This window comes from Vicia villosa, linkage group LG1 (genome assembly GCF_029867415.1).
Source record: "Vicia villosa cultivar HV-30 ecotype Madison, WI linkage group LG1, Vvil1.0, whole genome shotgun sequence".
Taxonomy (NCBI): Eukaryota; Viridiplantae; Streptophyta; class Magnoliopsida; order Fabales; family Fabaceae; genus Vicia; species Vicia villosa.
In genome coordinates this window covers 31,608,526-31,680,288 of record NC_081180.1, presented here as the reverse complement: position 1 = coordinate 31,680,288, position 71,763 = coordinate 31,608,526, and the positions used below count along the sequence as shown (strand labels likewise).

The window sequence follows — 71,763 nt, the reverse complement described above, 5'->3', positions numbered from 1 at the left end:
AATATTGCTCTTTGACATCTTCAATATCTCCAGCATCTCCTTGACTTCCATTCTGGGAACGGGCAACTTGATATTCAAACAGAGGATTCACATAAGTAGGCTTAGCAACAGCGTGCACAATAGGCTGAGATTCAGTGAAGACAGGAGCATGAAGAACTGGATTTGAAGCTTAACCAATCACAAGTTGTGAAGACTGACCAATACCAGGAGTCTTCTCAAAGGGAGGAGTGTAACCAGGTGGCAAACCAAACTCAGGCCATGTAGAAGGTGGTTGTTGAGTAGGTTGAGGGTCAACATCAGCACTTGAGACTTCAACAATGACAGTCTTCTAAGGCGGTTCTCCTCTAGCAATCAAAACTTGCAGCATCTCAGTGAGCTTGGTCATGCCTGACTTTAACTCATCAATTTCCATTCTGACCTCTGCATTGTGTTGCTCTTGGCATTCCATTCTCAATCTGACGTTGGCTCTAGTTCCGTACTTGTGTGGAGGAATCAGCTTGACGGTAGACAAACAAACTCTGAAGATGGAGACAGACAAGGATAAGTTTTCTGGACAACCTGGATGTATGTATGCAAATGATGCAATTGTTGTTTTTTGTTTTTTTTTTTAATTTGATTTTCAAGGAATTCAAGTTATTAATTTGTAAACATCAAAACATGAAGGAGGTAAATCCTATATCGGATCAAAGCTTTGATCAAGTTATCATCAAGATCAATCATCCATTTTGGTGGATTAGAGTTTTCACCCCATCAACACCCAAGATCCATTGAGTTTGATGAAACTTATGATGTTTACAAAGAAAGACCTATGAGTTCCTTGGAAATCAAATAAATGCATGGATGTATGGTTTATGCATCAATCACAATCAAGATCACACATGGTCGCACAAACAGGTTTCAAAGGTTCGACGTCACGAGCATGGAGTCAAAGTTAAGAACCACCCACAAAGGTATGTACTAGGGAATTTTGTACCTGCCGAACGGGTTCTACAAAGGTTCCCAGAGTTTTCAATCTTCTAACGGATACTATTGGCACGCACAATTGCTCATGGGCGCCAATAATATGCCTAAAAAGACCTCGTCTGAGCGTAGTATCGCATGACAACAAGCTCAAATTGGCACTTGATCTTGTTTCTGCACTACATCCATAAAAGGCTTAGATGGGTTTAAAGGGTTCTAGGTCATTCAGCTTCTACGGACACTCACTATTGAAAGTAATAGCGTTCTTACGATAGTTCGTAACAACATCTACTACCTTCCATGAGGCCTCCACTGATTGGGGTTCCACCATATGATGCTCATGTTAAGGATTGCTCCTGACATGCAATTATTGGTCTTACCACCTCCTATCTCAAGTTACTCACCAAAGTCCGGGTTAGGACTTTATCTCATCACAGAGGAACCATCGAGCACCAAAAAGAAAAAAAGGAAAAAAACAAACAAAGCATACAATAATATATACAGATAGAAACACACAGATAAACAAAAATAGGCTTAACACACTTAAAACTGGATCCCCAGTGAAGTCGCCATTTTTTCTGTAGCGGGGAAAATCTGAGATCGAAGCCATATGATTGACTCGACTCAATATTTCAGTGAAAGTCGCCACCGCGCTTTATTGTTTCCAAAGGAAAAGGGAAAAGAACGAAAAAACCCAAAGTTTGTTTTTAAAAACAAAAAGAAGAGATCTTAGGTACGGGTGTTGTTTATACAAGGGGAAGGTTTTAAGCACCCCTCATATCTGTGGTACTCCACAGGAACCTTTTTGAAAATCTGTGTCGTGTGTGCTAAAAAACAGTTTGTTTTATTTTTAAAATAAGCTCAGAAAAGCGTTAAGCTTTGTGCCTACATACCTCCTCGGTGCAATGGAGAATTCAGGGCTAATGTAGTTCCGCTTAAAGGGAAAGACGTTTTTGAAAAAAACGAATAAACACTTTATTGTCGTCGGAGAGAAATACTCAGCCATTGATCTTGAGCATGAGAACAAACGAGTTCTTTGCTTCGCAAATGAAAGAAGGGCTCCAACTCGGATAAAATCGACGAGTATGCCACTAGCTCTCTCACGCGAAAAAGATCTCATTATATCAATCAATTTCAAAATCGTGGGGTATAACCACTCGTTCCGACAATTAACAGTGTCTAAGCTTTTGAAGAAAAAGCCACTAAGGGCAAAAGATACTTTTTAAAGAAAAGTTTTTGAAAAGGTTTGCAAACATAAGAAGGTTTTTGAAAAAGGGAGAAGATTTGAAAATTAAAGAAGGGGAGGAGATGAAGAGGCTATCTTATTGCATAAAATAAAAGCTAAGGAAAGAAACGGTCTAACCGAAGAAGAAGCCAACACTTGACATTATGAGTCAAGGTAGATTTCCCATCCTTTGGAATATCAATACTAAACCAACATTATCACTTGGAGATCCAGATGAATTTATTATCTTAGCACCACTTTGCATTAAGCACATTAAAATTCTGACAAAAATCGGGCAGAGTAACGGCTGTTTTCGGGTAAAATCCTTATCTCAATGCCTTGGAATTAACCATCAAGGACTTTCAAGGAAATACCTGCATACACAAACAGACAACAATCCAATGCCAGACAGACAGAATAACAACAGAGTAATAATAGAACAAGGGTCCAGAGGTACTAAGTCCATAAGTCCAAATCTCCAAAATGCTAGGGATAGTAACCAATAGTCCGAAAGAGAGCCTTAAACGTTTTTTAGATTTTTGTTGTTTATTAGTGTTTTAGCATAAAAGTAAAGTATGGTCCAAGTGGACAAAAGAAAAATAGCGGAAGCATAAACATATGTCCAAATGGACAAAGAGAAAATAGCGGAATATAAACGTCCAAATGGACAAAGAGAAAATAGCGGAATGTAAATATGATGAAATGATAAAATAAAGCGATAAAGCGATAAAGCGAGAAATATAAAGAGCAATATAATAAAATGCGGAAATTAAAGTCAATTGTTAGATGTTAAAGATAACCATCTTGAAACTTGTCAAGTATGTTATCAAAGTTAGTAAGAAAGATCGATGGTGAGTGAAGGATGTTCTCGGATTTAAATTCAACGGACATTTATCAGAAGCTTGATAAAATCATAGCGACTACACGATAAACCTCCATAAGTCTTAAATCAACCGCATACAATTCTCTTCCATATTTGATCTTTTTTTTATTCGGGACACGAAATATTGCGCTATGTTAAGCAGATCGCCAAGTGATTTATGTAGAAATCACCCTACAACGAGGCCGGTCAAAACTTTATGTGCTAATGCATGCGAGAGAAGTGATATGTAGATCACTCTCCGAAAGCAATACCGCACGAAAAGAAAACAAGGAGCGATCTAGTCTTTACCAATAATCCATAAGAATTCTCAAGGTGTTAAGACTTTCATCGATCAAAAGAAAAAAAGGAGAAGAAGAAGATAAAATGCATAAAGTAAAATCAACTCACACTATCATTAATATCATTCATCTAATATTATGGATTTGGTCCTTTCAAACCTATCAACATCCTAGATCCAATGATATTAATGAAGTGGAGGAAGTAGGAAGCCAAAACAAGCATAAAAAAGGCAAAAAAACCACATTCTGCCAGCAGGAAATCGATTTACCTCTGTAGGAAATCGATTTCCTGAGTGCAGAGTTCAAATTTTGAAAAAAAATAAGGTGGAAATCGATTTCCTACAGAGGGAAATCGATTTCCTGCACGCAGCATTCAAAAAATCAGCATTAGGAGGCATAAAACTTGACTTAAGCAAACATACAAACACCTTATGATCACACATCAAATGGAGCATGAATTTTCCATCAATTCACCATCAAATAGGACCAATATAGCATCAAAGATGCATCACACACAAGCACAAAAGAATCACATTATGATGGATGAATAAAGATGAAGAAAATTACCAAATCTTGAACAAAACTTAGATCTACTTCAAGAATCACCAACACAAATCTTGATCTCTCAACAATTGAAGAAAAAAGAGTGAAATGGATGGTGGCTTAGCTCAAAGTTTGTGAGGTTCAAGGTGTGACTCACAAACTTTATGAAAGAAAAAGAGCTTTGGTGAATTTGGTAGGGATGAGGAGAGAAATTGCAAGGGGTTTGTTGGCTCTCAAAGCTTGAGAAATGAGGGAGTAGAGACCTCTATTTATAGGATGGGAGCAAGAGTAGTGGCAATTTGGTCTTTTTGCATTTTGTAATTAGCTTGTGTTTAATTGGTGTTTAAATGGTATTTAAATGGTAAAAATGGTAAAATGGGGTTAAAAAAGGTTTAATGAAGGGAATTAATTTTGGTGAGGTGGAAAATTGGTAAAATGACAAAAATGATCAAAGAAAATTGGTGCCAAATGATGTCATGCTTCCCTCCTTATATTTTTTGAATTTCGCCCCAGGGAAATCGATTTCCCTCATGGGTAAATCGATTTCCATAGTGAAATCTTCAAAAATCTGTTTTCTTGCGCTGTTTTGATTTCTGCCCGATCTTTTACCTGTAAAATATAAACAAAAGAGACAAAATACATATTTTTGGATTTTGGTTAGTATAAAACAAATTAAAGGCTATAGATGCTCGATAATTCCCCTCAGAGATAATCACAGTATCAAAGATAAAACTCCATAACGGTGCTCTTGATTGATGATTGAATGCAATCGATGTATGATCTTAGGGTCAAAAATTGGGGTATGACAGATGCCCCTATTTAAGTTTCTTCTATCCGCAAATGTGAGGGTTAAAATCCTCAGCTCGACGTAATTGAAGAGACTTAAATTTAAAACACACAATTTTTGAACCTAAGGTATAATGCGATGCTAATGGATGCATCAAGTATGATTATGGAATTGAGAGAAGTATAACACCACTGGGGAGATAAGAAAGGATTCCACTGGGGAAAAGGGATTTGTTATCCAGGAATAAAATCGGACTTCACAAAAGAAAGAAACAGTCGACAGAAGCTTTCAAGATAAAACATGATTGAACTTCGAGAAGAGAATATCTGAGGCCTACATGAATGTGGCTACATCAAATGAACATGATTGGACAACATCAAATGACAACCAAGGTAAAATGTGATTGGGCAACATCGAATGACAATCAAGGTAAAACATGATTGGATATCGTCAAAGGATAATCAAGGTAAAACATGATTGGATAATCATCAACGGACAATCAAGGTAAAACATGATTAGATAATCATCACAGGTTCATCAAGGTAAAACATGATTGGATGTCATTAAGGGATAATCAAGGTAAAACATGATTGGATAACATCAAATGACAATCAAGGTAAAACATGATTGAATATCGTCAAAGGATAATCAAGGTAAAACATGATTAGATAATCAAGATAAAACATGGTCGAAAGCGATCAGGATAAAGCATGATTAGAGACAATCAAGATAAAACATGATTGAAGGGAGCCAAGATAAAACATGGTCGAAAGCGATCAGGATAAAGCATGATCAGAGGCAATCAAGATAAAACATGATTGAAGGGAACCAAGATAAAACATGATTGAAAGCGATCAGGATAAAGCATGATCAGAGACAATCAAGATAAAACATGATTGAAGGGAACCAAGATAAAACATGATTGAAAGCGATCAGGATAAATCATGATCAGAGACAATCAAGATAAAACATGATTGAAGGGAACCAAGATAAAACATGATTGAAAGCGATCAGGATAAAGCATGATCAGAGACAATCAAGATAAAACATGATTGAAGGGAACCAAGATAAAACATGGTGTAAGCGATCAGGATAAAGCATGATCAGAGACAATCAAGATAAAACATGATTGAAGGGAACCAAGATAAAACATGGTGTAAATCTTTCAGGAATGACACTGAAAGAAGAGAGAGAAATCATAACATCCAGGAATGGCCCTAAATGAAGAAAGGATACATCAAGGAACAACAATAGACGGACAAGACAAACAAGTATCTGTTTTGGATAGGTGCCAAGTAAGTTGGACTTTGATCTCAAGGTGAAGATGTTGATAGCAACAGGACCTCGGAAAATGCAAATGAGTATGAAATTTGTTTCAATGCATGATGTTGAATTTTTCTATGCATGATATATGATCAATGCAATACAATTGTTTGTGACAAATGAGGGAGACTCTTTTGTGAGGCAAGATTAAAACCCTGATTCCTCAACACGAGAACTCTGCCAACTTTGCTTGGGAAGAAGATGCTTAAACACACTTCTATTACACCGGTAACTGTATCAAAACGATGATCCTTTGAGAAGGGCTGATAAAACTGCTTGGGGATTGCTGAAGAATATTGCCCCTGAATCATTAATTGTTGCAAGTTAACTGATCATGGCTTCAGCTGAACTGTACTCGGGATGAACTGATCATGGCTTCAGTTCTTTGAAATGCATGTTGGGATGGCTTGCCCCAGTATAAGTCTTGAAAGGATATTCTGATCAACAAATCTTGACTGAACATTTGAACAACAAGATCTTGAAGTAACCTGCCCCTGATTGGATCACTGATCAAGTTTCTCGACTGTTTGAACTTCCTGAAAGATGAGTGCTTACTTACAAATAAAATGTTCATTCAAGAATGGTAATTTTAATGCAATGCTCAAAGAATATTTTTGAAATCAAAATCATTATTGGAATGATGTTATTGATGTAAAGCAAATGGAATCACTGGTCAAAACATAAAGGTTGAGACGTTCAAAGTGAAAGATAAAGCAAAGACATGATATCAAAACAAATGATTGGAAAATCTCATGGGAGTCAGCTTACGCAACCTTGTTGTAGTATGCTTTCAAACAAACCTTGCTTCAATTAGTTCTTTCATAGGTTGTAACGTGGCCTGGTTCACGGTTTAAGAAACAAAGGATATAAGACTCAAAATTTGATTGTACCCACCCCATCTTCGTGATGATCTCCAGTCCTAAACTCAATTAGTTCAACTTATGCATTCAGGTTCCAAGAGGCTTCTGGAATCGCACCTTTGTAATGATGATAGCTCACAAGCAAAGAGAATTTTTGAGATGGCAGTCACTTCTTCCTTTTTGTAGTCACAACATTTTGTTGTTTGAGGAATTTATTGACTTCTCTTTTTTTCATCTTTTTCTTTTGATATCCCTAACTTTTGCCTGAACTGTTTATTTTTGTACTTACAGTCAGCGGGATGCCTTTATTTTTGCCCAAGTCATTTTTGGTTTTGACTTAGCAGGCTTTTCTTTGTATATATTTTTTTTGATACATTTTTTTTTGAAAGATAGTGACTGCCTTGCTTAATGATTGATGAACCATCATTGGCTTTGATTGACATCTCCAACATTTCTTTGATGTATGCGGAGGAACGCTTGTGATTGAAACCTTTGTTGAAAGGTGTACTGAATGATTCTCTTGCAATAGAATGCACAGCCAAATTAACTGAGAACTACCCTGCCCCAGGTTAAATGCGGGTTTTTTCGTACAGAAAGAAACTCCTACTTCGAAGGCTCAAAGGGGTTGACAAGGGATTAACTTCCTTATTTCTCCAGTGTTTAGGAATTGAAACAATGCCTGTACATCATCAACAGAGTTTTTATTTGAAAGCATACAGTTCAACAACTTGGGTATTTCGTTGTCATCATCCTCCCTCCAATCTTTGCATAAAACACAAATTTGATAGAGAAAGCAAAAGGAAGAAAATTTTTTGTAAAAGAAGGTATAAACATAAACGCGGTGGATGTTAATGAATTCAAAATATGCAATACTCATTTCATTAAAATCACCATTCAGAAACAAACAAAGTCTAAAAGTAAACATCACATTAAAGGAAATACGAACAGTACAGAAACAAGGCCTAGTGATTAATCAGCAACAAAGATGAGCTATCTCGTCTGAAACACTTGGCTTTAGGAAAATCGGGCTTTGACTTGTCATCAGCCACTCTGATCTGGCAAAGCATTAGTGACAACATTAGGACCCATATCCTTGAAAGAGAGCATCTTTGATCTCACCAACTCTTGAACTCTTTCCTTCAGAGGGAAACATCTTTCTAAATCATGGCCTGCTGCACCTTGATGGAAAGGACAATGAAGATCAGATCTGAAACCATCAGGGAGAGGATTTCGAGGAGGCGGTATAGCTCTTGTTGTAATCAACCCTTTTTGGACCAAAGCAGGATACAATTCTGTATAAGTCATGGGGATAGGATCAAAGTTGATCCTCTTACGAATTTGATTTTGTTTAGCAACTTGAGGTTGAGGAGCTTGAACTTGCACAGGAGCGACAGCGGCTACATAAGGTTGATCACCATTTTGAGGTCTACGACGAGATCCCCTTCTATCATCTGACACAACATTAGTCTCATTCTCTTTCTTCTTGTGAAAGTTTCCATAAGGTTTCTTCGATCCACCAGAAGATTCAGCAACATGAGTAACTTTCCCATTCTTGATTCCTTCTTCAAGTCTCTGGCCAATGGTAACCAAGTCTATGAAGTTGGAAGATACACTACCAATCATCTTCTCCCAGAAGAAAGGTGAGAGAGTGTCCATAAACATGCCAATCAATTCCTTTTCAGCTAAAGGTGGCTCCACTTGAGAAGCTAGCTCTCTCCAGCGTTGAGCGTACTCCTTGAAAGATTCTTTCTCTTTTTGAGACATGCTTTGCAGTTGTCGGCGATCAGGTGCCATGTCCAGATTATACTTATACTGCTTCATGAAAGCATCAGTCAAATCTTGGAAGCAATGAATGTGATTACTCTCAAGTCCCATATACCATTTCAACGAAGCTCCACTCAAACTATCCTGAAAGCAATGGATAAGCAATTTATCATTCTGGGTATAAGCAGCCATTTTGTGATAGTACATGGTCAAATGGCTTCTTGGGCAAGTGTTCCCTTTATATTTCTCAAACTCAGGAGTCTTGAATTTTGCAGGCATGACAAAGTCGGAAACCAAACACATATTCTCAGCAGCAACCCCAAAGTAATCATTTCCTTCCATGGCTCTTAGGCGCTTTTCTAAAATCTGATATTGCTCTTTGACATCTTCAATATCTCCAGCATCTCCTTGACTTCCATTCTGGGAACGGGCAACTTGATATTCAAACAGAGGATTCACATAAGTAGGCTTAGCAACAGCGTGCACAATAGGCTGAGATTCAGTGAAGACAGGAGCATGAAGAACTGGATTTGAAGCTTGGCCAATCACAAGTTGTGAAGAATGACCAATACCAGGAGTCTTCTCAAAGGGAGGAGTGTAACCAGGTGGCAAACCAAACTCAGGCCATGTAGAAGGTGGTTGTTGAGTAGGTTGAGGGTCAACATCAGCACTTGAGACTTCAACAATGACAGTCTTCTAAGGCGGTTCTCCTCTAGCAATCAAAACTTGCAGCATCTCAGTGAGCTTGGTCATGCCTGACTTTAACTCATCAATTTCCATTCTGACCTCTGCATTTTGTTGCTCTTGGTATTCCATTCTCAATCTGACGTTGGCTCTAGTTCCGTACTTGTGTGGAGGAATCAGCTTGACGGTAGACAGACAAACTCTGAAGATGGAGACAAACAAGGATAAGTTTTCTGGACAACCTGGATGTATGTATGCAAATGATGCAATTGTTGTTTTTTGTTTTTTTTTTTAATTTGATTTTTAAGGAATTCAAGTTATTAATTTGTAAACATCAAAACATGAAGGAGGTAAATCCTATATCGGATCAAAGCTTTGATCAAGTTATCATCAAGATCAATCATCCATTTTGGTGGATTAGAGTTTTCACCCCATCAACACCCAAGATCCATTGAGTTTGATGAAACTTATGATGTTTACAAAGAAAGACCTATGAGTTCCTTGGAAATCAAATGAATGCATGGATGTATGGTTTATGCATCAATCACAATCAAGATCACACATGTTCGCACAAACAGGTTTCAAAGGTTCGACGTCACGAGCATGGAGTCAAAGTTAAGAACCACCCACAAAGGTATGTACTAGGGAATTTTGTACCTGCCGAACGGGTTCTACAAAGGTTCCCAGAGTTTTCAATCTTCTAACGGATACTATTGGCACGCACAATTGCTCATGGGCGCCAATAATATGCCTAAAAAGACCTCGTCTGAGCGTAGTATCGCATGACAACAAGCTCAAATTGGTACTTGATCTTGTTTTTGCACTACATCCTAAAAAGGCTTAGATGGGTTAAAAGGGTTCTAGGTCATTCAGCTTCTAAGGACACTCACTATTGAAAGTAATAGCGTTCTTACGATAGTTCGTAACAACATCTACTACCTTCCATGAGGCCTCCACTGATTGGGGTTCCACCATATGATGCTCATGTTAAGGATTGCTCCTGACATGCAACTATTGGTCTTACCACCTCCTATCTCAAGTTACTCACCAAAGTCCGGGTTAGGACTTTATCTCATCACAGAGGAACCATCGAGCACCAAAAAGAAAAAAAGGAAAAAAACAAACAAAGCACACAATAATATATACAGATAGAAACACACAGATAAGCAAAAATAGGCTTAACACACTTAAAACTGGATCCCCAGTGAAGTCGCCATTTTTTCTGTAGCGGGGAAAATCTGAGATCGAAGCCATAGGATTGACTCGACTCAATATTTCAGTGAAAATCGCCACCGCGCTTTATTGTTTCCAAAGGAAAAGGGAAAAGAACAAAAAAACCCAAAGTTTGTTTTTAAAAACAAAAAGAAGAGATCTTAGGTACGGGTGTTGTTTATACAAGGGGAAGGTTTTAAGCACCCCTCATATATGTGGTACTCCACAGGAACCTTTTTGAAAATCTGTGTAGTGTGTGCTAAAAAACGGTTTGTTTTATTTTTAAAATAAGCTCGGCAAAGCGTTAAGCTTTGTGCCTACATACCTCCTCGGTGCAATGGAGAAGTCAGAGCTAATGTAGTTCCGCTTAAAGGGAAAGACGTTTTTGAAAAAAACGAATAAACACTTTATTGTCGTCGGAGAGAAATACTCAGCCATTGATCTTGAGCATGAGAACAAACGAGTTCTTTGCTTCGCAAATGAAAGAAGGGCTCCAACTCGGATAAAATCGACGAGTATGCCACTAGCTCTCTCACGCGGAAAAGATCTCATTATATCAATCAATTTCAAAATCGTGGGGTATAACCACTCGTTCCGACAATTAACAGTGTCTAAGCTTTTGAAGAAAAAGCCACTAAGGGCAAAAGATATTTTTTAAAGAAAAGGTTTTGAAAAGGTTTGCAAAGATAAAAAGGTTTTTGAAAAAGGGAGAAGATTTGAAAATTAAAGAAGGGGAGGAGATGAAGAGGCTATCCTATTGCATAAAATAAAAGCTAAGGAAAGAAACGGTCTAACCGAAGAAGAAGCCAACACTTGACATTATGAGTCAAGGTAGATTTCCCATCCTTTGGAATATCAATACTAAACCAACATTATCACTTGGAGATCCAGATGAATTTATTATCTTACCACCACTTTGCATTAAGCACATTAAAATTCTGACAAAAATCGGGCAGAGTAACGGCTGTTTTCGGGTAAAATCCTTATCTCAATGCCTTGGAATTAACAATCAAGGACTTTCAAGGAAATACCTGCATACACAAACAGACAACAATCCAATGCCAGACAGACAGAATAACAACAGAGTAATAATAGAACAAGGGTCCAGAGGTACTAAGTCCATAAGTCCAAATCTCCAAAATGCTAGGGATAGTAACCAATAGTCCGAAAGAGAGCCTTAAACGTTTTTTAGATTTTTGTTGTTTATTAGTGTTTTAGCATAAAAGTAAAGTATGGTCCAAGTGGACAAAAGAAAAATAGCGGAAGCATAAACATATGTCCAAATGGACAAAGAGAAAATAGCGGAATATAAACGTCCAAATGGACAAAGAGAAAATAGCGGAATGTAAATATGATGAAATAATAAAATAAAGCGATAAAGCGAGAAATATAAAGAGCAATATAATAAAATGCGGAAATTAAAGTCAATTGTTAGATGTTAAAGATAACCATCTTGAAACTTGTCAAGTATGTTATCAAAGTTAGTAAGAAAGATCGATGGTGAGTGAAGGATGTTCTCGGATTTAAATTCAATGGACATTTATCAGAAGCTTGATAAAATCATAGCGACTACACGATAAACCTCCATAAGTCTTAAATCAACCGCATACAATTCTCTTCCATATTTGATCATTTTTTATTCGGGACACGAAATATTGCGCTATGTTAAGCAGATCGCCAAGTGATTTATGTAGAAATCACCCTACAACGAGGTCGGTCAAAACTTTATGTGATAATGCATGCGAGAGAAGTGATATGTAGATCACTCTCCGAAAGCAATACCGCACGAAAAGAAAATAAGGAGCGATCTAGTCTTTACCAAGAATCCATAAGAATTCTCAAGGTGTTAAGACTTTCATCGATCAAAAGAAAAAAAGGAGAAGAAGAAGATAAAATGCATAAAGTAAAATCAACTCACACTATCATTAATATCATTCATCTAATATTATGGATTTGGTCCTTTCAAACCTATCAACATCCTAGATCCAATGATATTAATGAAGTGGAGGAAGTAGGAAGCCAAAACAAGCATAAAAAAGGCAAAAAATCACATTCTGCCAGCAGGAAATCGATTTACCTCTGTAGGAAATCGATTTCCTGAGTGCAGAGTTCAAATTTTGAAAAAAAATAAGGTGAAAATCGATTTCCTACAGAGGGAAATCGATTTCCTGCACGCAGCATTCAAAAAATCAGCATTTGGAGGCATAAAACTTGACTTAAGCAAACATACAAACACCTTATGATCACACATCAAATGGAGCACGAATTTTCCATCAATTCACCATCAAATAGGACCAATATAGCATCAAAGATGCATCACACACAAGCACAAAAGAATCACATTATGATGGATGAATAAAGATGAAGAAAATTACCAAATCTTGAACAAAACTTAGATCTACTTCAAGAATCACCAACACAAATCTTGATCTCTCAACAATTGAAGAAAAAAGAGTGAAATGGATGGTGGCTTAGCTCAAAGTTTGTGAGGTTCAAGGTGTGACTCACAAACTTTATGAAAGAAAAAGAGCTTTGGTGAATTTGGTAGGGATGAGAAGAGAAATTGCAAGGGGTTTGTTGGCTCTCAAAGCTTGAGAAATGAGGGAGTAGAGACCTCTATTTATAGGATGGGAGCAAGAGTAGTGGCAATTTGGTCTTTTTGCATTTTGTAATTAGCTTGTGTTTAATTGGTGTTTAAATGGTATTTAAATGGTAAAAATGGTAAAATGGGGTTAAAAAAGGTTTAATGAAGGGAATTAATTTTGGTGAGGTGGAAAATTGGTAAAATGACAAAAATGATCAAAGAAAATTGGTGCCAAATGATTTCATGCTTCCCTCCTTATATTTTTTGAATTTCGCCCCAGGGAAATCGATTTCCCTCATGGGTAAATCGATTTCCATAGTGAAATCTTCAAAAATCTGTTTTCTTGCGCTGTTTTGATTTCTGCCCGATCTTTTACCTGTAAAATATAAACAAAAGAGACAAAATACATATTTTTGGATTTTGGTTAGTATAAAACAAATTAAAGGCTATAGATGCTCGATAATTCCCCTCAGAGATAATCACAGTATCAAAGATAAAACTCCACAACGGTGCTCTTGATTGATGATTGAATGCAATCGATGTATGATCTTAGGGTCAAAAATTGGGGTATGACACATATTACACTTAAATGATTTGAAATATAAAGCTCTGGGTGTTTCTTTATTTGTTGTTTTTCTTGAAATATTTTTCAAACTTTGCTCTTTTCTTCTTGTTGTGATATTCTTTTTGCTATCTATTTACAAAGTGTCAACTTGATTTTTCAACCACTTTTGATATCTTATTATTCACTTTTTAATTCTTCCAAGTCATCTTTAAATAGGCAATGAAATAGACCCGTTGGAGGGTGAAGTTGGAATATCCACACAAAATAGAGTCGTTGATAGTACTGATCTTTTCCATCTTTTATCAGAGTAGTGGAAGGAACATATGATCTTGTATTGGTTGTAAACTTGCCACATATTATTATTTTTGTCATTATCTTCTAGTCAGAGCTTTTGAGACAAGTTACTGAAGCTTGAGTAGAGTTCAGAGCTTGTCTTCAGGACTTGGTGAAAAATAGACTTTAGAGTCTATAAGTTAAGAGTTCTAAGACTTCAGATCCTATCTTGGGCATACCTCATAATCTTAAAATATTATAGTCTTGAAGTAATAGAATCGTTTTGGATAAGATTATTCCATAAGAGTTTACTTGATAATTAAGATGTAGATTTTCATTGTAAACACATCTTTGTATTTTTTTTAAAGGTTCATAGTGTGTTTGATGTCTGGAGATCAGAGTTTCTTATTCAAAGTTAAGAAATTTACTGGTCCAGAGTGTGCTTATCAAAATTTGCGCACTTAATAAACTATTATAGTATAAAAAAAATTCTCTATAATCGTATACTTTGTTATCATCAAAACCCAAGGATTAGTTGTAGAACTAAACTTGTTCCAACAATCTCGCCCTTTTTTATTATGACAAATCCATGTATTTTGATGAACAAATTTTACTTTGATACACAAAAAATAGTTTAAAACATCAAAGTTAGGTTTGTAAGATTCCCTTGAGTTTTAAACATAATGAAATTTCCAGCTTCATTAGAGTGAGGTTTGTAAGCTCCCCCTAAGAATAAGATTGTCCAATTTTCCATGACTTCTTTAGAGTGAAGTTTGCAAGTCCCCCTGAGAGTAAGACTTAGAAGATTTTGACATTCAAAAAATTTTTAATCAGAGTAAAAGAACCTGGTTAATGAAGATCCATAATATCTAAGATATTATCAAAGATAACACAAGTATCTCTCAGCGCAAAGATATTACAGTCAGATTGCCTGAAGATAAAGTTTTCCTACAAGAAATATCACATGTTTAGGTTTTATTTAGGGAAACAGATATATCAAAATCATTACTTTTTCTCCTCATTTGTTATCAATAAAAAAGAATAATATAGAAGAGTTAAATAGCATTTGGTTGATAAAAGATAGATACATAACATGTAAACATCATTTTGTCAAAAGCAATACAACATGATAAATGCCTTAAGTTAGAAACAAAAGAAACTAAGGGTTTTGAGCTAGGGGTGATAAACTGTCAAGGATGGTTATAAACATGTTTTGAATTTTAGAGATAATTTAATTCTAACATGCCAACTGAGTCTTTATTTCTTCATTCTCTTTTTTCAGTTCAGCCAAAGTCTTCAAAATGACAGCATTTTTAGAAGGAGTTGTACTAGAAGAATTTTCTATTCATTTTGAGATTCCTTGAATTATGGTGTAGGAAGAAGCAGGATTAGATCTGGTACATGGAGTGCCAGAATCTTGCATTTTCCTTCAGCTTCATCTTTAGAAAGGCTCTTTGAAGTTATGGGAGAGAGGTCATTGTTTGCAAAACCATTATGAGAATTTCCACATAACCACTTGCTAAGAGAATTCCTTATAGAATTTTATGTAGTAAGTTGACAATTTCCTATAACGATCCCATAGTGCATTGCTCTAAGTAGGATCAATGTACCTAGCAATTTCTTGCCTCATAAAGCATAGACTCTTAATAAATTTAGACTCTATATCAGATAAAACATCATCAAGGGATAGTCCAGGAGGAGCATTCTCATAGATTTTAGTCATGAGAAAATATTGGTCATTTAAGGGCTTTGGAGGTTTAGTGAGAGGGACCAAATTTTCAGAGTCAAAATCTGGTTCAGAATCAGATAAGATGACATACACTTTAGAGGTGTTTTGATGAGAGTCAGCAAAATTTGCCTTGTTATTACCTAACATATATCTGAAAAAGGTATCAGTGGCAGCACTCTCATTATGTGGAGGGGAAGGATCAGAAAGAGGTGACGTTTCAAGAATAGGGATAAGGGTTGAGACAGAGGTTATGGTTGTGGTTGAGTTTCAGTTTGTAATTGTGTTTGTTGTTGTGGAAGTGTTTCAGGTTATGTTTCAGATTGTTGTGTTGGTTGAGGTGTTAATTTTAGTTGAGGTTGTGGTTGTGGTGGTGATTGAATTTGTAGATTAGTTTGAGTTTGTGATGGTGATTGTGTTTGATGAGTATGTCGAAGAATTGTTTCTGTTTGTTGATTATATTGAGGCATTATTTATGTTTGTTTGTTAGATTGAGAGGGTTCAGATGGACGAGATGAGTTGGAAGGTTTGGATATAGATCCAAAGGTTTGTGTAGGAAGAGGGACAAATGGATTAAGAGTTGATGATGTAGTATTTGATACAAAATCTAAATTCACAGGAGTTTAAGCACCAGTAGACTTACTAGAGTTATGTGGAGGAGGATCTTGTGCAGATTCTTCAACAACTTACTTATTCTGATGTTCAGATTCTTTAGCATTCTTATTTAACTCTACCGAGCCTTCGTAACCTTTTTCATTCTCTCCAGATTCATTACCTTTAAACTTCAAAAATATTTCAGGTGCTTTTGATAGCTTGACTTTCTATGTTGTCACAGAAGTTCCTTCTTCAAAAAGATTCTTCTTTTACTTTATTTTCCTTTTCTTCGGACTTAGAACATCGTGAGCACTGGAAGGATTTGGAATATTTGAAATAATTGTTTTAGGAGGGTCAACATTAGTTTCCATACAAGTTTTGAGATATGAATGAAATAGGTAACTTTTGGTAGAAATAGAATCTCTATTCATATCTTCTACTCCCACTAATCTAGACACTAGGTGCATATGCTTCGGAGTTTTCCTATTGATGAGCTTCCCAACTTCAGTATGTAACTTAGCAGACATATTCAGATTTATAAGTTCATTTACCAGTTGACTTTCCACCAAAATATCTGAAATGAGTCTACCAAGAGGATTCCATTTTATTTGTTTGGGACCTCCATGTTTAGTCTCTTTTATCATATCCCTCAAGTATCTGAATAGAATAACAAAGAGATCCATCTTTATTCCTTTTTCCATATAGTACAACATGAACTTTTGATCCCAGTTGATGTAGTCTAGAGAGTTTCCAGCTTTCATGTGATGAATGCCGAGATCTTTTGCTTAAAATTCATATGCTTTATAGTGGATGCACTAGTGACATTTTCCTTGAAGATTGTTTTGGCCACTTCCTTGCAATTTTGATTCTTGATAGTCCTACCAAAACATCTTTTTCCATTTCCATCATAACCAAGAAGTTTTGCAATAGATTTTCCGGAGATTTGAATATTCGTATTCATAACTTGAGAGATGATCTGATAGTTTGAAGCCTTTGCATGTATCCAGAATTGCTTCATAAGAGTAGGATATAGTGGCCCTTTTAAACGGTTGAAGAAAGCTTCCCATTTTTGAGCCTCAACATCACAGAGAGAGATCAAACCCATTTGCTTTTAAGTTGTCAAAATCCACAATAGATTCACAAAGAACTTTTAATTCATCCATCGAAGTAAATAAGGAAATCTCACGAAGAATTTTATCATCCATGGTTAGGGTTTTGGTTACAAAAAGGGGTTTTGGAGGATACAAGATTTAAAGTGTAGGTTGTGAGGATAATAGCGTTGTGTGTGAGAAGTGAGTGGAAGTGCGTTTAAATAGTTTTTCAAAGAAAAGGAATAATGAAAAAAAAGAACACGCAATCTGACAAGGACGAAATGATTTCATATGTTCCCAAAAAATCATGCTTTCAAATGGGTCATTTTAAACATCAAGATGGCTAAATTTAGTGTCGGTATTGCGAATAGATTCATGGAGAGACCAAACGTGTCTCATATGGCAGCTGTCCAGAGGATCCTTAGATATGTTAAAGGAACTCTTGGTTGTGGAATTCTCTTTTCGACATCGGATACAGGCCAAAGGTGTGATTTACTTGGTTTCACCGATTCTAATTGGTGTGGTGATAAAGATGATAGAAATTCAACAGCTGGATACATCTTTATGTTTGGTAGGACACCAATCTCTTGGTGTTCGAAAAAGGAACCAGTGGTAGCACTCTCATCTTGTGAGGTCGAGCATATTGCGGCGTCGTTGTGTGCTTACCAAGTTATGTGGCTTATGAATCTATTGAAGGAGCTTAGTAGCAAGGAGGGTGAGGCTATTACACTCCTTGTTGATAATGTTTCTGCGATTAAACTTGCAAAGAATTCGATTGCACACGGAAGGAGCAAGCATATAGAGATGCAGTTTCATTATTTGAGGGAGTTAGTGAGCGATGGAAAATTATGATAGGGATATTGTCGAAGCAAAGACCAAGTGGCTGATTTGTTGACCAAGGGGTGACAAATGAAGTGTTTAAGAGGTTGAAGATGAGCTTGAGCATGCATGACTTGGACCAACTGAAGTGAGGTGGTGTGTTGAAACTGCTGTTTTTTTACTCTTCAGTTGGCGTAATCAGTTACGCTGTTTGCCGTAATCGGTTACGAACCCATGAAACAGAGTTACTGGTGCTGTTGTAGTAGCGTAACCGGTTACGCTGTTTGCCGTAACCGGTTACACTGAAGCTTAGTTGTTTTTCTGTTTTGGCTGTTTTATTAGTTCCAATCATTTTGTAACTTGTACTATAAAGGGGGCTCACTACTCCTATTGTTGTTAATGCCAATTTATCCACTCACCCTCAATTACTCTCTCTCTCTCTCTCTCTCTCTCTCTCTCTCTCTCTCTCTCTCTCTCTCTCTCTCTCTCTCTCTCTCTCTCTCTCTCTCTCTCTCTCTCTCTCTCTCTTATTTCTTTCTCAATTTCTTTAATCTTCATCTTCTTCAATTGTTCATTTTCTCCATTGATAAACCTTAATTTGATTTGTATGTTCCAACAAACAAGATATACAAGGCCATCGAATTTTTGAGGAAGAAGGACAAAAATACGGTACACTAAATTTTTCAAAATATCCAATATGGACAAAAATCGGATTTTTCATTATATTCAATTTTTATAAGGACAAAACTTAGGTATAATTCTTTAGGTGTGGTTCTTACTATTTTCCAATGAAAATATGACAAATATACGTAAATATGATTTAGTGAGTGAAAATAGGAGAAATTTGCTTACGTGTAAGAGAAAATTATACATTTGTCATATTTTCATTGAAAAATAGTAAGAACCGCACATAAAGAATTCTATATAAGTTTTGTCGTTTTTATAACTACACCAATATTATGGTAAAAAACCCTACTTTTTTTCCTTTCTAATTTTAAGTGTTTTTTACTCTTTTTTTTCCGATAGTAATTTCTTTTCAAAAAAAATGTTAATAATTAGAGGATGTAAATTAAGAGATGGATATCATTAATTATTAATCAAATTTAAAGTGACGGGTACCACGTATAATTTTTTGTGATCCTATACTTATAACAAAATATGTTCTTTAGTAGAAGAAAATATTTATTAATTAATATGTTTATTAATATATTAATTTATTAAAATAAAGAAAAATGTTAGGCAATTAATTTTATATTTTAAATCATTTATATATTTTTTAAAGTTGTTGATTTTAATTATTTATATTAATTATTAAAATATTAAATTAAATCATAAAGAGATTAAATAATTAATAATATAGTATAAAGTATAAACTATAAAGAAAACATTATATTTTGACCCACCTGCAAATGCATTTGGCTGAGCGTGCAACTTGGAAAAGATGGAAGAAAGGGTATAATTTGATTAAGGGGGAAAGAAAGGTATTTAAGAATTTAAGAAAGAAAAACTGGAAGGCAAAAGATAGAAAACGACTCTGCTGGGGATCGAACCCAGAATCTCTGGTTCCGTAGACCAGCGCCTTATCCATTGGGCCACAGAGTCATTGTTGGTGTTCTGGAATACTATTTCTACTATATTGTTTAATTGAACAAATTTTCATTAGTTTATTAATTTGTTCAAACCGACGCGTCATAGACAGTTTTGAAGGAATTTATCTTTACCATATTTTTGTCACGATTCACAATACTCTAATATTTTTTTTCTATGACAGTCACAATACTCTAATCTAATTCGCATGCTTAATGCTTACTATGATTCAAATGATGCTTTATTCAAATAACTATGGACTGAGCACCGTTATACAGTTCATTCACACCACAAAAAGTTCATAATGAGGGAGACATAACATTATTATTATTCTTAAACCCCAACACTCTCAAATCATGATGTTTACTGTTAAAGCTACATATAACATATTACAGCTCAATATTGCTCACTCACTTGTCTCAAATCCCAACTATAAAAAAAGGGGTTGCATTGTTCTTTCCACCATCGTTTTCAACTCAACTATCTACATACAAGTTCTTGATTGAGCTAGAGCTGACATACAAAAATGGAGACCTGCAGGGTTGCCACAGTTTTCACCATCTTCATTATTACAATACTGGTTTATGCTCGTTGTGGTTTCGCGGAGAGCGTAGCTGAAGATGATGTTGCTGCAATTCCACCAACACCAATGGAAAGCATAGGAGTACATATTGGGGTTGATGGTGTCTTATCAACCATACTTGCAGTCGTTGCCTTTGTGGCAACTTGCTTAATCTAAAATGCTTTAGTTCTTTCTTTTCATTGAATTTTGAAGTTTGTTTACACATAGTTCATAGTTGCGATCTGTAATTCAAACATGTATTGTGATTTGATGTATGAATAATAGTTGCTTTCAACATTGACAACCACTTATGCAATGTTTCATTCTCTATAATACAAATTCTACAGCTATGAAACCACATAGCACTCTACGAGTAGAGTGCCGCAATGCCCGACAAAAATCAAACATTGCTTCGACTCATTAAATCGGCGTTCAAAACCCGTATAACTAGCATACAGTTTCCTCAAGTTAAGAAAGACAACTGCACAGTGAATAACAATTAAGTTAAAGATGCTTAAAATAAAACTCCATAACCACTGGTACTAAACTATCTAAGGAGTCCTTGTTCATTCTGGTATTCCTTTATCAGTATTTATCAGTTATCACTGCCCATATTTTTAGGTCAAACATATTAAATTTCTATAGAATAAAGCAATTAACGGTGCCATCTATCAGTTTTCTGTTGAGATTATTTACTAACCCTCAATGGGAAGATAGAATAGAAAGGATAACACAAAAGGTATGCTTGCATATATTTACCCGTATCACGTTGGTATACAATTCAATGAACTGAATTTAAAAAAAAGCAAAATACAAATTTTCCATCAGAAAAACAAGGAAACCGATTTGCTAATCAGCAACCAAGTCCTAAACTCAGATATCATCGCTGAACTATAGAACCAAAAAGATCATGGTAAGCACGTTTAGGAGCATCAGGTCGAGCAACTATCTCCACAACTTTATAAGATGACTCAGGATAAGCCAATGATTCCACAGCTACCTCTGCAACTAAATCTCTGGATATGGAACCTTCATATAGTGTATCCTGATACAAAGAAAACCAAATCATTCTGCATTTGTTCTACAAACAAATTTAGATTTTGTTGTAGAAATAGAGATTCAGATATATTTAAACAAGCAATACCTCTGGCTCCATAACAACATTTCCGGTAGGAGGATCGTTTTTCAAACCTCCAGGCCTTATGATTGTGTAATTTATACCAGATTTCCTGATATGATTTTCTGCCTGTAACTTTGCTACTAAGGTGAGTCCGAAAACATTGAGAAAAATGTAAGCTGGATTGAGTAGCTGTCCCATAGCTGCTCCATTGACTAAAATAGAACTTATAAGAATGAATCTGTTAACATTGACTTTCCTGCATGCTTCAACAAGGTTCACTGTGCCAAAATTGTCAACCTGCATAATATATCACTTTATTATAAGAAAGCATTGTGTAATAATAAGAGATAATATTCCACACAACCTACAACAATATTTTGCTTCATTGGCTTTCTTTATAATGGTAAGTATTTTTTTTTTTAATGATATTATGCTATTTAAAGGACAAATAATGTTTCAAATTAGTATTACAAATATTTCATCCCTTAACTAGTGTAGAATATAAACTTGGAAAGTATTATGAAACGATGTGCACATGTGTTAAGAGAAGAGCAATGAAATGTTTCTCCATCAGCATCCTTAACTTCATTTAATATCAGAAATGATGTTGGTTACACTAAAACAATGGCCATAGCATGAAACAATAGCCATAGAAGAAAAAAAATGAAGAAACAAAGATCCTAATTGTATTAGTCTCCCAGTTTAACACAGAAACCAGAGGGAAAATGTGAATCAATAGTGTCAACAATGAACCTTATGTATAACATAATCTACCACAATAGTAATGAAACAACCTTTCCAGAACTAGTAGTCTAGTACTATAGAATATTCCAGAAGCAATGGAAATATGTTGCACCCCACTATCACCTTAAAATCACACACCAACAACAACAACAACAACCAAGTCTTATCCCATTAAACAGAAGCAATGGAAATATGTTGCACCCCACTATCACCTTAAAATCACATACCAACAACAACAACCAAGTCTTATCCCATTAAATAGGATCGACTACATGTATCAAACTAGTAGGCCATAATGTTCTATCAAATATCATGATTCAATCTGACTCGTTAATCTCAAGATCTCTCCTAATAGTTTCTCTCATGATTTTTCTAGACCGTCTACTACGCCATAATGTTCTATCAAATACCATGATTCAATCCGACTAGTTAATCTCAAGATGTCTCTTAATAGTTTCTCTTATGGTTTTACTAGAAATTTTTTATTACTCTCCGTCTGATCTTGTCTTCTCTCCATAGGCTCAAACCACCACCTAAGACTATTTTCCACCATCTACTACCCCCAACACTCTATTATTGTTATTTAAAAACTTATCTCGTCTAATCTTACGATATATCCAAGACAACATCCTCATCTTAAATTCACACAAGCTAAATTTTTTCTTCTAAACCAAATGAAGGTCATTCATTAATCAATATCAAAAGTGATGCCTACTACCCCAAAAAAAAAAGAATATACATTAAACTATTCAAATATTCTGTTCTATCTACTACCATGACATTAACAAAAATTTAACAAACCTTCCAAGGAGCAAGCAAATCCCACCCTGGCCTAAATCCAGTAGCACAAACTACTGCTTCAGTATCATCGCCAATAGCTTCAGCTAGCTTATCAGAACCATCAGTAACATCAACTCTCACCTGCACACAAACTCACTCAGTATAGATGAGATAAAATTATGAACTGAAAATGAGTTTATTACTCAGATCAGGCTCCGCCCAAATTCTAAACTACAAATCACCTCATTCACAACCATTACACACCAATTTGGTTATCAAATCACTAGTACACACTCAATCACTATAAAATTTAATTGACCTAATTTGCAAAACAATGGGAAAGAAAACTCACAAACTGTAGAGACGGATTGGTAGACGAAAGTGTAGTCTTCGCCTTGTCCAAATCTCTAACCCCAGCCTTAACAGCAAAACCCTTAGCCAACAACTGTTCCACTATTCTTTTCCCAGTGCTACCAGTAGCTCCAGCAACAAAAATCTTCTTCTTCAAACTCAAATCATCATCACCTACTCTCTGTGCCACTTCAGTGATTTCACTTCCTCCCATCTAACAACAACAACAACTAAAAATGATATTAAACGCGTTTTGCAATCAAACTCGAACGAGAAGAAGATGAAATTTGATTTACCTTTGCGAAATTGTGAATGGAAAGTGATTTGGCTCTGAAGGAAGATAATGCGGTGAATTGGTGAGTGTGGAGTGTAGGATTTCTTGCTATAAGAGGAAAAGCCATTTAGACTCTGCCAGTGTGAATAAACCGTTTTCTTGTAATTTCCAGAGTCCCAAACAAGGCGCTATTACTTTGCCACGTATTCATACAGCAACGTGTCGAGTTTACGTTTCGTATCTTTTTCAAGTTTAACGACGTCGTTCTAATTTTAGCAGGTAGTAAAGTGACATCATGTCGGCCGTTTAATAGGATTGATCAGTATTATTACAGATCACTACATTATATTTATCTCGAAACCTGTACGATTTAAAAAAAAAAACTGTACTTAATCATATTTGCCATATAGCTGTGCGTGCCTCTACCATCTTTAAAACCAAGTAAAAATATCTTTTTAGACCTTTAATTTTGTTTCGGAGTTCAGTCTGATCCCTTAATTTTTAAAAAGTTTAAATCAATCCTTTAAATCTTAAAAATGGAGCACATGTGTCTTTCCTTCTGTCTCCGTTAGTAAGAGTTCCGATTAAGTGCATATGTGGCATGATTGATGTCTTACGTAGCATTTAAATGTTAGATTCTTAACATTTGGGAACAAAGTCCTCATTCTTAACATTTGAAACTACCTTGTGTGAAGAAAAAACTCGTACAGTGAAGAACGTTGAAGGCGAACATCATCGTGCAATGAGGAACGTTGAAGGGCAACCTCGAAGCATTTGCAAATAGGTTAGAAACTTCATGATATGTGTCAGTTCTGATTGTGGTAGAAATTAGGGTTTTGCATGATTTCAGTCTTAGAATTTAGGGTTTTTTGCTAAATCTGTCAAATCTATATCTTTCCTTCTGATAAATTAAGGTTTTCTTGAAAATCGTTTGTTTGCATGTATTTAATATGAGTAATTAGGGTTTTGCGTATTTCTGATGTTAGGTGAAATGGACGATTATATCGTACTCACAATTCACCATAATGGTGAATTTGTTGATGGTGATCTTAGGGTGTATGAAGGAGAGGAAGTTTCTAAGATAAAAATACACATGGAGTTACTTTGAGCTAACAGGTTCACTCAAGTGTTCAGGGTATAGGGATTTTGAGAAAATCTATTACAGAGACCCAACATTTGGGATGCAACAACTCATTGATGATGCATGGGCATTAGAAATAGCTGATCTTTATAAGGTTCACTTAAGTGTAGACATTTATATTAAACACACAATTTGGCAGCCTGAGTTTTTAGATGCAGCAGAGTTAGAAAATGTTGATAATGTCAATGAGGAGCATGGTGTAAATGAGGAGCATGTAAGAAATAAGGAGGATGATGTAGTTGAAGAAATGCTTTCTAAGTTGCATGAAGAAGCAGTCAATGAAAATGGTAAGTCTAATGAATGTGAGTTGGAGGCTGAGAAGGTTGTGTTGGAGGCTAAACTGTTAGAACAAGATTGGGATCTCTGATTAGAATCTGGTTTTGATGATAACAAGCATATATTTTGTGAGTAACAATTTTATTACTAATAGTTTCATTAAGTGTGCAGATGTTCCTACAAGACTCATTCAACATGCAGGATATGAAACAAGCATGATAATTATATCAGAATTCTACCAGGTCCAGAAGTTCATAGAAGTTCCAAAAGATAGATCATAAGTTCTAAAGAACTTAGCTTCAACACTTCCAATACATCTATAAGCCAAACACAGTGATCGATAAAAACAATAATGAGAAAGTCACACGTGAACCTTGGAACCACGCGAAAGTAAATACAAGCTCAACTTACAAGTTATCTCTATATTCAAGATAATATATGTCGTGAAAGCATCACCTTGCAATACACGTGTTACAATGCATTTATTGAAACATTCAAAATGTTCTAACGGTACTATTCAATTGCCTATAAAAAGAACAAGAGTTTCAAATCAAAGCGTGTGGAATGCATGCATAATTGCACCAAATTACACTAAAGAAATCCACAAATACAGAGAGAAGAAAAAGAAAGTAAAAGTGTTTTAAGTACTACAACATGTCCATATAAAGAAAACCGAGTGAAGAAAATAAGATTTTGCATGTTATGCAGTATGCTCCAGTGGAGTAGTGAAAGTTAGAAATATATCTGAAAGAAATCCACAAATACATGATCAATATATTAAATCCTCACATTAGATGGCTAAAGAAACTAAATACACTGAGTTGTTGCTCTACAATGTTGTATGTTTGCTTAAGTTCATTAATGTGCCTTTAGCTTGTCAAGCTCCATGATCAGTATCAAAGTTGAGAAGGAAGATCATTACACAATAAGCAATTTAAAACAAGAGTTGTTGCTCTTAATCTGCTTTCAGAGAAATGAAGACGGAGGTCAAATTGAAGAAACACGCAATACAAAGAGCTAATGTTCTTACTCTACTTATCAACAAAGAAGTGAAGATCTCGTCCTGAAGATGAAGACTAGAAGACTACAAGATAATTCTTGTATGAATACATATGACACAAGAGTTGTTACTTATATTGAGTTATCCCTTAAGAATCTTCTAATAACTTGTTTAGACACCAGAAGTGATTACTTGTCAGTGTGTCAAAACAATATGTACCTTGATAACAAGAAAATCTGCTTATTGAGAAGCATTGAATTGTAACCAAACTTAATGTCATTTATTCCTTAAGTGACCAAGTAAAGGTCAGAAGCTTGAGATGACAGTGACTTTGGTCATTGTGGAAATCCTCTTAGAAGACCAAGTGAAGGTCAGAAGTTTAAAAGGATCAATGAATGTTATAACTGTGAATCAGATCACTGAACAGTTCATTGGAGTAAGTCACAAGCAGTTGGCTTGTGCAAGGTTGTTAGTCACCAGCAGTTGCCTCGTGCATTGTATTGTTAGTCACACCTGTTGGTTGTGCAGTTGTAATCAAGTTTTGGTTATAGTGAATTAAGTCCTCTATGGAAAGAGGCGAAATCACTTGAGGAGGGTGGATTGGTGGTAGCCTTATTGAGAAGGTGAACCGGGATAAAATTGAATGTGTCTTTTACTTTCTGAACCTTCATTTAACCTTGAATTTCCATGCTGTCCTTATTCAGAATTATGCTTAACCAAGTCAGAAGTTCTGAGGAAGAAAAGAAACTAAATGAATGTATATCTCATTGGTTATGCATTGTTGTGCTTCCGCAATATTATCTAAAGCATATCCAAAATGATGAGATATTAGAAGAAGGAAAAGATTTATACAAAGGGAAATAAACATTGAAGAACACAATTCAAATCCCCCTTTCTTGTGTTTTTCTCCACCTTCATGAACATGTTGAACATGTTATTTTGGAGGCCGAGAAAGATTGTATGGATCAGGGATGGCAACGGGTCGGGTCGGGTGCGGGTTTCACACTGGCCAAACCCGCACACGAAATCGGCACCCGAACCCAAACTCAAATGTTGTTCGGGTGGCAAAATAACACCCACGCCCACACCTGTTGGGTTCGGGTTTTTTCACCCAAACCCGCAACAAAATACATAAAATACATTTTTCCTACAATTTACCTACAACTTTCTACAATATATTATAAATAAATATATATATATATATATATATATATATATATATATAAGCGGGTGTAATTTCGAGCGTTGGGTATGGGTTTTACACTATCCAAACCCGCACCCGAAATATCGGGTGGCCCTCGAACCCGAACCCAAACCCAGTAAACTCGAGTTTTCACCCGTTGAATCGGATTTGGGTGCAGGCGGGCCCCGCGAGTGCGGGTCTGCTTGCCATCCCTAGTATGGATAATGTGAAAGATGACAGTGCTTATAATGGTGAGGTGGATGATTCTATAAGTATTGATGACAGTGAATACAAATATGATAGTGCTATTGATGTTGATTTTAATGATTCTTCTGATGGTTATGAAGATATAAATGAAGATGAATTGGACAATCTGGTTGAACAACATGAAGAAAGAGATGAAGGTGAAAAGAATGGGAGTGATAGTGAAAGTGAAGGTCTGGTGAGTGGGTGTGACAATGATGACAGTTATGATGTTATAAAAACATATCCTTATGTTTAAGATTCAAAATAATATGGTTGATTTCAAATGGGAGGTGGGTTCCTGCTTTAGTTCAAAGGATGATTCCAAAGAGGCAATCACATCATATGCTGTCCACAGTGGTAGAAACCTTAAGTTCACTAAAAATGACAAGGTAAGGGTGAGGGTAAAGTGTAAGGATGGATGTGATTGGGAAGCCTAATATGCCAAATCCTCAAGGGAAGCAACTGGGCAATTAAGGAAGGTGAATGATGTACATAGCTGCGGTAGGAATTATAATGTGAAAATGATGAATACCAAAAGACTGAGCAAGAGGTTACAAAACTCCTTAAAAACCAATCCTAGGATGAAAATCAAAGATATCCAGGCAAAGGCACAAAAGAAATGGAATGTATGTGTGAACAAAACCAAGGCAATTAGGGCAAAGGCTTAAAGCTATAGATATGGTTGATGGATCATTCCTAGGGGATTACACCATAATCTATGATTATTGTCATGAGTTGTTAAGAACAAATCCAGGTTCCACAGTGATGGTTGGTGTTGAACCATCTCAAGAAGTTTCATAAAATCATATGCCATACTTCAAAAGGCTGTATATATGCCTTGTAACATGTAAGCAAAGTTTTAAGTTTTCTAGGTATGTAATATGGTTGGATGGTTATTTTCTAAATGGGTTATATAGAGGGCAAATACTGATTGTTATAGTTAGGGATCCAAATGATCAAATGCTACCTATAGCATTTTCAGTGGTAGAAGGAGAAAATAGGGACAGTTGGACATGGTTCTTGGAGTTATTGATTGATGACCTTGGTGGAAAAAAAGAATGCCTCACATACACCTTCATGTCAGACCAGCAAAAGGTAATATGAACATAAGTATTTTGATTTCTATTAATTTGATTATGGTTTCTATTGAATTAATGTGATGTGATTTGATTTGTGTTGCAGGGATTACTGTCACCCATGAATGACCTTTTCTCCAATTTTGAGCAAAGGTTCTGTGTCAGGCACTTGTACAACAATTTCAGGAAAAGATATCCTAGGAAGATGCTGAAGGAAATAATTTGGAGGGCTGCTAAGGCTACTTATGCTCAGGCCTGGGAAAGAGAGATGAAGAGGATGAGGCTGATAAATGAAGAAGCATACCTACATATGATGAAGACACCTCCAAGGTTTTGGAGTAGATCTTATTTTAGAGTGACTAATAAATGTGATGTTGTAGTGAATAACATGTCTGAGTCTTTCAACAGTGTTATTCTTAAGTCAAGGTCCAAACCCTTAGTGACCATGGTGGAAGAGATCAAGACATATTGTATAAAAAAATGGGCAACAACTAGAATGAGGTTTCAGAAATTGGATGATGATGATGTCTTACCTAACATCAGAAAGAAGGTTGATAAAACAAGTACTTACACAAATTCATGTATTGTGAGGTATGCATTATCTATTGTAATATGTAACCTAAACATTATGCATTATGTATCTAAGGCTATTATTATTGTGTAGGATGTCTGTTGAACACATATTTGAGGTTCATCATATAGAAAACCCTGCAGATAAATTTGCTGTGAATTTGAAGGAATGTGTGTGCTCCTGTAGGAGGTGGGAATTAGCTGGACTGACTTGTGTTCATGCATTATCTAGCATTAAAAGTAGGAACTTCAAGGTTGAGGATTACATCTCTGCCTATCATAGGAAGTCAATGTATATGAAGGTTTATTGATTATTCATCTGTAATTTATCCTCTGAATGGATCCAATCTCTGGGTCAAAACTGCATATCCAGATGTCCATCCTCCTATGTATAAGAGGATACCTAGAAGACCAAAGAAAAGAAGAAATTTAGGGCAAGGAGAGCTAGATGGGTCTAACAAAAAAATGAGGAGAACAAGATTGCCAATCAGGTGTTCTAGGTGCAAGCAATCGGGACACAACAAATCAACATGTAAGATTACTCAAGTTTCTCAAGGTACTCATGGTACTCATGATGTCAGTCTTACTCAAGAGACACCAACCATTCAAGTTACTCAACCTGCTTCTCAACCTGCTGTGAACCTGTCTCAACCTACTGTGAACTTGTCTCAACCTGCTGTCAACCTGTCTCAACCAACAACATCTACACAAGGGTTCAAGAAATCTACTCAATCATCCAAGAAGACAACTTCAACTGCTATGAGGCCAACAAAGTTGGATGTTAGAAGGCCAACAACACCTTTTGTTCCCCATGGACCAACTACAAGACTAAGTGCTGCCAAGAATGTGACTGACCCAACTACAAGGAGGACAACACCAACCAAGATGACAACTCCCAAGAAAAAAAATTTAGGACTATGTAGGATGACATTTTTATTTTGTAATCATTTTGGGTAATGGTATTAACTCATATTTGGAACCATCTAATGGTATTTTGTGTTATGCTTATGTATCTCAGTTTGAATTGATGTCATTTTGTGTATTGAATATGAAAGTCATGTTGAACAAATTTATGTTAAGTGTTGCTTATTTTCATGTTGAAAGTCATTTTGTGTACTAGTATTTTGTGTTACTTTCGCAATGTTAAGGCACAATTGAACTGAAATTAAGTATTGCAATGTTACAACAATTGAACTGAACTTAACAATTCTTTTGATAAAATTGAACTCATTTAATTGAACAACTGAAATTAACAAAAATTCCCATTTCATTATAACTTAATCAGAACTTAAACATTACATTACAATAGTTTCCAATTACAAGACAACTTAAGCATTTCATTTCATCAGGAACAAAATCACAAATGCTGTACCTAAAATAACACACAAATCGAGTATTTTTTGAACTTCAAAATCTTGTTTATCTCCATCCTAATTTCTTCATTTGTCAACTTAAATTTTTCAATCTCCATGGTTGCATCATCTAATTTGTTTGATAACTTCTCCAATCTGGACATTATAATTTGCCCTTTGTCATCTTGAACTTCCTCATAAAAGCATTCAAAAAACCCACACCCAGGTTGCCTTGTTCTCTGCATTTTATATATGATCACTCATACAGTAACAATGGAGATAAAAAGCTTGTAAAAATCACAAACATAACTTAAAATGAGAACAACTCCAAAAATGTTTTCCGTAGCTCTTCGCCGTTGAAGACCTACGAAGAATAGCTGTATCTCCACAGTGACAACTCAGTTTCCATGGAAGATTCGAGCTCGTGAAAGAACTTGAATTCATACTTTCTTGGCTTCTCTGTTTCATGGGGGACGAATTGAAACCTGATTTCATGGGAGGATGAAGAATGAACCCTAGTCTTCAATTTTTGGAAATCAATTCATGCCAACCCTAAATCAAAATAGGAACGAGTTTAAATAACATAATGGAAGAGACGAGCCATGTTATCTGCACGTTTGTAGATTCAAACGGCCGTTTGTAGTAAATGGACGGAAAAGACAATGTTTTTAAGACTTAAAGGATTGATTTAAAATTTTAAAAAGTTAAAAGACCCCGAAACAAAGTTAAAGATAAAAAAAAAGGTATTTTCTCAAAAATAAATAACATGATTAACCAGCTATAATAATCAATAAAAATAAAAATAGAAAATTCAAAAAGAAAAAAAATCAAAAATAAAATAAAACAAAAATATGTCTGTGTCCGTTTGGTTACGCGTTAAAGCACTCCATACTCACCCACCCATCTCTTCTGTAAACATGTTTGGTTTTCTCTGTTGAAATTGATTTTATCATCTGTAATCGATTCTATCTGAAGCCAAGGTAATAAGTACCTATCACGTTCAGCGGAAAATCAATTCACCATTTGTTTTCGGTAAGAGTTGTAGATTTCCTTTTATTCCTTCAATAATACCCTCGAATAATCGTTACCAATTCCACGGAATTTCTATTCCTTCGTTACTCTTTAATGTTCATATTGATCGTGAGTATACTATCATTAACCTTGAATTTGTTCATATGCATATAATCTTAGACACTTCAAAATGCCTTTAAACTATTTGATGAAATGCTTTGGTATTTAGTTGTGTGTTCCTTGTTAGTCAGTTTGATCATTTGCATGGTTCTATTTGTGACGATATTGGAATCAATTTGAAGGTGTGATGGGAAGTGAGGATGGAAGAGATCCATTCAAAGGTGTTGATTGGAAAGCTGTTGGTGGTGAGATGCAGCAAAATCCTAATGTTCAACCAACTATCGCGAAACGACTCCCCAAGAAAATTAGACTAGTACCAGAATTCTATTTCCTTCCTAAATGGCCACTACCCTCCGCCTTGTTGTTCTGTAGTGCCTGTATTGCCGGTGGAGTTGGTGCCGGTATGCTAGTAGAAGCATGGATTGACAAGAAAGTTAAAGGTACTCATATTATGCTTTCTTCTCATTTCTCGTCGATTTAGGTACCTGAAATTTAGATTGTGACTTGTGAACATGTTGGTGTTTGAAATTATAAGTATTGAGTATTTTAGTAATACCAGACAGGGCTGTTAGGTTGTTAGGTGCTGCAATAATTTGATAGAGTTCTTTGGGTATTGTTTCTTATGCAGATAATGCTTCCCTGACAGAGTTATTTGCATAATATTCTAGTTCGTAACTAATTAGTGATTTTCTAGTTCTTAAATACTTAATAATAGAATTCATTGCATCTTCTACATTGCAATATGAAAAACATAATATTCTACTTCTTAGTAATTAATAATTTGACAGAGTTCTTTGCATATTAGTAGAGTTATTTGCATAAGAAATGTTAAAAAAGGAGAGTTGTCAGAGAATACAGAAGCTCTTTTAAGATCTTTGCTAACATAATTAACTGAAGAAAGATATTGAGCTTGTTGATTGAACTACCATACATTTTATTAATCTTCTATCGAAATTGAAACTTTGAATCATGTGTCTTCAATATCAGAATTTAATAAGTTCTGGATATCTTTTTTAGCAAATAAATAGTTTCTCTTTGCTTTTCCCACTTACCACAATTTTAGCTTAACTCATAACATAAGATATATATTTACAGAGTAAGTGACTCTAGTATAACAGAATGTTTCAGTATGTATGTAGAATTTACAAGATATTTAATATGCAATTCAGTTTGAATACTTTATTTTGGTTCAATTTTAACATCTCAATTGAGACCTAGCAATCTAAAATTCAACACCTTACTACTTGCTTTAAGGAGTGGTAGTTAGTTACTTTGTGGAAGACATGTCTCATTTAGGGCTGTTCATGGTATGGTTTACTGTAAAAATCAAACCGAACTGAACCATAATAAAAATTGACTTGAACTGAACCGAACCGTTTCAATTTACTCAGAACCGTACCGAACCATAATAATTGGTTTGGTATACCGTTTCGAAATTTCAAACCGTACCAAACCGTTAAAAGTTAATTTTTCCCAAACTGAACCGTTTATTAAAGAACAAAACCGTGAAACAATTTTTTATTTTTTTTAAAAAAAAATTAAAACTTGTTTTTTGTATTATACATTTTGAGTTTCGGTTCGGTTATAATTTCGGTTCAGTTCGGATACAGTTCTGGTTCGGTTCTAGAACTCTTTATACAATGTGGTTTGGTTCACTAACCAAACATAAATTTTTACTTCAGTACGATCGGTTTGGTTCAGAGTTTTCTTTTTGAACAACCCTAGACTCTCATATTCTTCTACTAATCTAATTAGACTTTGATAAGTTTTCAGTTGGTCTTCTAATGGTGTTCATAATTACATATTTTGACGTTAAATTATTTTCACCAAGCTTAATTCAGGTTTATGACTAATGACTATCTCATACTATGCATTTCAACTTTTCGAAGCTAATATTCTAGGCTAAACAAAGAAGTTTAGTTATTTAGTACCAGTGTTTTTATTCTTATTTGTTTTAAAGTTTGAGATTATTCTCACGCTCTTTGAATTTTGTACTGCAGATGATGGTGGGGTTATATGGGAGTTTGAAAAATAAACTCTGCATTTTTTGGTACATCCAATGTCACATGACTGTCTCTCCAGCACTACACTCAAATATTCAAATATTGAGCTCTTGTCAAATTTATCTATAGTTATTAGTTTAACAAATCATATGTGATTCAATAGTTTTTTTTTGGGTTCTTTCTTAGACTGTTGATCGACGAGTAGTTATCAATTGGCATGTCTCCCTATTTAAATTTGTGATAGAATTATTTTGAGCATGACCTCGGTTTAAATTTATTCCTATTTTTTTCTTTGCCACTTGCTCATTTTGCTGATTATATATATAATAATTGAAAGGTTAGAATTTGCGTATCAAAATCTGCATTTGTGATTACTATCTCATCTTCTACTGATTACTTTATTAATCAGGCCTATCTTCTAGGAGTAAAGTTGGCTTTTGTGTATAGTCAATTTAGCTTGTTTGCTCAAGCATATAATTCAAAAATCAATTTTTTTTTTTAAAAATCTGATCTTTTTTTAAAGACAATGGGTTTTTTTTTTTTTTTTTTTTTTATAGTATACATAAACATTCACTAGATGAAAAAGAGTGAGTACAAGCATAGTGAAAGACAACGTGTAAGGGCATTTCTCATCCACGTTTTAAAATTAACACTAATAAATAAGCCAATCAGGATTTGGATAACAAAAAAATTTGAGAAGTTAAAAAACAGTGGAGCATTACAAATCCAATTTCTTGATCCAAGCAACCCATCAAATATCTTCCCCAAAAGATAAAGGAGTTTGGGAACCACAATCTTTAAATCTATTCAGTTACAGATTATTTCTTTGACTTTATCACGCACAGTTCGATTATACGGGTTCTCTAACTTAAAAAAAACTCACCATCTTTGAAAGAAGCATTTGTTGAGTGGAAGAAAGAGTCTCGCTTGTAATGACCACACTTAGAGTTTTACTCAAAAACACATTGTCTCCATCCAAGCCTCTTTGGGGCATTGCAACAAACATCTTGAATACACACTTAAAATAGACTAAACAGCATAACATGCAACACTGAAATAGACAGAAAACCAGAATAACAATAAACAGAGAAACAATAATCAATACCAAAACACCATTTCTCGTCGATATCGAACTTCTTGTGGCGGCGATTCTGGTGGAGGTCGTTTGCCGTGGTTGCTATTCCAAATCTTTAGCCCCATGGTTGGTGAAGCTGGACTTGGATTTGCGGCTACGAACACCTGATGGTTGTTGACGGAGAGGGAAGAAACCATGATGGATGTTGAAGGAAGGATATGACAAGAAACCATTAGAGAAGGATAGTTCAAAGGAAAGGAAGTGAGAGATGGAAAACACACAAAGGGAGAGAAACCTCCACTAGGGAGGAGGGAGCCTCCATGATGGAGGAGAGAAGCTCCGAAATCGGAGAGGAGACGGCGGCGGCGCTGTGGTACCACAAAGTAAAACCCTAGTTTTAGAGAGAGGGCGGAACTTCTCTCTTTAGAACTCATCTTCCCTTAAAGACAATGGTTGAATCACGATAAAAATGATCTCAAATATAAGGTGGCCTGCGGAACATACAACCTTTCACTACCCGGAGTTGAATTTGAGCTTGATGTATTTGTTTAAGGTGGTTCGTGGAGGCTAGCCCGTGGACTAGAGCTGGGCATGCCTATTGAGGAATCATTTTTAAGTAAAGCTTCATTCTTAAGTAAAACTTCATTCTTAAGCAATATTGTTGCTCATTCCTCTTACTAATCTTTAATAAAACTTACAACCACCCATACACCTAACTACCATCCTTTTGGAATCATTCTTTTTAATGAACTTTTTTTTTTTAATTTTCCATTCCATATTATTTAATTGCATCTTTTATCCTCTCCTTGTTTGTAAACATCATTTCCAATTGAAAGACACATCTCTCACCACTTTTATAAGTTGGAAACTTAACTACATCTTCATCATCATCACTTCTAGGAGGTGTGTACAAATAATTAGAATCTTCACATTCTCCATGTTGCGTATTGTTTATACTAGGAACCTCTCCTAATGTCTCTGGAGGTAGTACTTTGGTTCAGTCCATCTCCTCACATTTTTCACTATCCTCACAAATATCACATTTTTCACTATGCTTACTTTCAACAGAATCCTCATCATTCATATCAACTTCTTCATCATTAGGCTCATTTACATCAACTTGGTCATTATTAACCTTAGGCTCATTCACATCAGTTCCTTCCTCATTAACCTCAACATTGGGTTCACTAACATCAGCTTCTTCATTATTAACCTCAACATTAAACTCACCAACATCAACTCCTTCATCATTTACCTTAACATTGAGCTCCCTAACATCAGCTCCTTCATCATTAACCTCAACATTGGGCTCACTAACATCATTAACTTCAACATTAGACACATTACAACCGATACATTGGACATCATCATCATCATCATCATCAATGTCATCATCTAACTCACTTGGATCCACAATCACAGGAGGTTCGGACACTTTGTGCTCAATATAAACATCTATCACCTCGTGTCCTACAACATCTTAGGCAAATTAGAACACATCCTTATCATTATTTAATAGCCTAAGACCACGTGAAAAACTAAATATAGGATTTCAATACCACAAACTCTTAATGTCTACATAACCTTGAATTTTAATCAATCCCTCCACATTCTTGTATGACATGAAATCCACATCTCACTTCCAATCCATCTCATTCGCCTCTTCATTAACATATCACTTAACATGTTCAGGAACTAATCTCTGCCAACAGTGGATTTTTAACCTAACACAAGTAGTCTGACTAGGCCTGTGAAATAACAATAATCAAATATGAATGGTCAAAAATTAAACTTCACTGGGACCACAATCAAACACAAATTAAACATGGTGGATCACAACATTGAAATAAGATACCAAAACAATAATATAAATGGTGGACTACACATGCAAAGTACAACATTCAAAGACAAAAGAAGTGGGACATGATTAACACTCTAAATGGACAAGAAAATGTATTTTAAGCAGAACTTCACTTGTCCATTACTCATATTTGCGAATCCCAAATGAAAATTAATACCACTATGAGCTTCGTTTTACGTCTTCTTTCTAAGCGCTTCTGGATTTTGACGTCTTCGTTCTATGAATCGGCATTCGTTTCTCACAAAATCCTTGTTCCACTATTCTTCGTTTCAAGTTTCAAAGAGATTGTTTGCAACAAAGAGTGAAAGAGGGATTAGGGTTAACATTTGAATTTTCAATTTAATTTAATTTAAGATTTTTGGAATTTAATAAAAGTAATTTTTCTGAAAGAAAAATTAATTTTTAGAATTTAAAATAAAAACTTTAAAATAAAATATTCAAAAATGTGATATGGCTAAACAGTTACCATACTACGTCATTAATGAGGCAGACGATAGATGATGGCCATGAAAAGTGAGGTAAAGTTTAGAGATAAAAATACTGATTCTTAAAATGTAGGGACTAAAACTTAAAAAACATGAAAATAAGAGGATTAAAAGTATATTTAGACATATTTTTTAAAATTTTGGATTTTATATTGTGTTTATATGATATAGATTGGTGTTTTTTTTTGGGTTGATTGTATTGTATGTGCCTGTTCAAAGTTTTTTTTCTCGTATATGAATTATGGATTGGATGTTGAAATATGAAATTTGGGTTTTTATTATTAATTTATGGAAAAAGTTAACATGTGCTCTTAGGGCACAAGTTAATAATCAATTTATAAAAATATTTTTTTGAAACATGTGCATTCAATATCTTGAAATTTTAAATATAACTTTATTATATTTAATTATATTAACTTTTTCTAATTAGAGTATTCTTAACATAAGGGTATTTGCTGTTCAGTTGAATCGGTTTTAAGGTAAAAAATCATCCGATTCAAAGATAAATTTACTTGCGGTTTGGTTCGATTTTGGATGATATGTTAAAAAAATCCGATCCAATTCAATCCAATTTAATACGGTTTAATTTAAATCGATTTTTGAATATCCAAATTACATATTATATTTTTATTAATATTATAAAAATACTAATAAATCATAAGTTTCACATAATATATAATATATATTATATTAAAGTTAATATTACAAAATAAAAAATAATAGTTAAAATAAATAAATAAAAACAATTTAATAAATAATATTAAAAAAATAATTATTATATAATAATAAATTCATGTAACATATTATACTAATAAAAAATGAATAAGTATAAAAATATATACATGCAGTTCGGTTCGGATCAATTTTAAAAAATCAATCCGAAATTCAATCCGAACCGTGCAATTTTCACAAAATAACATCCAAACATATTCAATAAATTTTGATTTTTTGTGATTTTCGATTTTTTTGAATCTATTTATAATTTTTATTTGGATTGGTTTAGATTTTAACACCCCTACCTTAATATGTGCCCCTTATTGTATCAACAACATATTTATTACTTTAAAAAATTAAAATTTTAACCATATATACAAAGCATTGAATTTTGATCCTTGTGGACTGGCATCCACGTGCACAGCGACAGAGGCTAAAATATTAGAAGAAACATTTTAGTGTGGTAAATTTGAACTTTCAATTTGACAAACAAATCCAATTCCAGACATTAACAATTTTAAAACTCAAGATCATAGGTACTACTCCCTTATTATAATAGTTTTACAAATTGTCTCTTACATTCATTATTTATTTTACCAAAATAACTTTGTATAATTCATCTTTTGTCATGTAAGAAGTAGAGAAAGAAGTGGAGTGATGGGACTAAATACTAATAAAGCAGGTGTAGATATAATAGAGTAGATTGAAACACTGAGAAGGCGAATCCAATTATTTAAGAATAATTAATCAAAATTTCTCCCCAAAACAAAGCCTATGCAAAGCCTTGATTTCCAAAGCATCAAAGGGGAATAAAAATAAGAAATTCATACTCTCAAGTTTCCAGAAAGTTGGAGTGCCTAAAAAATAATGGCTCATTTCCACCTCCTACTTGAAAGTGATACACAATTGCAAAATATTATGGAAATAAATTATATTTTTACTTGTTTTTAGTTTCCTTGTGTATGAATGAGTCATGGCATATCATTAGGGCTAAAAATTGATGTTGACCATGACACACCATTAACAATGATTTGGACCATCTTTACGAATCATGATGCAATCGGTTTATCAGTTGCTTTATAGTAAAGCATCTTCTGTACATAGAACATCATGTAACCCTGAGCAGCCCTCACAATGTTTTCATCAACTTGAGTAACCCAAGAATCGTCACACTTGTACCATTGATTGCTTAGTCGCAGATAAGTTACATAATGGCCAGCATCTAGCTTACCAGAGTGAGTGACGACAGCAAACAATTCAAACTCTGAACATAGATCGTTTGAAGCATCGGGCTCTTCTCCTTCAAAAGGAAATATTCGGTTACCAAACCGACGTCTTAAGATTGAGGATGAGAGATAAGGTGACATGTCCAGTGAAAATGGGAACTGTAGATAACGGTCCACCTTCCTTGACATTTTTCTAGTTGAAGAGTGCTCAAATCTTTTTATATGGAAGCAAGAAACAAGGGGTAGCTTCCTTATGGACATCTGCTTGAGAGTTTCCTGCTTCACCTGACACCGCTGACAGAAAAACTTTTGGTTTGACCCCAATTTCTCTGCTCTTGTAAATCTATCTAGGCACCCCGTCAAGGTAGACATCCCACGGTTTTGGCTGGAATCAGCCTCGCCATTGCCAGAATGACTGGAAGCTGAAGCAGCCATCTTAGTAGAACCACCTTGATTCGGTTCCAAGTCAAGTGAGATGTCTATGCATGGGTCATAAGTTGTTGATGTGAATCCACAGGCCATACACATAACATCTGATCGCAAAATACCAGAGAATACCCTGTGAGCAATACAACAATCACCACTGCCTGCACAGTCAATAAAATCGGATCACAAAATGTTATCTTCATGAAACACAAGCATGTGATAAGAGCACATCTAACATTGAAGATCTTGCACGTTTTAGCAAAAGGTAGCAAATAAGTTCATTATAAGATGAATTAAAAATAAAACAAAAGGTGGGCCATTCTATCAAAAATGAGGTTTTCAAGTGGAGGTGACAAGAATTATAATCGTACAGCCACTGTAGGAACCAAAAATGTTTAGGGCATTATCCATAATCCCTCTAGAATATGCAAGAGATCCGTCTAAAACACATATTATGGAAGGGTGAACTGATCTCGAACAAACAGGGTCCTAAATCTGGGCTTCTAATTGGGAATAAGGATGTGGAACTTGCAATGAAACCAGAGAGACAATAAATACTAAATTAGTCACACAAAAACACAACAGTACAAAAGATGTTGGTGTTTTATGCGGGATATAAAATATCAAGGACAAATCTTAGCCAGGGATTTAGAGAACTCGTTCTATTGCATTCATGGGGATTGAAAAACTAAGGCAACTTTCTTTCTAGGATAGACAAGCCTTGTATAATTACTGGAACCTAAAAATGGAAAAAAGATGGAGTTAACATTAGCATCTTTTGATCTAGAATCTCCTATATGGTGAGGTGAATAGGCTAAGGAAAAATTGACTTACTGAGACTGAGTGTAGGCGCTAACACCATCATCAAGATAGCACAGGTTGGGATTGAGAATTTGTGCTAATTGTTTGAGCAATGTCAACTCCTATGGCAACAAGCAAGAAACCTAAACCCTCACCCTGCATTTCAATGTTATGGTAACTATGTTATCTTAAAGAGTATTCAGAATCATTTTGAAAGTTTAAAATACCAAAACATTGAAGAAAGCAAGGCAACCACACTCTATTGACAACCTTCCATAGTTAGCATGTTTGCAACTATAATTATGCTAAGCTAATTCTTTGGCTTGACATATGTTGAAAAGGCTAGCAGAATAACCTCGTGCACCATCTAAAGGGTGTGTGTTCTTGACAATCCAATGCTACTACCGCCCAATATCAAAGATCATTATCATTTCCTATTACTTTTTAAGTTTCAAATTCTCTCATAACTATTAAACCATGCAATTAATTTTTGCCAATGAAACAAGCAACTGAGGTGGGCTAATGTAGATTTTGGTCATTGCAGAAGTCCTCTTAACATGACAATAGCACCATTTACCATTATTAAAAAATAAATGACACACATAGAAGTCATCCTATATTAATTTATTAATGACACCGTAACCATAACTTGAATACACTGAAACAAACATGTCTTAAAGAGCATAACAAAAAACACCAAAGATATCAGAGCTTCCACAAAGGTTATAATAAGACTACAGGCCAAACTTGAATAAAATACAACTTGTTTCAGCTAGAAATTCCTTTCATGCCATAAAATTGAATCAAAACCTTCTCTCTCCTAGCCAAATACAAAAACTAGCACAGGTCATACATGGAGCAATAAGCACTTCAAAGAAGGTGAAAACAATAAACTGGTGTGCGACTGTATTAGAATGCAGTACCTTCACTGTGTGTCTTACGCCTATCCTTGTCCACCTTTTCATGAATTCCATCAAGCATGGAAATGAAAAATTCATGAGCATCTTGTTGTTCATAGCTGGCAAGGTTGGACTTGGCAGCATGCTGCCACCAACTGAAACACAATAACAACAACTTAAAGAGCTAAACTTACAACAATTACCTGTGTTAAATTAAAAATTCATACTCCACCCCATCTATATAAAAACTCATAAACAAATTATAAAAAATAACACAACATTTACATGACAAGAAACCTCACAAAACTAAGCTCCACATCATATGCACCTGTACAAGAACTTCGCGGGGCTATAGGGAAGACGATCTCCAGAAAACATAGCGGAGAACATAGCATCCACATCGCAAGCTAAGCATATTCGCCCATTCGTTTTCCCATTGTTACCGCCACTTTTTTTCCTTGTTGCTACGGTAGAATCATCACCATCTGTATTACTATTCTTCTGGCAAAAGTACCGATTATGCTTATCACTCAGGAAGTAATTTCTCAACGGAGGCGTATGAAACAACGCCTGCAACACTGAATTCATAAAACAAGTGTTTCCCAGATTGTTCAGCCCTCGCAATCCACGTGGAAACTCTGGAAAAGAATCACCACCGTCAATCGGAGCAGAACAGCTTCCGATCAGAGCTCGTTCTCGCAGATCCGGTGTGGCAGGTCGATAATCCACTCGTCGTCTCTTCCTGAGATTCTCCGGATGCGGCGTAGGGATAGGGATCACCGTTGATTCACCGCCGCCGCCAAGTGTGGAAGCGACGGTCTGTGCGATCACAACAGCCGCATCGAAGTCGCGATCGTAAACTTGATCACGGCAAGCACAGCAGAAAAGCTCAGCACGGTCGATATCAATAGCGATCTGGTGACCGGGAGACATTAAAGCGGCATGCGCGGCAGCGTGGGAAGGAGCACCAGATGCAGAGGAGTGACACGACACGGCGGAGCAAGAAATACAAGCATAAAGGCGGGAAGAAGCATGGACACCACAAGCGGTGCAGTGAGGAGCTTCGTTGGGATTGCGGCGGAGGGAAGCACGGCCGCCGGGAGGCTTGATACGGAGGCAGTTGTGGAGGGAGAGGAATGGTTTGGTGGAAGTGGTGCGGAAGTCGGCCAAGTGGGGGCATGGCTGTGGCGAAATCTGACCGTTGATTTTGGAGGACATGACGGTGAGGTAATAATGTAAATGGATCGGATGGATGGATGGTTAGAGTTTAGGTTTCAATGACATAAAGGCGCTTGGATCGGAGAGGAGAATGAACGGCTGAGATTGGTGGAGGAAACGGAGATTGATCAGATTTGCGCTTCATTCGATATCGTGTTCAGCTGCTGCTAGCGGCTACTTTTACTCTTCCATCGCAACTTCGTGCCATATTTTTAATTGTTTGTACTACACGCTCGATCCCTAATTTAACAGTCACTTTTCGTATTTATGACATTTCACTTCTTTATTTGTAATGTTTTTTTTTTTTTGGTCCAGCTTGTTTGATGTCTACTATAAGTTATTTTTAAGCTTTTGTAAGAATGAATAATTTTCATACGAAATTTTTTCTCAAATTTCTAAAATACTCCTTATTTTTGGAGTTGTATATTTGGAGACATTTTTTTATTGACTTAATTATTATTTTAGTCTTTTTATTTTTTTTTGATTTATGAAATTGATCATTCTATTTTTAAATTTAAATCATTTTGGTCCTATTATTTTAGATTTAAACAATTTTAGTGCTCCTCTTCTACTTTTTCACTTAGAATTAACAATGTTTTCACATTTAAAATAAAAAATTACTTGAAAACATCACAAATCAAATATATAAATTAATTATTGAACTTTGTCGATAAAAATATAAATTAAAAAACAAAAAATCTTATCGATTTTCTTTGAAAAAATTTAAAAAGGGACTAAAAGTGTTTGAATTTAAAATAAGAAGATCAAAACTATTTGAATTTAAAATAGGAGAACTAATTTTGTGAATCATACAAAATATGGGAACAAAAACTGTAATTTAGTCTTTTTTATTTAATGTTGATTTGTTCCGTAAGTACATCTACGAAATTTTTATTTAACGTTGTATACTTTAGTCGAAGCTGTTTAAGCATGCAGGTGTCATAGTATGCTAGGTTGTTAGCATATGTCAAATTGGGTCAGTCTGTTAGCCCAATTGCTTAAGTTAGCTTAGTAGTCCATAAATAGACTATTTCTCTCAGGTTGTTGAGAGATCATAAATTATTGTTATTCACTTGTAATCTTTTAACTCTAATTGAGATAGTGAATACTAAAACAGTTATAACAAATCCTGATTTCTTCTTATTCTTTCTTCTCTCTTTTTCGTAAAGCTGAAAGGTTTCTTGTGTTTGTTCAAGAAACTCAATCTTTCTCATAGTTTTAATTTGTTCTTGACGGTGCTCATTACAACAAACTGGTGCAGTGAGAGTGAATGAGAGGACGCCTTCAACAAAGTATGAGATTGATAAATTCACCAGAGTGAATGATTTCAGTCTATGGTGCTTGAAGATACAAGTCTTTCTTATTCAACAGGGTTTGTTAGAAACATTGAAAGGATCAGAGAAGATGGATGGTGCCCTAACGAAGAAGGAAAAGATGATGATGATAGAGAAAGCTCACAACACCGTCGTATTGAGCCTTGGTGATAAGGTTCTTCGGCAGGCTTCAAAGGAGAAGACGACGACTGGTGTGTGGATGAAACTAAAAGACTTGTACATGACCAAATCGTTGGTCATTCACCTCTACCTGAAGCAAGCTATGTATTCATTTAAGATGAGTGAAGACAAAGTATTGACTAAACAACTTGATATCTTTAATAAGTTGATTTTTTATCTCGAGAATTACCATTGATGATGAAGATTAAGCGTTGTTGTTGTTGTGTGCTTTATCAAGATTTCATGCTCACTTCAAAGAAACTTTCTTGTATGGAAAGAGTCTCTGGCCTTTGAAGAGGTTCAATCAGCCTTGTACTCGAAGGATTTAAACGAAAGAAAGGAGTACAAACTATCATCCGTTGATGAAGGATTTTCCATAAAAGAAAAATTCTCGAAGAAGGATGGTAAGTTTGAAAAGAAGAAGGGTAAAGGTCCACATAAGTCTTATGGTGGTGGTGCTCCTGCTATTAGGTGTTACCACTGCAAGAATGAAGGTCATACCAGAAAAGTGTGTTCTTACATGTTCAAGAGTTATGTGATGGAAAGGACAATGGAAATGCAACCATTGTTCAAGATAATTATGAATTATCTGATTTACTAGTGGTTTCTAACAGAAATTCTAACAAGGAATAAATTATAGATTTAGGTTTCACTTGGTACATAACTCTAAACAAATATGCGTTTGAGGAATTATATCATGAAGATGGTGGATCAATGTTGCTGGAAACAAAAAGAGATTCATAGAAGGTCCTTTGTCCTGATACTCGTACTAGTACTAGTAGACTAGCAAAGCCCAGGCTCCCGAGTGTAGTTGGGAAGAGACAATCTACATACCCCTCAACATTCCCTCCTCAAACTTGGTGAAGGGAAACCTCAGTTTCAACCGAGTAAAGACGCACTCATAGAAGAGGATGAAGCACTTATGAAAAAATATGTGGATCCTCTTTCCAATATCAACATGTGATATCGTCCAGTTAGAGGGATAACCCACTTCAATGTGAGCTTCCTCCACTCTTTCACCAGAATTAAACAAGAGATCACCCCTACCAATTCGTGGTCCATCTAGCAGTACAGGTTAGTGTATGTTTGCTCCATTAAAACTGCATTTCCCCGTCAAACCATGTCCGCGTGTATGTCGTGAAAAATGTGATGTTGGTCGGATTCTACCTGCATCGGAACAACCTGCACCATGACATCAAGAATCTACATCATCAGTTATGGTTCCCGGATGGAACAACATCTTTCTAAACAGCTAAAAGTGGATATTTGTGGCTTCTTAGAGAATGAGAGGTTGCCAATAATCATTATTTAACTTCCCCTCATTCTTGGTCTTAGATCTTGAAGTTTTTCCTTTTAGAAAAAACCAAGCTCTTGTTTTAGCTCACCATGTACAACTATGTTCCTATTCTTGCCATGATGCATCAACATAACATGAGCACTTTAGTCTTGTGCATTTGTTATGGTTTGAAAGAAGATTTTTTTCTTCATTGTATCTAAGATTCTAACGACTCCAAAATCCTTTAGTGTCTTATTGATTTTTTTTAATGCATGGTTTTTTTTCATAACTTAGGATTGTAACAGGCTTACAAATGAAATGATAGATACTCAATCAAACCTCTTTACTTAGAAAATTTGATGGACATAGAGGAACATAAATTCTACTTGCATCTTCAAAAAAAAACCTCTCCTTATATCGCCTCACTTTTGTTGCTTGCAGCATATCAAACTCTTGCCCTCGTGTTTCAATAAAAATGCATCACATGAACACACATATGAAGCACACGTCAAATGAAACTCCCTCCACTTTCACTGCATTATCATCAATGTTGATGGAAGTTATCTTTAAACTCTCACAAAATTTGGTTATGACATAATTATCTATAACTCCTTTGGAACTTGGCAGAGTGGTTTTTCTAAACACATTTTAGGCTCATTAGACATTCTCCATACAAAGATTTATACCATTCATACGAGAATATCAATTGCCAAAGTCTATACAGAGCTTTATACCATTCATAGAGAATCTCAATTGCAAAAGATATAGGCATCATCGACATAGTTTGCTACATAAATTATTCCATTTGTATCACTTTTATCGAAACTCTTGTAAATATGGAATGCACCTAAGAGGGGGGGATAAATTATGTACTTTAAGATTTTTATGGTTTTTAGAGATAAGTGTTCTATTTTTATGGTTTATGGATAAGTTATTAAAGAGGTAAAATGCAGAACAATAAAGAACACGGAGGGATTATACTAGTTCCTCTCACAGTCCGAGAGTACGTCTAGTCCCCTTACAACATTTAAGAGATTTCAATATTGTTAGAACCTTGTGCAAGCCTAATCCTAATCTCTATACACAAGTTACTAACCAAACCACTAAGTCAAATCACCTTATGATTCAACCAAGTAGAAAAGAGAACAATCCTCTCTTATTCACTCTCTTGCTTCCAACAATCTTGGACGGCAAGGTATACACATAATTCTAAATTTTTACAAGAAGTTTGAATATGTAAGATGTTTATCAATTACTAGAATTGATCTTTTCTTTCAAGTAAACAATTCACAATATGTTATACAAGTGTTTTAAAGTAATGTTGAAACTTCGAATGATGCAATAATTGAACGCACAAAGTTTCACCCAAATGTTTATGACACAAAGCAATTGTTTGAAATTTGATTGAAAATAAGCTTGAATTGAAATGAAAGAGGTTAGTTTTCAAAATCTGAATCATATAGTATTTATACATGCATTATATCAATATGAAAGAGTATGATATCATAAATCAATACAATGATTGATGTATGAAATTTGAAATACGTTAGAATCAGATTTTTAGTCAAAAAGTGTCATTACTTCTGTGGTAGTCGGTTAACACATCATCGTAACCAGTTATAGTTGAAGCAATTCATAAAAATTTGAAATTTTTGAATGTGTAACCGATTAACCAAAAGGTGTAACCGGTTACACTGGATACTTTTCTAAAATAATGCAACCTTTTGTTTTTGTAACTGGTGTGAATTGTGGTTATTTTAATGTGTTGATACGACGGGTCCAAATGCCACAATTTATCAAAAACAGAATGTTTCAAACAATCAATTGGAGACATGTATCAATCGATTGGTTCTCATGAAAAATTGAAGAATAAAAATTAAATGCAAATGACATGATTAGGGGTGTTCGCGGTGCGGTTTGGGCGATTTTGACGAAAAAAATCATCCGAACGACAATAGAAAAAATCGTGCGGTTTGGTTCGGTTGATTTTTAGAAAAAAATCGAACCAAACCAAAACCAAACCAATGCGGTTTGGTTCGGTTAGTTTAGTTTTTTACAAATATTTTATTGAGTCATACATACACATATAGATGACAACATAACTTTGTATTTAGACATTCATACACTATCAAATAACAACAAAACTCGTCATATTTTGAAAACAACTTTTCATTTATATATGTAAAAATTAAATTAGACAAAAATTGCATAATAAACATAAAATAATAGCATAAAACAATATAAAAATTATTATAATGAAAAAAATAGAAGAGACGAAAGATTATTGAAGATGAAAAAGAAAAAAAGAAAAGAGTTGAGAGATAGAGAAGCTTGACTTCACAACTATTACAAAGTTTGACTCCTCCTCTAATGTGCAGCATTCTTGCCGTTGGTACTACAGAAACCTCCCTCCGTCACACGATAGGTGTCTTCTTTGAGATTTTGACGAAAGATTATTAAAGATGAAAAAAAAAAAAAAAAGAGTTGAGAGATAGAGAAGCTTGACTTCACAACTATTACAAAGTTTGACTCCTCCTCTAATGTGCATCATTCTTGTCGTTGGTACTTCAGAAACCTTCATCCTTTGAAGATTACTTTTAAAAAAAAAAATAAATACTCCCTCCGTCTCACAATAGGTGTCTTCTTTGAGATTTTCATACTTTTTTAAAAAATGATTAATTACGTTAATTTCAATGATAAAATAAGTCTTATTTACTAAAATAACTTTATTAATAATAGATAGTGGAGTACTTAAATGAATTACAATACAATAAATAAGCGTAAGTTAGTGGAAAGAAATAATAAATATTATATTGATATTCTAAATAAACAAATAATTTAAAACAAATAAAAATTGAAAATAAAACACCTATTATGAGACTTAGACTTAGACGGAGGGTAGCAAAATATATTTGTAGGAAGCAGGGAATTGAAGAGCTTGATTCAAGCATTAATGTATTAGAAAAAACTTCCCCTGATTGATAGAGAAAGCAACCAAAAAAAAAACACTCTCGGATGATAATAACTGGACAGAAGAACTTAAAATAGAAACAAAGTGAAATATCAATATACTAGTAACAATCATCATAATTGACATAAAATAAAGAACCACAGGTTTCCTCTCGAAGGTTGCTAATGTATCTTTTCTACTCACTAAGCTTAACAGAAATGCAACCCATGGAACCAATTTCCTACTAATATAATTCTCACTTCCTTTTCTTAGTTGGTGGCTGCTGGGGTGTATTATCATCTTCCTCTTCCTCGTCTTCATCCTCTTCATCCTCGCCATCTTCATCTTCTTCTTCATCACCATCGTCGCCATCATCATCACCATCATTGTCGTCATCACTTCCTCCTGCACCGTTCGCCTCGGGATCATCCTCGGGATCCCCTTCTTCTTCTTCGCCTTCAATGCCTGAGAAGTCTTCATCTTCTCCATCGTCGTCCTCATCTGGTACATCATCGTCATCGTCGTCATCCTCATCATCCTCTGTATCACTCTTGTTTTCTAAATATGCAGGTTTCCTCCCTGAAAGGTGTTCCAAAGGAAACCTGAAAAGGATTATCCATGCATCAGAATAATTAACAAACGTGTTAATACATTTAAATCAAAGGCGCATAGGTTTATTATTACCTTGAATCCATTGCTGCCAATTTTGGAGACACTAAACTGTTGAAATTAGCCAGCAGATATCCAATCTGGAAGAAAACAAACAGAAGTAAATAAAAAATATTTACCAAATTAGATGCAACAGAATACAAATACCAAGGATACAATATAGTATTAGTTTAATCTTATTATCAAATAGATATCTTAGACCAAATAAACCCATGGCTATGACATAGATGAGCACACTTATCATACAGCAGTTCATTGTTTGAACATAGTCAAAAAATGAAACAATAGGGAAATTATCACTTTCCAAATTTACAGTACAGATCTTGTCAATGGTTTCTCTAAAGGGTCAAATCCGGAAAAAGACAACAGAACCCTTGGACAACATAGTGACTAAAAGAAGCAAAAAGCAACAGCAATTGCTCTTTTTCAAAACACACAAGGAGGAGGAATGGAATAAGTGGAACACAGTTCTTATGAGTTCTGTTTTCTTTCATAGCATTACCGGCAAGAATTTCAAACTCAATAGTCAAGGTAAACTCTTGGAGCCTATTTAGACTTGCTTTTTAAAATATATAAATCAACAAAAACAACAACCAAATCTTATCCCACTAAGTGGAGCCAGCTACATGGATCAACTTCTGCCATAATGTTTTATCCATAACCGCTCTTATCCAAATCATTAATCTCAAGATCTTTCTTAATAACTTCTCTTATAATTTTTCTAAGTTTTCCTCTACCTCAAGTTGTTTGACTCTCCTTCATCTGGTCTACTCTCCTTACCACAAAATCTATAGGGTTTCTATCCACATAAGCCACCTAAGTTTATTGCTCACTATTAAATATTCCAACACATGAATAACTAGACCATATATATACTCATCAAATAATACAATACAGACCAAAATTTTACATTGCAAGGGAAAATCAATGCAGACTCATAACCTAGTGGTAAAATGAGCTTATCAATTTTATCAAAATTTACTTAAACTAGTAAGAGGTTACCCCAAAAAAAAGATTTTAGAATTGAGTTAACTTGTTCTAGTGATCTAAAATTGTAAACACATAAGAGTTTAAGAGTTAAATTGAGGTTTAACAACACTACTTAGGAGAACCCGTGATCTTCTTACATAATACAATCCCTTCTTAATCAACTAACAATTTCGTTTTACACAGCCAGAAAATCTAATCACAAAGAATGTTCCTTCACTAGCCAAAGAATGAACAATCATATACTATATTCATCGACTCCATAGCTAGCAGAAATAAAAACAAAGCATCTAATAATAGATTTACTCGCGAAACAAAGCACAGATACGCAAGCAACATAACGCATACACGGTACATGAATATAGGGTAAAGGGGCTAAAACTGTGAAACAATTTTACTCACATTCAATACAGTTTACATGAAACGCAATTGTAAAGAATCTTCACAGTAGATAGAAAGAAAAACAAGCAAACAGAACAATTCGCTTGTGTCACACAGCAAAGCACATAGTTCAAAGAAAGCAAAACAAAAACCCTAATTTCGAAACAGCTTACTGAGAGTTAACTGGATAAGATGAACAGTAAAACTAAAAAACAGTTGAATTAAAGAGAAGGTTTAGAGAGAGAAATACGAGAGCGAGAGATTGAGCAGCGGCGAGAAGAGTGTCGGCGGCCATAGCTTGGAGAAGTGATGGCAAGTCGACGACGGAGAGATGTGGAAGGTGAAATTCCGTTGCAACTGCCATTGCAGAGAGAGAGAGAGAGAGAGAGAGAGAGAGGAGTCAATAGGTTTAGTTGGTGTTGAGTTGAATTTGAGAGTAAACCCTGAACTCAACTCAAACTCGAGGACTCCACCGTTTAGGGTTTTTCCGAACTAACTTGCTATATTGCTTTTTCCACCCCCTATTTATTTACTTCCACCCACACCTCTTTTTATGTGTTAAATACAGATATTTACTAGTATATTCTTTTCGAGTGAACCAATCTATTAGATGACAGTGTAAAACTTTTTTACACTGTCAGTGCACTACCTTTAACCTCTATATTTTAATCTTAGAGGATGTTTGAATTTGTTTTTTTTATATATATAGTATGATAATTATTTATTAAAATGTTTCTATTTTAAATATTTTGAAAGAAATTAAATATTTTTTATATACAAACATTGTACTAAAGGTATAACATTTCTATAATATGGCTTTTTAAGTTTATTTATTGATTTATTTATGATTATCATAATATAAAGTAAATTATTAAAATTAAAAAATATTCTTAAAAGTGATACATATAATATTAATTGATTAGATCATAAAAAACACAAATTTTTAACTACACTTCAGAATTATTTTAAAAATAATTATATATGAAAATTTAATTTTTCGAAAATGATTTTTAATTAATGTGCTCATATTTATTTAACCGTTCCTTAAATTAATTTTTTGAATAAAATTAAGATCAATCTTTTATGTATTTTTACTTAAACAACATGATTGGAGGATTTTTTTAATGTAAATTAACCTCCATCCAAAATAAAAGGATACATTTTAAAATAGGTAAATATTGATGGAAAAATATAAGTAAATAAAACTGAACAATGAAATAAGTAAGATAAAACTTTTTTCCAGGAGTAAAATAAAACTTGAAGGTATAATGCACATTAAAATATATAATATTGAAAATAAATACAATGATGCTATAAATGATGCAATTCCATTGTAACTTCATGGACAATACAACAACTAAACATAACCAGCACCACCAGCATAAGGAAAGGTTGGGGTCATTGCTCAATTATGAATTCTACCTAGCTAGCAGTAGTAGAGAATTTTCAAAATAAAATATTCATAAGAGACAAGCAACAACATGCCCCTCAATAATCATTATATTTTTTTTATTGGTAGATCAATAATGTTGAAGTGTATTTTTGACAGCTTAATCTATAATTCAAGCAACTACATGTTTGCCACAAACAGTTCAACGGGTGATTACATTCATGAATTTCCTTTTTGCAAATGCCAACCACCATTTATTTGGAGTGCCATTAGGTCTGTATGCAACACTCAGTAATCTCCCGCTTGTTTCTTCCCTTATCTGCTTCAAATAATTTCTGAACAATTCTGCATTTGTTGAAATCATATAGATTACATATAAGAATTCATGTGTTCTACAAAAAATCAATTAAATTGCAATGCTGCATCAACCAGATTGAGCACCACAAAAATATTCAAAGATCAATGTAAGCCAACATGTGCAATACAGAGCAATTGCATCAAGAAGTCTTGTTAACAACCACATTAAATGGAGAATCAAATACTACAATGTACAGTTCAGTCAATGACAGATCATAAGCTCGAGAATAAATCAGTACAAATCCTCTCGACTTGACTCTACAGAAAGGCTCAAAGTAAAAAATATAAGAGGAAATAAGAAACCTTATATACTGGTAGAAGTACAATCTGAAAATTCATCTTACATGCAGAGAGGAATAGAACAAAGTTTTTATTTTGGCGAGCATTCACTTTTAAAGGGAAGTACATATTGTACTCTATTTTGCAAAGTATTTCTCACCCTCTATTTTTTCAGCTGAAATCCAAACAATCAATCCCCCTAAGAACAACATCAACAACAACAATCAAGTCGTATCCCATTAAATGGGGTCGGTCAGCTACATGGACTAAACTACGCCATAATGTTTTATGAAAAACTGTGTCTCTATCGAACTCATAAATCTCAAGATTTTTCCTAATAGTTTCTCTTACGGTTTTTCTATGTCTTTCTCTACCTCTAGTCGTTTGACTACCCACCATCTAATCTACTCTTCTTATCACTATGGAGTCTACAAATCTTCTCTCTACATGCACAAACCACCTAATCCTATTTTCCACCGTCTTTTCGACTATGGGTTTTACCCCAACGCTCTCTAATATTGTTATTTCTAATCTTATCTTGTTTAGTCTTGCCATACACCCAACGCAACATTTTCACCCCTACTACATTTATATTATTTTCATGTTGGTTCTTTACCGTCTCATACATTCCGTCTCATACAATATCGTCGGTCTTACAGCTCTCCGGTAGAATTTTCCTTTCAATTTGAGCAGTACTTTCGTGTCACATAAAACACTTGAGGCCCTCCTCCATTGCAACCACACAACTTAAATTTGATAGTTTATGTCTCCTTCTATTTCTCCATCGTTTTGTACCATGGATCCCAGATATTTAAACCGTGTAACTTGTAGTATGATATAATCTTCAGCTTTCACCTCTAAGTTAGAAACACATCCCCTTTTGCTAAGAACCAGTCCACCTAAGAACCACTGCAAAATTTACAACATCCTGATTGTGTAGCCCAATTAGAAGTTGGAAATTATTTAAGAAAAGCCTCTCTCTTTCTGAAGAAAAGATTCAAAACTTGAGTACTTAATTAGGTGTCTCATGACCAATACCAATCCAACAACATTTGGTACTAACACCATTCCATGTCTTTAATCTCGAGCTTATGAAATCCCTATCTAACTTCATCCTCGTGCTATGCTTCATATCCTTATTTTCATAAAACAAAAAAGGCAGCAAACATACAATTGTCATCTACTTTCTGTCTTGACATGCTCGCGGGTGTCAACCCAAGCAGCCAATGATACAGTGCATTATAATTCAAACAAAAGCCAGACAACGAGGCATAGACACTCACCCACACATTTGGTGACATTAGTTTAAAGTAATATTAAGGTGGCAAATGTAAAGATTTTATCAAATCATCCATAAGAATTTGAATAGAAAAAAATCGATGTTCTACTCCCTATAGACAATTTTTTTGTCTTAACCCTCTAGTTCTCAAGGAAAATGGACCTCACGATCTAGAGTTTGACGCCTGACCAAGAACGGTTCAGTCAGTATAATAGTATTCGAACTCAGGTTCTCCCGATTCCCGAACGATTCACACTTAATTGAACCTCATTAACCTCTTGATCCGAGTCGCCTAGTTTACTTCTAAGACAATTGAAACTACTTATTAAAATACTGATAATCCAATAAAGCATAACTCATCACAACATTGGATGATTAATTAAACTAAGCATATGCATATCTAACCATGAAAGTAGCAAGGTAAAGGAACATTAACCTGCTTCTTTATTTGATTGAGGAATGACAAAAAGACCCGGAAAAGGAAAACCAGACTCTCCAGGTACAGGAACATTTTCAAGACCCAAGTTAATAATCGCTTTGGTTCCTTCAGCCAAAGTTCTACAACCTTCAAGTCTCTTGAGAGCAACATTAATGTAAAAAGTCAAGTATATAAGAAGCTTATCAGCAGGACTCTTGATGTCAAAGTTTCTGAAGAATACATTGGCTCTGAAGAATGTGATAGCTTCATCCACAATATCAGTTCTATCTACCATTCATGACACACAACAAAAATCAGTTCTATCTCAAATTCTGAAAAACACAGCAATAACAAAAAACAACGAATTGAAAGAGAAAGAGAAAAAGGCAAACCTTGATCGGAAACAGGAGCGGGACCCTTAATGTGGCTTTTTAATGGAAGAAGAGGGCATCCACAAGCTCTGCTCACTCCTTCATCGTCGACGAAACTAGAGTGGTAAACCTGAAAACAAAAATTGGGATTCAAAAAATTGGGGATTGTGGATTATGAATAAGAATGGATTGAGTTGAATTCACGTACCATGTGTCTATGTGGTGATGGTAACTACAGGGTTTGGTAAGAAAATTCAATTGAAACCCTAGTTTGTTTCTGGAAATTTGAAAGAAGAATCGAAGCGCGTAAATATGTGATTGTTGGTGATTTTGATTTGATAAGAGAAATAGCGAAGGTGGAAGTAAAGTGATGAATGGAATGAATGAAATTGGGATGGTGAAGATGTTACTTGACAAAATGGGATCTGGGAATAGTAATTTATTTATTAAATTATTACATTTTAGGGCTATTGATGTAGTAAAATAAAGACAAAAACTAGTGTGTATACGCGTGCGCGAGGCACCGGACAAAATTTTTGGAATTAAAATCCGTCTTTATTAGTAGTAGTATATAGAAAAATATTTTTATCAATAATACATTTTGATTCGTTTATAAAAAATCTTTATTATTTGAAAATTTAATTTCTTTAACTTTATTCTTATAATTTATTATAAATAATTTTTTAATTTTTAAATTATAATATTAATTTAAAAATAATAGAATTTGTTTTGATATTTTTGTAAGTTACCAAAAAAAAAAATTAAATATATAATATCAATTTAGAATGATCTAATGTCATTAAATATAAGTTCACACTATTTATTATTTTGTATTGAAGCTAACCTATAGAAAATTAGAAATACTGATACATAAGTTAATAAAACATGTTGTTTTCTATATGAAAAAAAGCATTAAATAAATAAAAAAAAATGCATGACTGTTTTTCTTTTTGGCCAAAGCACGCCTAAAAATAAATAAAATTATCTTTTTGATAGATTTTAAACACACATAAATTACATACTAAAAAAAATGTAATAGAATGCACCAGAACATTAATGTTTCTTTCTCTCATTTTAGAGTTTCTTTTACAACCAGGAGAACATTCTCACCATTAATCCATGAGAAAGTAATTTTCTTAAAAAAATCAAATAAAACTCTTGTGAAAATTATAAAAGCAAATGCCCACAAAATTGACTCATTCAAATTACTAACCAAATTTCAAACAGCCTTTTACGCAACATTCATACCTTTATTATTATTACAAAAGAAAAATCAACACAAAAAAAAATAGCAAGATGAATAGTAAACAATATACTCAAAATCATATATAAGACTAACAATACCAACACCACAAAAAAATAGGTAAATATGAACCGAACGTATTACGAAAAGAAGAGTTGTCGTGTGATAGCTACAAAATCGGTGTTGGTGTTGAAGTTTGACAGAGAACCACGATTTTGGTTTGGAAGTTGTGGTGTGCTCACACTTGAAGCGTCTTCACGGTTTTGGAGCTACAAATCATTGGATCCAATGGAGGCAAATCCAAAGAGTAGTTCAAGATTTATCTGTGAAGTCAACCCATTCATCTATTGCAACACCTTTGCTATAAGGTGAGGAAGATCTGGTATTAAATAGCATGTGGTTATATTATCCATCAACCAAAGACAATATTCCTATTTCCTAACTTGTCATCTAGTCTTTACAATTCCTATTTCCTTCCTAACAGTAAGTGAAATTTGAAAATATTCATCAAAGTAAACAGAAGCATTTTTGTAAAATCTGTATCAAAACATAAATCCATCAAAGTTTGTATGATTAAAATACAAATCACAAATAGAAATAAAAATATGTAAAAATATTTAGTCAAAAATATTGAAAATCATAGTAACTTACTTCTTTGCGGTGAACTCTTACCACAATCTTCCATATTTATTGTCGTCCGTTAATGTCGTTAATAAAATCAAACAATTTGGTCATGAGAATATTTAAGGCACGGAACAAACCTCTAAGAAATCAAGCTTGTCCAAGAAGGACCTAATGTAGGAAATGACTTTAGACCTAGTCTTGAATATTACTTGAACCTCTAGATTCATCATCAAATCCAAATGTTGTAACCGAATCTAGTTTCCTATAAGAAAAGATGATTAATAGAAAAAATTAAAATATTATCAGTATATAAAATATATTATGATAGAAAGAGAATAGAAGATCAAAATACTTGCCCAACAGTACAAATGTTATAAGCATGACATTGGTTTCAGAGTATGTTTTAGACCAAAATTCAGTAAGAACACCATATAGAAGAGCACAAACAGAATAAACATATGATGTTGAAGTTATCTGAATAGTTGGTCTCTTTGAAGGGTCTCTTAAATATTTGTTATGATAGTAAACATACCAGTTTTGCAATTTCTTCTTCTGTTCAACTATTGATGCAAGCGCGATTGCATTATAAACAACCTATCAATAATTCAGAAGAAATATCCAATCACATGTTAAACCACAAAAAATCACAAAATAGTGATAGTTCAAGATTCAAAAGAATACAAACTATCAATATAATGCTTGATCTCAAATGTTAATTTGAAATCAGATGGTTGAGATTAGAATCTACATGATGCAGTGACATTCATGTTCATATAAATCACAACGACATTGTTCGAAGGATAGTTTCCCTAACACATAAGTTTCTCAGATTCCATCTTCACATGAGTGAATGTGATGAATTGAAAATTGATTCCAACACTTCCCAATTGCAATTTTTAAAAACATCTAATTTACTTATAGTAAATACAAAGAATTTACTATAACATAATTGACATTGATGGCTACTTGAAGCTACTTAGAGGAATAAGATTTACCAGCCAAAATCACCAACTATAGAAGCAAAGCTGCTTCCCAATCCAACGACACGGTTCAAATGCGAAGTATCAAATACATCCCTTTAAGAAAACATGACAAATATAATGTGAAGTATAAAATATCCCTTTAAGAAAACATGACAAAATGCATATTTTGTAAAATAACACAGCAAATTGATCAATGCTATTGTATAATTTCGTACATCTTCTTAATATTTCCATGGTATATGCAGCAAAAACTTATTTAATCAAAGTGCTAAAAAGCTATAGAAAGGTGCCAACTGCAAGTACATTTTCCAGAACTCCTTTGCCACCAAAAAACCATGACCAAGAGAACTATATGGTACAATTCCAATACCAATCTCTCTGTATCAGCCAAAACTATAAATAAGCAAAGTCTCATTTAACACAAACAGACCCAAGAACTACTGGTTCAAACTTGGAGAGGAACTCAAACTAACCTACAGAGAGGAACTATATCGTTCACAATATCGTGAGTCCAAAGAGACCACTTTCTTTGTACAACTGTGATGGGATGAACAACATGTGATCTCCTTATCGTATACGGGCTAGCTTCAGGTAGGCCAATATACTTCACTTTTCCCTCTTCCACCAGTTTCTTAAGTTCACCAACGTATAACCGAACAAACATGTTAACAATGAATCTAGTCATATAACGCAGCATAGGAAGAATGATTAATTTTATCCTCAATAGGCACAGATTTGTCAACTCGGTGTTGATAATAGAGATCAATGTACTCAACATCAAGACGTTTCAAGCTAGCTTCGCAACATGAGCGCACATACTCGGGGGAACCCTTGAAGCTGACACCAGTGAAACCAGGACCATCTCCTTTAGATATACCAAATTTTATAGCTAGTTGGATCTTTTCTCTAGACAACTGCTTCAAAGCCTAGTCAACAAAATCAAGTTATCATAAAGTGAATAAGAAACATGTTGAACATATGGTATCAGTTCCATAAACATCATTCGTATAAAAAAAGTGATTCCTTGACAGAATGCATAGTGAATAACGGAAATTCCATCTTGTTCAAAAAGAGGACCATTATAGGCATCACTGAGTCCCATACAACCGAATCCTAGTTTTGAAATCTAAATTAATTAGTATAGTATAGTATAGTATAGTATAGAGAGAAGAAACAATACTATATGAATGATACCTAGAAGCCTTGGGTTCTAAGGAGGACATGAGGAATGAGCTCAGTTTGAGTTGTTACGACCATTTTGTTTGAAGAATGATTACAGTCTCAGTTCTAATATGCAGCATACATATATGCAGTGCCAACCTCAACACTCTCAGCTTCCATTTTGCAAGGTTCCTATGAATCAGATAAAAAAAATATCACTCAATATAAGATTCAAAACAATAAAGATAATATTTTTGGAAAAGTAGCACGCCTATAATCCATGATTTTGATTTTAGGGTTTCAACAGGGGGAAAGCAATGATGAGACAGATATGGTCACAAAAATTCTAGAATCACGACAACAAAAGAAAGAAGAGAAGTCGAAAGAAAGAGATGGGAAGAGGGAATAAGGAAGATGAAGAATAAAAAAAAGATCGAGAGAGAGAAAGATAGAAAGGGTGAGAGGAGGGTTAACATTGGATTTGAGTTGGGAAATCAAAAGTTTTCTTGGAAACAAATGAAACATTTAATAGTTGTACAATATAAAAGGAAAAGTTAAACCGTCTGCCAATTTTTTTTTTTACTCTTTATCAATAATATTAGTAAATTTAAAGAAACACTAAAAAAATTAAATAATATTATAAGCATTGTTAATTATAGAAACATTTCTTAAAATAGCTAATATATAAATAGAATAGACTCTCAAAATTTGACAAATGGCAAACTTGCCATAAAAGTCCTTTTGCTTTATTATATTTTATGATATACCAAGATTCTATTTTAACTCTTTTATGTTAACTAGTGTGTGTACGATTAATCTTTTTCATAAATTATGTTTAAAAAAAGTTGAAGTGACAATAATGATATTGATGTGTCACTTAACATAGATTAAAGACTATCATTGAATTATATATTAAAATTTTCAAAAAAAATTTAGTGCATAAAAGTATTTTTAAATTAATTAAAATGCACACAAAAAGAAGAAATTAAAGAAAATTAGTAAAACGAAAAATAAAATTTTCAGAAAATTACACAAAGTGTAAAATGAGAAGAATTATTTTTAAGAATTTTTTCATAATTTTTAGACCAAAAACAAATTTAATATAAATTTTAGAAGTTAAAAACGAATTAAAATAAAATTAATGGAACAAAATAAAGCAATAAAAGGTCAAGGGTGTATACATTAGTTAACATAAAGAAACAAATTGTAGCGAAAATAATATAAAGGATCACCTTGTTATAACAAAATAACTTAAAGAGCTTTTTGAGTATAATTTTGCCTAAAATAAACTAGCGGGATGGGTATTTCATAACGGAATAGAGAGATTTTGTCATTCCGTCCAAATTTGAGGGTATAAAAAATGATGGAAAGTGATGGAATGAGATGGAATGTGCATTTCATTCGGTTCCGCTCCATTTCATTCGTTTTAATCAATCCGAACAATGAAACATAAATTTATACTATTCCGTTCAGTTTCATTCCTCTTCATTGCGTCAATCCAAACATACGCTGGAGTTATCTTGGTTAATTTATAAAGTAAAAAATTATTTATACTCCTTCCACTTTATATTATATTAGGCGTCACTTTTAAATTTTTGCTATTTTTTAAGATAATAAATGGACAACAGATGAAGTGTTGATTTTACTAATAAAATAAAATTGTGTATATAAAAATATCTTTATTAATATTGATTTTTTTTTTGTTGAAAAGGGAGGGGGCTAAGCCCAAAAAGACAAGAAATTAGTTCCTATAGCATTAGAATTCACTAAGTGCCTAAGGAAACCTGGGGTATATTCTCCAAATATCACGAAATTCCCACTCGTGGCTCCAAACTTAGTTAAAGCATTCACCCAAGGTTTGCTTCTTTAAAGATGTGATTCATCTTCACCTCTTCAAATGTCTCCACAACCCGCAAAATTTGCTTAATCAGGAAAAACAATACATGTTCGTTGCTTTATTTGATTTGAGCGTTTCGATGAAAATAGTTGAATCCACATTCAACTCCACTTTCGAAAACCCCAAATCTTTCATAATTGAAAGACCTTCAAGAATTTCCCAAAGCTCCGCTCTAGCCACACTACAGTTTCTTGAATACTTGTAAAAACATCCCCTATACTCTCCAAGCATGCCTCTGATTATGCCTCCACAACCTAAAATCCTACCATCCTTACACGCTCCATCCGTGTTTAGTCTTACCCACTCTCTCTCCTAAGGTTTCCAACTAACCATGATCGACTGACTCTCCTGATTAGAAACTATCATATTGTTTTGTGTGACTTTATCATAAACGTCCCTTCTACTTTAAACATGCACTCTCAGATAGGGAGGCCTATTGTAATTAACATCATGATTCTCCTTGTTCCTCCAAAGCCAATTATTATGGCAATCAATCGCCCAATAACTGGTCCAAGTATGGTTCATACTCAGATTAAGGTCTATCCACTCTACTAAGTCCAAGGAAAAGAAATTTGTTTTAATTCTCTCAAGTACCTTGTGAACCTAAACTTCCTTAGCTCTGTGACAATCTCCTAAAGCATGCAAGGTAGTTTCGTTGACCCCTCCACTAATTTTATAATCAACCCCACCGAGCCTTTTAATATTTTTAATGTAAATGTTTAGAAGACGATCATGGCACGATAAACAAATGAAGAAATAAATCCTCTCTTAGACTTTCAACCGCCAAATCCTATTCCAACACAAATCGCACCTAACATTTCCATGCATACCAAGCTTTTAATAGCTTGCTTTAACATAAAACTAGTCTTTCAAAAAATCTGCATGCCCAAGTGCCTGAGCACGAATTAGTTAAAATGGCCAATGGGGGCTTAGATTACTCCATTAGAAAGAAATTGGATACCCAATATCTTAGGGATATGGCCCAACTAGTGGATAGAGTTCGACAATTCGAACGACTAAATGCTGAAAAAGCTAGGGCAAATAGGGGTAATAAATAAAGGGTGGCCTATGTCGATATAGACGTAAATGACCAAGTATCAGACGTCAAATTCAATCATATAAAAAAGAGGGAGGTTGACCTAGCCGAGTTAAAACCAGGGCCCCCTGTATGTGTGTAAACTTCTTACGCCAACAAATGGGAAAAATCATGTTGAACCCAGAAAGAATGACAAATTCTCAAAGAAAGCCTACACTTTCGATGTGATCAAATGCGACAAAATCTTTGATTTATTGGTTGTTGATGGCCAAATTTTAGGGATCATAATTTTGCAAATATCATAATTTTCTAGGGCATAAAACTTCACAATATTTTCTTTTCAGGGATCTTGTCCAAAGTGCGTTGAAAGAGGAAAGACTCAAATTTGCTGATAAAAGGAAGACGCCAATGAAAATTGACTCTGATCCACTGCACAGTAGAGAGGCCAGCTATACTGAACCAGTTGAAATAAACATGGTTGAACTTTTTGAAGATTTCGACATGGAAGAAAATGTTGTCGAAAACAATGAGAATCAGATGAAGGATATTTACCCCAAAGTTGAGGAAGGTCAATCTACTTCCTTAATTGTTGTAAGATCAGTGAGTCATAGGTGATGTTCTATCCAAGATGTAGTGCGGTCTTTTACAAAAAGGCTGCTTAGGAGGTAGAAAATGATCGACATGCACAAACGAAAGAAATATGGGATAATAACAAGACTCAGTTATACTTCGACAAAAGGAACGTGACCCAGAGGAAACCCTAGGGATTCCTAGCTCATCAGAGGAGAAAACCTGGTACTTATGTGTCGACGCCAAATACTCCCTAAGGGAAGTGGGTACGACCTACAGGCGAAGAGGGATCGAATTTCCAGAAATGGAAGAATTTTGAAATGGAGAGAGGTTCATTACTAACATATCGAGAGAATTTTCAAGTGTCGAAGAAGCATTCATATGGGCTCAGCAACTACAAGGGAAAAAATCCAATGTTGAGGACCCAAAGAATGAGGTTCCAAAGGAAGAACAAGGCGGAGAAAGAGGTTATTGAGTCCAGCAGCAACAATTCCTATCCCAACCATGTTAATGATCAAGTCAATAAACCAGTAGGGAGGAAATTGTTTTCCCCAATGTTGTTCAGGGCAAAAGGGAAATCAAAAGTGGAAGCACCACTCTAAGACAGCGATATGATGATAGACAATTTTGATTTGGGGCGAAGGATGACTTCGACGTAATATGAAACATGGTGTCAGTACTCCTGTTTAAGTACGACTACATTATAGAGGTGACAAACACTGTAGAATATGACGAGGAAAAGATGTCGAATCATAAACATGTGTGCTACTTTGTGATGAATAATTGTTGTATTAAGGAGCATAATGCCTTTTTCGAAAGGCCTGACCAAGGTATGAAGACCCACTTAAAGCCTTTATTCATAAGAGCTAGGGTGGTAAATGTTGGAATAAATAAGGTACTGATTGATGGAGGCGTTGTGGTTAATTTGATGCCTCAATTCTTATTGAGGAAGATAGGAATGTATGATACCGATCTAAGGACACACAACATGGTATTATCGAATTATGAGGGCAAGACGGGACATACCCTATGAGTAATTCAGGTCGATTGACAGTTGGGTCGATAATCACAACCATTGTTTTTATGGTTATAGCTTCAAAGGCAAGTTACAATCTACTCCTAAGTCGGGAATGGTTCCATGGCACAGGGGCAATTCCATCTTCAATGCACCAGAGAGTCTCAATCTGGCGAGACAATGGGATTTTTTAGAATATAGAAGCTGGTTAAGGCTATTATTTGGCATAAGTGAATCATGTCGATGAATAAATTTAGACAGAAACCTGGCGAACATAGCACCTTGCTCGCTTGCAGGGTTTGCCTACATGTCTTTAGAAGAGGTGTTTTATTCTCTCAACCTTCATCCCACCCATGGGTTTGTGTGTGATAGGGAACTTATGGGGTATGAGAGTACACAAAGCATCCCACCAACTTAATGGGATGTCAAAGATGAGGACCATGTCTGAGTCCAACGCTATAAAGCGAATTTCGGCATACGTAGCCAAAAATAGATTACAAGTGGCCTTAGAGGTCGAAGTACAACATATGAATGTTAGAGCCAATGGAATAGAAATATTTGATGTGGGCCAAAGAATAAACTTTGAACCTGAGCCACCACACAAGCCGCAACTAGCATACATGGAAAATGATGGCTTAGGAGGTCAGAGGCTCGATTGTGTCTATGATGGCGAACCTTTGGGTTTTGAGAAGGATCCTATACACTAAAAATAGGATGCAGCCCCAGGATCCCTTGGAAGAAATCGACTTGGGTGAAGGAACATATAAAAAGCCGACATATGTTAGCGCCAATATTGACCCAAGCTTGAAAATATAGGTAATTAAATTACTTCGAAAATTTAAAGATTGTTTTGCTTGGGATTATGACGAAATTATGGGTTTAAGCATAGATCTAGTGGAGTCAAAGCTACCGATAAAGCCTGGTAAGAAGTCGGTCAAGCAGATGCCAAGAAAATTCGCACCAAAACTTATGTCGAAGATAAAAGAGGAGATTAAAAAACTCTTGAGAAGCAAGTTCATTAAAACAGAAAGGTATTTCGAAATGGCTTGCAAACATAGTTCTAGTGATTAAAAAGAATGGAACACTAAGAGTTTGCATAGATTTCAAAGATTTGAATGCTGCAACCCCAAAAGACGAATACCCTGTGCTTATGATCAACTCAGCAGTGGGTTTCGACTATCTCAGTATGCTTGATGGTTATTCTGGTTATAATTGAATTTTAATTGCAAATGAGAATGTGTCAAAGACGGTGTTTCGATGTCTAGGAGCTTTGGGCACCTACGAATGGGTAGTGATGCCTTTCCGCTTGAAGAATGCTGGAGAAACTTACCAGAGGGTAATGAATTCAATTTTTCATGATTATATCGAAACCTTTATGCAAATATATATTGTGTCTCAGGGGTTAGTTCTTTATGATGACATGTATATTCGATGACTGGTCTGACTTCTTGATGAACAAAAGCAAGACTCAAATCAGGAGGAGTCGACTAGTCGATGGGTGACTGAGTTTTGTTGGGAGTCATAGGTTTGTGCTTGGAGGTTTTACGCCAAAACTTATGTCGAAGATAAAAGAGGAGATTAAAAGACTCTTGAGAAGCAAGTTAATTAAAACGGAAAGGTATGTTGAAATGGCTTGCAAACGTAGTTCTAGTGATTAAAAAGAATGGAACACTAAGGGTTTGCATAGATTTCAAAGATTTGAATGCTGCAACCCCAAAAGACGAATACCCAATGCTTGTGGTCAACTCAACAGCAGGTTTCGACTATCTCAGTATGCTTGATGGTTATTCTGGTTATAATCGAATTTTAATTGCAAATGAGGATGTTCCAAAGATGGTGTTTCGATGTCTAGGAGCTTTTGACACCTACAAATGGGTAGTGATGCTTTTCGGCTTAAAAAATGCTGGAGAAACTTACCAGAGGGTAATGAATTCAATTTTTCATGATTATATCGAAACTTTTATGCAAATATATATTAAGTCTCAAGGGTTAGTTCTTTATGAGGGCATGTATCTTCAACAACTGGTTTGACTTCTTGATGAACGGAAGCAAGATTCGAATCAGAAGGAATTGACCAGTCTATGGGTGACTGAGTTTTATTGGGAGTCAGAGGTTTTGTGCTTGGAGGTTTTTCTTGAAAACTTTCATTCGACTTTTGTTGTTCGTGAAGGAAAAGAGAGTAGTTAAGTACACCAATGAAAAAATCTACAAGTGAGAAAGAAATAATTAATACCTTAGGTTCTTTTTTTAGCTTGATTTTGATTTTAGGGCTAGTCGGTTGGCCGCTTGATTTGGCTTTGAAAGATTCTTCTTTTGAGTCGAACCTTTGTTTGGCTTATTCTCCCCTTGTTCAAAAGGAAGTTGAGATTTAAGATTCAAAAGATTTGTGTCTTCTCACTTTTGCTTGAACCCTCGACCTCCGTTTGATCTTCAAAGGTTTGTGGCATAACCTAAATGAAAACAATTATTACCTTCAAATATTGGGAAATCTCCGCAAATTTATAGGTACTTGTATTTTCGCGAGAGCAACATTTTTGGTGGATTTCGTCTTTTTCTTTGGGTGAGGAGGGGTGGCAGGCGGACTTTAGCCACACTTTCGACTCTATAAAGGAGAACCCTGACTTAAGTTTTTTTTCCAGATCAATAAAGGAAAACATGGGAGAAAACTTACTTTCTTGGGTATATTTTCCTGGTCGTCAGTGGCAGAAGATGTGCCTCCGAATTTTGCTTCTTGAGCATTGGTTTTGGTTGCAAAGAAATATATGAGAAAGTCAATATACAAAAAGAAAACAAATCTAAGTTTATTGAAATACATACCTTCTTTATTTGCTAGAGTCTCCTGCAAGACGGAAAAGGCAATTGTCAAACTCCTTCGATGAAAGGTTGGTTCACAAAAGGTATTGTATAAATAGTTTGACCACCATTTCTCAAATTCTTCCATGAAATAGAAAAAAGTTTGAAATTTGAATGTGGATAGATCAAGGATTTGTAGGTGTTTAAATTTCAAGCAGTATTCATATTGTTGTAGGGAAAGTTTCCGCTTTGACCAGCAGATGTCATTTTCCCATGTGTAGATCGACTTTGGCACCATCTGGATAAAACCAAACTGTCTCGCCACAAGGTTTAGTTGGTTGTAACACCCCAATTCTACCCACGAAATTTAAATAAAATCAGAGTATAAAAATTCACAAAATAAGCAATTGAGGTATCACATATTCATTCTCAAAGACAAATCACCTCGTCGCATAAAGCGGATACATAGCATTCACCAAATACGGAAGAACCGACAACATCGAATGATAGACTTTAACATGAATCAACTTCCATAGAAGTGCAACGGAAACTCAACAATTAGTTCAAGGATTCATAGCATCTTAATTCAATAATTAACACAATTAAAGTGGCAATCTCAAATAAATAACTCAAGTATTTGCCAAAACATGATAAATCAATAGCAAGTAAATTAACGCATTCGTCCCCCCGAGTGCTACGTATCAGAGCGACAATGACTCAAGACCAACTCGGCTAACCTCCTCTCAATGCGAATCACCTGCACGTTACCAATATAAAGGCAACGGCGAAACAAAGAAAGGGTGAGATATCAATTCATATAATTGAGCGCATGATAAATTATATATCAGAAATTAGACATATTCGGTTAATCGCATTCACAAGTATTGATATCCTCATATTATTCACCAAGTCATTAATTCACAATTCAAATACTTCCATCATATAACAAGTCACAAAAATACAATCACAATATAGTCACAAAACGTCACAATGTATAAATCACATAAGACACATGGGACATGACTCATGTATATGCATGTGGTACCAATCGGAGCTTCAGCCCCCGTCACCAATTGCCCAATTCAGAGGCACAAGGCATAAGCCGTCGTCACTAATTTGCCAATCCAGGCCGTCACAATAAATATGCAAATGTATGAGACTCGATGAACCAAACATCACACAACATCATCATCATCATTTACTTCACAAAATATTTGTCACAAGGCACACGCCCATATCACAATTATCACCGATTATTAAAGGTAATACACTTCACACATAGTACAACAACTTCATACAACAACGGAACAATTCCGACAACTCATCAAATCAACGGACGATACCATTAGCAAAAGAATCACAAAGATATTCACAACAATCACATTCACGGTCAAATTCACAAGATACCGTAATTTACAGCTATACCGAATAGTTAATCTAAGTTCAATTTATTCTAATTAGATAGGCTTACTAAAAATTAATTCAACTATTAATTTAATCGACCGATTAATATCACAATTTCGACAAAATAATACCACCACGTTAATATACTAATTAAACTTAGCTACTACGTCAATTTTCATCAAATTCCGGACAACTAAATATACCGCTTAATTCGGCTATTTCGATCAACGGGACTGTTTTGCACTATATTAGTTCTATCCTACTATTTTTAATTTATTTCCTTTCATAAATGGGGTTCCATTTCCAATATATCTATCAGCATTTATATATATAAATGGGGTTCTATTTTTAATATATATATATATATATATATATATATATATATATATATATATATATATATATATATATATATATATATATATATATATATATATATATATATATATATATATATATATATATATATATAACTAAAGTGATAGTAAAAGGTATGGAAAAACAGAACAACATAATTAATAGCAGAAGAAAACAAAATAAGACACTACATTATGGATGGACAATTTTTAAAAGCACATGATGGATAACATTCTCAAATTGTAGTAAGAGTTTGTCTTAAAGTATCAACTAATATGAATGCATTTCAATTAAATACTTTCTTTAATCAAGTTTAAAGTGTCAACCATTATGAATAAATGGGAAAGGGAAGCATAAAGAGAGTGCCGCCAGTTAGATAGTAACACGAACAGAAACGGAAAACTTTCAATTTCCAGAAACAATTAGCACTTGCAATGAACATATTCAATACATCAAGCAAAACCTAAATCCCTAATCCCAACATACAATTGCTCATAAGCCCCATTATAGGAAGAGAACCACACCCTTACCTCTTGTTTGGATTGAAGAAACCTCTACAACTCTAGCACTTGGATTGGGATTCCTCTTCTCCTCTTCAAGACCTAGCTTCCCTTCTCTCCAATTGGTTTCTATTTTTTTCTTTCTGGTTTTCTACTCTTTGTTCACTCTAACACTAACACTAAAAACCTATTTTTTTCTACAATATTGGGCCTAAGAGTTAACACTCCCTTCACCAATCTTTACTAAATAAAAAAATAGGCCCAATAAACTCATTAAATCAAACTAAATTAAAATACTATGTTTAATAATATTCCACTATCATTTCATAAAAAAAAATAATATCTTATTATTTAATATACGGGTTAATACTTAAGAACTCATATTTACAGTCTAATCTCAAATACTCAGAAAATTCCCAAAACGCTACATATTAGCTTATTAATATTTCTAATACTAAAAATATTAAAATTTTCGATTAAATGTCGATCCGCTATCCCGAACTAATACCGACTAAATCGCTTCAAAACGCAAAATTTCAATAAACATCACAAACGTCTAAATTAAGCGAATAAGTAAATTTCCGGGAGTTACATTGGTAACTTGTGAAACCGAGGCTAGGCGTTCTTGGTTCGATTCTGGTGGATAAAAGGGCAGGAGTCAAAAGGGTCACCTAAACGATATTCGATATAGCAGCAGCAACGAGAGTAACACCGGAGAACCTATTATTAAACCAATTAGGACCAACATTTCGATTTACGAAGGGTGCCATGGTCGAAATGATTTCTATGGTGTCAAGGAACAAAGAAACATACCTCACGAAGACTTTTTCTGTAGGAGTGTCTTTGGGAGTGGCTAAGGCAAGCCTAGTGCCTTCAATATGTCGAACATATGTTTCCATCACGAGTTCCCTCGACATAGTAATGTGTAGCCTTGGTTTGAATATGGCATTTAGCCAAAGTTGCAAGAGCCACAAGAGTCCAGAAAGGAGATATTTCTTTTTCACTCTAGGGAAACGTTTTAATTTATAATAAGCCCTACCTAATGATTGGTACAAAACCACCAATTTTCTTAGAGATATCTTTCGACCCTCATGAAGCTGAATTGCTAAATGAATATACCCCTAAGCTATCTGCAAAATCTTGATCAGAAGCAATAATGAGAAAGCCAAAGGGTAAAAAATGAAACATGTTCCATGTCAGAAACTTTTGTGGTGGTTTTGTCATGATGGTTGATGTTGTATTGTTTAAAGCCGAGATTATCAAAGTTGAATTTGATATCGGTTTTCAGTGTGGGATCAAATATTTCTCCTATGGGTGGAAGTCCAGTTATAGCCGCTATGTCGAACAAAGTCGGCATAATCATTCCACAAGGGAGCTGGAATGTATTTATTGATCCTTCCCAAAATAAGATTTAAGTAAGTAACATTCACTGGTTATACTTAGGGCTAGTCCTAGAAAGTTGGATTATGTCAAAGATACCTAGGTTTTCGCATTGTTTTTTTAGTTTGCCTTGCACTTTGTCTAGCCACGCAATATAGTCTTTATTGTAGGTGTGAGGGCTGATCGAAAGACACATTCAGAAGGATCCGTAAATTTTAAATCAAACGCACGCTTTCATGCATATAAGGCATGATAAAGACATAACAAGGAAATAAATCATTTACTTTCTTAGGACGTGATTTGGGGGTGAGATATGAATCTAAGAATGTTAGCAGTCTATCAGAGATGGAGAAGGGTATGAGTACATGAGTTCTCTAGATAAAGATTTTCTCTTTTTCTTGTGGTGATTCAATGATAAAGCTCTTTCTAGAATTTTCCTCCCGATGCCGAAATAGAGAATGCCAGAGGATTTTTGCTAGTGTGTGCTACGAGATTTGAAGTAAAAGTTGTCATAGTTGTGTTTCTGAAGGAGGTTTGAGGAAGCAAACAAGTGTTTTGTGCGTTTGAACAAGGATTTGTCTGGTTGTGAAGCATAGGAAAATATGCTTGAAGGAGACATTAGAATGGGTATTTATAGGAGCGTTTGCCTTCAAAACAATGGATAAGTGGCGAAGCGTGTCAAGCCAAAAATGGTTTGTTTTTCCCAGGTAGTGGAAGGGTTAGTGAGGGGTTTTAATTTTGAAAAACCCGTGATCTCCTAGGAAATAGGAAGCAATGATGGGGTTTTCTGCTAAGAAAATCCATTGGAAGTGACAATTTGCGTAAAGGTGTAATAATGACATTGACATCAGTAGAACGCTTTGAACAGTGTCGAAAATAGTTCAAAAATGCCATTTCCTCCTTTTCGATGAATGGTTAGTCGAAAATGGCATTTTAGGGGACAATTTATTATCTCGGTTTTCGACACAAGTGTTAGATTTGGAGATTAGTGACAAAAACTTAAAAATGGTTGACTGGATTTGTCTTCGGTTGAAATGGTTAGTCTCGACCAGGAAGATCCAACGAATTTGGTGGCTCGCCCCTTCGAAAGGTGATGTTAATCTTGGTCAAACATTCATTAGGGTAAAAGGTCAAGGACATGTCGGTTTTGGACTTAGTAAAATTTAGAGTTTCCAGTATAACGCTATTAACTGCGCGCAGTCGAACAAGGATAAGCGGATAGGATCCAACGGTTATCCAAGAATACGTGTAAGGCTTGTAGAGGCGAAAGTTGCATCGTGGCAAAATATGTTGAGTCAACCGTTGTAGACAATTACATTAAAACTAGTATATAAGCAGTTTTTGTTTATAGTTTTAGGGGTATGCAAATTCACACAAATTCTACAACTCAAAGTATCTAATTTGTGTGAGAGAAAAGAGTGATAAAAATGTATGTACGTGTGTTTCGTTTATGAATTAAGTTTTCACTTGTTTTTCATTATCATTTACTACATTAAATTTCTCCTGTCTTTTCATTTTGACTTTAACGTCAAATATTTTCAAACTTATAGTTATTTTCGCATAATTTGTCCTGGAATCTTTTCGAGTTTAATCACTTAAGTAAAATAAAACTTGTCTTTGTTTAGTGAATTCCCCAGGAAATATACCCTCATTGTCGTTTAGGGTTTCAGAGTAGTTTTAGTCATCTAATGGGATAACGCTTAAATAGCTAAACGGTTGAGGGCAAAGACCTCTCATTGGGCTTAACTGAATGGTCAATCAAACAATTCATTAATAAAATTAGTATTTAATAAAAATTGACCATAATATAATTAATTAATAATTGATTATTTCAATTTATTTGATTAATTAAATAATTAATCTAACCGATTTCACCCTTATCGTTAGATCTTTTCGTGCATTCTCCAAGAATATTAAAAAAATTATTGACTCAAAGTCCTCTTTAATAAGACTGAAAATTCACAAATAATAGTTGATGTCATTGATCTTGATCATCCATGTCTCCATGCTCTTGTTGCTCATACCGAGGTTTTTCATATCAAGATTATATGTTATCCATCTCAATACTGGGATACTCATAATGATCATATAAATGCAATATATGACCCTACTGCTCATATTGAGGCTCGTTATACCAAGGCTCGGGTTCCCATTGCTCTTATGAGATTTTGGATCGAACTCTAGTATCTCGATAAGGATAGCTTCTTGGTTCGACATAATTTAAAAATGTTGTCGAAGTCTATTCACATGCTGATGTCGAAGTCCTGCATGTTGTAGTCGAAATATGTTCTAGCATAGCATGTAGTAGTTAATAATGCTATGTTTGTTAGCATGTCGAGTTGGCTTGTTTGTTTAGTCCAATTGTTTAAGTTAGCTTAGTAGTCTACAAATGGACTAGTTCTCTCAAGTTGCTGAGAGAGGTTGATTGTTGCTATTCACATGTAATCTGTAAACCCTAATAGAGAAAATGAATAGAAAAAAAGTTACAAACAATCATAATATATCTTCTTCTTCTTCCCTCTTCTCTCTCTTTTGTAAAATTTAATAGGGTTTCTTGTGTTTGTTCAAAAAACTCAATCTTACTCATAATTTTAATTTGTTCTTGACGACACTCTGATCCAACAACTTTATAATCTCCCATTGCAAAACAGTTGTTAAGTTGTTATTCGAGCTTAACA

At 34.7% G+C, this 71,763-nt stretch overlaps 6 protein-coding genes and 1 non-coding gene across 13 annotated transcripts; 1 reads left to right on the top strand and 6 right to left on the bottom strand.

Moving 5' to 3' along the window:
- Positions 1–19,700: 19,700 nt before the first annotated feature.
- Positions 19,701–19,773, bottom strand: TRNAR-ACG (transfer RNA arginine (anticodon ACG)). Its single transcript has one exon. It is a non-coding gene; the product is annotated as a tRNA-Arg (tRNA).
- Positions 19,774–21,048: 1,275 nt separating this feature from the next.
- On the bottom strand, positions 21,049–23,770 carry LOC131633138 (uncharacterized protein At2g34460, chloroplastic). 2 transcript variants are annotated; one of them, XM_058903861.1, is made up of 5 exons: positions 23,612–23,770; positions 23,317–23,529; positions 22,986–23,105; positions 21,465–21,737; positions 21,049–21,365 (listed from the first exon to the last, which is right to left on the bottom strand). In XM_058903861.1, the coding sequence occupies exons 1-5, from the start codon at positions 23,714–23,716 to the stop codon at positions 21,201–21,203; spliced, it is 876 nt and encodes a 291-aa protein (XP_058759844.1). In that variant the 5' UTR covers positions 23,717–23,770; the 3' UTR covers positions 21,049–21,200. The 2 variants fall into 2 exon arrangements, with proteins under 2 accessions (XP_058759844.1, XP_058759848.1); XM_058903865.1 differs by having other exon boundaries at positions 23,317–23,545; positions 23,612–23,709.
- Positions 23,771–31,307: 7,537 nt separating this feature from the next.
- LOC131603874 (uncharacterized) lies at positions 31,308–33,865 on the top strand. Its single transcript, XM_058876318.1, has 3 exons — positions 31,308–31,465; positions 31,747–32,004; positions 33,565–33,865. Exons 2-3 carry the CDS (start codon positions 31,752–31,754, stop codon positions 33,597–33,599), a joined length of 288 nt encoding a protein of 95 aa, XP_058732301.1. The 5' UTR covers positions 31,308–31,465; positions 31,747–31,751; the 3' UTR covers positions 33,600–33,865.
- Positions 33,866–38,389: 4,524 nt separating this feature from the next.
- Positions 38,390–42,531, bottom strand: LOC131633133 (ubiquitin C-terminal hydrolase 22-like). The gene is made up of 3 exons (XM_058903850.1): positions 41,383–42,531; positions 41,079–41,209; positions 38,390–39,515 (listed from the first exon to the last, which is right to left on the bottom strand). Exons 1-3 carry the CDS (start codon positions 42,270–42,272, stop codon positions 38,752–38,754), a joined length of 1,785 nt encoding a protein of 594 aa, XP_058759833.1. The 5' UTR covers positions 42,273–42,531; the 3' UTR covers positions 38,390–38,751.
- A 5,526-nt stretch (positions 42,532–48,057) lies between these two features.
- On the bottom strand, positions 48,058–50,537 carry LOC131603863 (uncharacterized). Its single transcript, XM_058876307.1, has 3 exons — positions 50,279–50,537; positions 48,676–48,740; positions 48,058–48,593 (listed from the first exon to the last, which is right to left on the bottom strand). The coding sequence occupies exons 1-3, from the start codon at positions 50,390–50,392 to the stop codon at positions 48,248–48,250; spliced, it is 525 nt and encodes a 174-aa protein (XP_058732290.1). The 5' UTR covers positions 50,393–50,537; the 3' UTR covers positions 48,058–48,247.
- A 792-nt stretch (positions 50,538–51,329) lies between these two features.
- LOC131633109 (actin-related protein 2/3 complex subunit 3) lies at positions 51,330–54,563 on the bottom strand. The gene is made up of 4 exons (XM_058903823.1): positions 54,331–54,563; positions 54,144–54,252; positions 53,770–54,039; positions 51,330–51,763 (listed from the first exon to the last, which is right to left on the bottom strand). The coding sequence occupies exons 1-4, from the start codon at positions 54,331–54,333 to the stop codon at positions 51,621–51,623; spliced, it is 525 nt and encodes a 174-aa protein (XP_058759806.1). The 5' UTR covers positions 54,334–54,563; the 3' UTR covers positions 51,330–51,620.
- An 863-nt stretch (positions 54,564–55,426) lies between these two features.
- Positions 55,427–58,692, bottom strand: LOC131633118 (probable aldo-keto reductase 1). 6 transcript variants are annotated; one of them, XR_009293227.1, is made up of 6 exons: positions 58,167–58,692; positions 57,188–57,898; positions 56,985–57,065; positions 56,522–56,583; positions 56,127–56,251; positions 55,427–55,744 (listed from the first exon to the last, which is right to left on the bottom strand). XR_009293227.1 is itself a non-coding variant. In XM_058903832.1 (4 exons), the coding sequence occupies exons 2-4, from the start codon at positions 57,748–57,750 to the stop codon at positions 56,550–56,552; spliced, it is 420 nt and encodes a 139-aa protein (XP_058759815.1). In that variant the 5' UTR covers positions 57,751–57,898; positions 58,167–58,692; the 3' UTR covers positions 56,264–56,549. The 6 variants fall into 6 exon arrangements, 1 of the variants encoding a protein (XP_058759815.1); XR_009293232.1 differs by having other exon boundaries at positions 55,427–56,251; positions 57,188–57,350; positions 57,446–57,898; XR_009293228.1 differs by having other exon boundaries at positions 55,427–56,251; positions 57,188–58,085.
- Between the last annotated feature and the right edge of the window lie 13,071 nt (positions 58,693–71,763).

Coding starts and splice junctions, on each gene's coding strand:
- LOC131633138 (XM_058903861.1), bottom strand. CDS start 23,716: ATGGCTTTTCCTCTTATAGCAAGAAATCCTACACTCCACACTCACCAA. Junction 21,738..22,985: donor ATTTGCTTGCTCCTTGGAAG/GTTTGTTAAATT, acceptor TATATTATGCAG/GTTGACAATTTTGGCACAGT. Junction 21,366..21,464: donor ATGTTGTTATGGAGCCAGAG/GTATTGCTTGTT, acceptor TCTTTGTATCAG/GATACACTATATGAAGGTTC.
- LOC131603874 (XM_058876318.1), top strand. CDS start 31,752: ATGGGAAGTGAGGATGGAAGAGATCCATTCAAAGGTGTTGATTGGAAA. Junction 32,005..33,564: donor GATTGACAAGAAAGTTAAAG/GTACTCATATTA, acceptor TTTGTACTGCAG/ATGATGGTGGGGTTATATGG.
- LOC131633133 (XM_058903850.1), bottom strand. CDS start 42,272: ATGTCCTCCAAAATCAACGGTCAGATTTCGCCACAGCCATGCCCCCAC. Junction 41,210..41,382: donor CCCGCGAAGTTCTTGTACAG/GTGCATATGATG, acceptor ATTGTGTTTCAG/TTGGTGGCAGCATGCTGCCA. Junction 39,516..41,078: donor GCGTAAGACACACAGTGAAG/GTACTGCATTCT, acceptor TTGACTGTGCAG/GCAGTGGTGATTGTTGTATT.
- LOC131603863 (XM_058876307.1), bottom strand. CDS start 50,392: ATGGCAGTTGCAACGGAATTTCACCTTCCACATCTCTCCGTCGTCGAC. Junction 48,741..50,278: donor CTGCTCAATCTCTCGCTCTC/GTATTTCTCTCT, acceptor GTTTTCTTCCAG/ATTGGATATCTGCTGGCTAA. Junction 48,594..48,675: donor TTGGCAGCAATGGATTCAAG/GTAATAATAAAC, acceptor AATCCTTTTCAG/GTTTCCTTTGGAACACCTTT.
- LOC131633109 (XM_058903823.1), bottom strand. Junction 54,040..54,143: donor CGCTCCTGTTTCCGATCAAG/GTTTGCCTTTTT, acceptor CATGAATGGTAG/ATAGAACTGATATTGTGGAT. Junction 51,764..53,769: donor TCAATCAAATAAAGAAGCAG/GTTAATGTTCCT, acceptor CAACAAATGCAG/AATTGTTCAGAAATTATTTG.
- LOC131633118 (XM_058903832.1), bottom strand. CDS start 57,750: ATGTTGAGTACATTGATCTCTATTATCAACACCGAGTTGACAAATCTG. Junction 57,066..57,445: donor GATATAGTTCCTCTCTGTAG/GTTAGTTTGAGT, acceptor GTTTTCTTAAAG/GGATGTATTTGATACTTCGC. Junction 56,584..56,984: donor ATAGTTGGTGATTTTGGCTG/GTAAATCTTATT, acceptor AATTATTGATAG/GTTGTTTATAATGCAATCGC.